At 39.1% G+C, this 72089-nt stretch overlaps 2 protein-coding genes and 1 long non-coding RNA gene across 5 annotated transcripts in view; 1 reads left to right on the top strand and 2 right to left on the bottom strand.

The window, feature by feature from the left end:
- TASL (TLR adaptor interacting with endolysosomal SLC15A4) overlaps positions 1-7960 on the bottom strand; it is an 8382-nt gene extending 422 nt beyond the window's left edge. Inside the window, exons 1-2 of the mRNA XM_068177743.1 lie at positions 7545-7960; positions 1-752 (exon numbers count right to left, since the gene is read on the bottom strand). The exon at positions 1-752 is cut by the window's left edge and continues 422 nt beyond it. Of these exons, the coding sequence (XP_068033844.1) occupies positions 1-751 (751 nt within the window). The 5' untranslated portion in view covers position 752; positions 7545-7960. The remainder of the gene's footprint in view (positions 753-7544) is intronic.
- A 6473-nt stretch (positions 7961-14433) lies between these two features.
- LOC137468270 (uncharacterized) lies at positions 14434-17067 on the bottom strand. Its single transcript, XR_010995835.1, has 2 exons — positions 16810-17067; positions 14434-15752 (listed from the first exon to the last, which is right to left on the bottom strand). It is a non-coding gene; the product is annotated as an uncharacterized lncRNA (long non-coding RNA).
- Positions 17068-28298: 11231 nt separating this feature from the next.
- GK (glycerol kinase) lies at positions 28299-62768 on the top strand. Of its 3 annotated transcripts, XM_068179822.1 has the most exons (21): positions 28299-28455; positions 35808-35881; positions 36468-36574; positions 37113-37190; positions 38162-38241; positions 39213-39350; positions 39765-39874; positions 40561-40627; positions 41234-41251; positions 43091-43126; positions 43708-43775; positions 45125-45167; positions 45841-45921; positions 47797-47875; positions 49689-49785; positions 51617-51701; positions 54627-54747; positions 54936-55079; positions 55672-55752; positions 57172-57258; positions 60370-62768. In XM_068179822.1, exons 1-21 carry the CDS (start codon positions 28390-28392, stop codon positions 60375-60377), a joined length of 1668 nt encoding a protein of 555 aa, XP_068035923.1. In that variant the 5' UTR covers positions 28299-28389; the 3' UTR covers positions 60378-62768. The 3 variants fall into 3 exon arrangements, with proteins under 3 accessions (XP_068035923.1, XP_068035925.1, XP_068035926.1); XM_068179824.1 differs by lacking the exon at positions 41234-41251; XM_068179825.1 differs by lacking the exon at positions 57172-57258.
- Positions 62769-72089: the final 9321 nt, after the last annotated feature.

The raw sequence follows: 72089 nt of genomic DNA, 5'->3' as shown, positions 1-72089 counted from the left end.
TGTTCCTCTCCCGTGATATCTGCATGCTGATTTGATCCACGTTAGTCATGATTAGCTCCGAGGCCAGGATCTGGGTGGGGGATGCCCTGTTTGCCGTGCTGTCCATGATGTACTGCTTGTACAGTTCCACCAGCTTCTGCTCCAGGTAATCGTTCAGGGCGGAGTCGGAGAGGGGCTGCTGGTGGGGCCCTAGGCTGGCCAGCCGCCAGCACGAGGAGTGGCCTTGGCCCAGCCTGCGGATGGTGTCACTCGTGGGGGGAGCCTTCACAGACTCCATGGCCGGAGGAATCTCTGAGGACTCCAAGAAGGGGCCTATGCCGCTGTCACAAGCAAAATCTGTCGTGACTGAGCTAATTGGCACCACGTAGTCCCCAGCTATATGCAAATCGTTGTAGTTCTTGCAAATGCTCTTGCAGGAAGGTGGAACCAGGTAGGTGACTTTTTTTGTCAGCTCCTCACAGACATGCGTAGCTGGAGGTGGCTGTCCTGTGGGTGTTGGGTGCTGGACAGCTTGTGGGAGATTATCCTTCTGCTTTCTGCTGTGCTTGCTACCTCTAGAGCAGACTGAGGAAACACACTTGCCAGCAGATCTGCATCTCTGAAGGAGGCTTTTTCCTTGGCCTTCGCCTATGGAAGAATAATTAATGCGCCTCATTTCGTACACCCCTTCATCAGGCAAACTCTCGTAGAGCGCAGGGTTCAGGTCTTCCCAAAGGTAGGTAATTCTATGAAGGTAACCTTCCGACAGCATCCTTCTCCAAGGGAAGGGAACCACCAGCAGACACAAAAATGATAAGAAGAAATTAATTACAAAAAGTTCATTTTAAACCCCCTGAGCTGTGATTACACTCACCTGTTACTAGCTGCAGAGAGATGTCTCCAATTTGGACATGAACAAGAGTGTCTCTGCCTTACTAGGGGACTGGAGCCAGTGAGTGAAGTGATCAGCCAGTGTCCCTGTTGTGCTGAATCTCACCAAAGCATATCTTGTATAACACAATATATGGCACGTCTAGTACATCCAATGGAAGTGAGTTGTGGAGAGAGGGACAAGAAGTCTCCTGTTGTGGAATAGCTGCTGTAATAGCTTACACTAAAATGCATCTAATTTTGCCCTGGAGTTCATTAAGAAGCCAGGGGTTTCCCCCTTTTTCTCATATGCTTTTAAGAAGGCAGGGGTTTCCCCCTTTCTTTCATATGATTTGAAGTAACTTTTGTTGTGTGTGGTTTGTCAGCTGCCTCTGAATTATGATGATTTGAGATTCATATTGAGAGTATCACCCCTTCTGTTCCAGACTAATCAACAACTGTAGGTGTGGTTCCTTTTTCATTAAAAAATCTCAGACCATTAAATTTGCACTTTGCACTTCTGCATTGCAATCAGGATAGAATTATTTGTCTCTATCTTTTATATGTGAAAATGTCAGTGGAAAAAGCAAAATGTTCTGGAGGCATGATTCATCTGGCCTGGTTTAGACACCTAAATCAAAATTAAATGAATTGTGTCCTAGATTTGCTTATCACTCTCCAGCTGCTATAACAGGATCTTAAACTAGATCCTAGATATAGATATCTGCAGGGTACTTTTGAAGAGACTGATTTCAGTGCAATGCATAGGAAAGTGCACATTTCAGAAGTACTCCAGCTCGCTCTTTCACTGTGGGATTAGCCATACCACAGCTCTGGAATCAGTTTTCATTGCATTTCTGCAAAGGTACACTCAGGTTCCAGCAGTCACTAACTCTCTCCACCCTCTGAGCAGGCAGCTCAGACCCAAAAGCTGCACAGAAATGTTGGTAATTAAAGACAGGATTTGCCAGCAAGGACACACATGGTGCATATCAGTAAATGTTCTGCCCAAGCTTTGGGAGCTCCACTACCAAAAAGATTGTTTTAAATCCACCTCTTTTTTTTTTTCAACAGATGTCAAGGATACAATCAATGGGAAAGATGTTCTAAAGAAATAGTTGGGTCCAGCAAAGAGAAAGTAGATTTAAAGTAAAAATAAATTAAAATTTAAATTATTTAAATAATTTCTTTCTTTATATACTACAAATGGTCTTTTATAAGAGTGAAGGGACTCTCATTTCTTAGTAAAGTTTTCATGTGTCACAGTTGCTAGTGCAAAATGCTGCACTAATAACTGTTGGCTAAATCCTGTCTAAGCATGGAGATAGACTTTGCATAACAGACATAGACTCCCTATAAATGTTATGGAGGAGACAGTGTGAGAAAATACTTTCCTTGGAGGGAGGGAATCACTTCCACACATGAAGAAGGTTGAAGAGAAAGGTGAAGAGAAAATAACTTTCCTTCAGGCAGAAACATTAATGGGAATTAGATGTGTCCAAACACTTGCTTTGGTGACCCTGGGTTCTCTCTGTTGCTGCTAGTTGTGTGAGATTTCCCACAGGCAGTAACATTTAATTAAAAGCGACCTATTTACATAGAAAGGGGGAAAATCATGTTTGGGGCTTGGCAGTTCTTGTAGTATGCTGCTGTTGTCTTGCTTTGGCTTTTAGCTGTAATTAAGGTGCCCCCATAGAAGTCTTAGCCAAATGTTAACGCTGCTCAGGTTATCAACTCTCTCTTCTGCTTCTGTTCCCCCCTTTTGCAAAGGCTGTTCCCTTCCCTCCGCCATCCATGGCCCAGATGTCTTTATTGCAAAATCACCACTAACTGTGGCTAGCTCGAATGTGGAACTGTTGTACATTTATTTGTATGTTATTTTTAAGATGGATTTGGAGAAATGAGTGGAAATGTAACATAGCCTGTCCACTGCTCAACCAACATAGGCAAAGGCATTTGTGTTCAGGCAGCATGTGACACTTTGGTCTTTCCTGCTCCCCAGATGTGAGTTGTTTCTGCCATAAGGTGCTACATGAGGGAACTGAAACCGTTGGTTTCATTTCTTTGCACTGCATTCTGCTTTGCTTATTTCCATTCCTGAGACAGGAGTGGAAACAAAAGAATTGGCAAATTCAGAAATATTCAGGTCTCATTGTGCTCAGAGTTGTGTATGTTGAATGAGTTACAGGATTACCCTCTGAAGCTGGCAAAGGCTGCCAGACTAATCTGGCTCTTCCCAGCTCTGCAAGGAAATCTGACGGAAGTTTTGATAGGCAGTGCTGAGAGCATTAATGTAAAAGGGAGGTGCATGTATCTCTGGTGTTTCTTGTCCTAGTACTTAATATAATATATACCTCTGACAATTTATTATCCCATCACTCCAACTGTCATGCAACTGTGCCACCTATAATTTTTGCATTTTAAATCTGATAAGGATTGCAGTTTTCATTAATTCTGCTTTCTCACGCCTCTTCTCTTAATCCCCTCTCCACGCCACAGACACACATACACCAGGATTCCAAGGGCACAGAGATTATATCTGATGTCTTTCAATATTTGGGTTTCGTGCTCCTTAAATCCAGATTTCACTTACATCTGCCTGAAAATAATTGCATAACATCTGTTGCACAAGGAAAACCAGTCCCTTTTACAATTCTGGTCTGACACATTTTGCATGTAAGGTGAACAAAAAGAATTTTCCTTTTGCTGCCCTAGCAATGGGCACTGACTACATTCTGTCTAAGCCTCCTGGAGATAGAGGGAGAAGACTGCCTGGTTTACACTCTCTTTTCTATCTGACATAGTCTTTATTACAGTCAGATTATCTTAAAAACTCTGATGTCTTGCATGAGGTTTTTGTTCAGTTCTTCAGCAGAAGAAAAGCCTGAAAGCGGGATGAATATTTAAGGTCATATGGAGAATCCAGGGGAATTACCAGTGTGTGGCAGCAAATTTGCTAGGTTGTAATGCTTGTAGACAGTGCCAATGTTTGCATAAAGACCTCAGATTACAGTCTGAGAACAGGAAAACAGAATGGGAGTTCTTGGCTCAGGATAAGCAAAACACTTATGGAAAGCCTGAGAAGTGTGCACAAAGAGATATGATGAATTGTGTCCTGTTCAAAAACCTAAGCAAGATGAAAAGTTGCTAGAGAGAACGGAAAGAACGTGATGCCAGATGGGATCACAGCTCGGTGGGGAAAGGGACATTCTTCTGTGTTGCAAAAGAAGGGGATGGAAACTCATAGAAGAGACAAGCTTGGATATGTCTGGCCTTCAGATCCCTGACCGGGGCTCTGAATAGCATTGAAGTTGTGCTGCTGGGGACTGGAGCTCAGCTGTTATGACAGGGTATACCTTGATTTCTAGCTGATTTACTAGATGGGATCCCAGATCACAGTCTCCCTGTCTTGAAGGAACTCAAATCCTATGGATCTGTCTGTAGTATTTTTCCCTATTTTAAGAGACATTTTTCCAGTTTGTGGAGATACAGAGAGACCCCCTCAGTGAAGTGTGGGATCCACCTCAGATTGCCAGACACACATGCAAGAGTCCTGGCAAGTAGGATAGTCTGTAGAGCAAGCTTACAAATATTGCAGGATCCATATCTCACCTTCCCCTGGGGCTAGTGTGGAACAGCTCCCAGGAAGCCTCAGTACAGCCAGCACAGGGAAACTAGGATAGCGAAGAAGGCAGTATAATGAGCTGTGCATATGGGTAAGTAGAGCCTCTCTTTAATGCCTGAAACCTACAGATCTTTGGTATCTGAACCTCATTTGGCTTGGATAAATGCTAATGACACCAAATTGTGTGGTGAGATAGACACATTTTACAGGGAGACCTACACAGGCTGGAAGGTGGGCCAGCAATAACAGCATCAGGTTTAACAAAGGCAAGTGGCAGCTCCTGCACTGGATGACACAACCAAAGAGCCCAGCACAGGCCCTGTGTGCCTGGGGAGCCTTGCTGAGAAGGGACCTGGGGACCCTGGTGCACAACAAGGGGACCCTAAGCCAGCAGAGCAGGGCTGCAGCAATGAGGAAAATCAGATCCTGGGCTGCACCCACGGGGGCACAGCCGGCTGAGATAGAGATGGGAGCATCCCTCTCAGCATTTGTCAGGCTGCCCTTGAAGCATCCTGTTCTGGTCCCAGAAAATTCAAACAAGATGTGGACAGACTGGAATGGGTCCAATGGAGGGCCAAGATGTTGATCAAAGGGCTGGAAAAGCTGCCTTGTGAGGAAAGTTTGAAGGAGTTAGGACTCTTCTCCCTGGAGTAGAGAAGACAGGGAGAAGGGGGCAGCTCATCATAGTATTCCAGTGTCTGCAGCTGCAAAGAAGACATAGGCTCTCTCTTCACAAGCAGCCACATGGAAACGACAAGTGGCAAAGACCACAAGTTGCATTGGGATAGAATCACAGAATCACGTAGGTTGGAAAAGGCCTCTAAGATCATTAAGTCCAATTATTAACTCAGCACCACCATGTTCACTGCTAAACCATGTCCCCAGTGCTCTCAGGGATAAGAGGGAAGAGAAGGAAATTTTTTACAGTGAGAACAATCAATGAAACAACCTCACTAGAGAAATGGTGGAGTTCCCTTCGTTGGATGTTTTCAAGGTGGAATTGGACAAGGTTCTACATAATCTCATCTAGGCTTCCTCTCCCATGAAACATTGGACTAGATGATATTTCGAGGTCCTTTCCAACTTATGCTTCTCTCCAACTATAATTCTACAATAGCAGTGGCTGCTGTTAGATGTAGGAGTGGCTCACTTTGCCCACCGCAGAGGAGAAGATGAATAGACAGAGGGTGGTTTTGCACAAGCATCTGAATGCTGCCTGCTACATTTGTCACTTCCTCTCCCTGCTGCTGCTCTGGAAGATCTGGGGCCCAGGAGATGCACCTAGAGGCTCTTTAAGCAGTCACTGTGAGCCAAACCATGCGTGTGCACTCCCCACATCTCTCTTGACTCTGATCTTTTGTCCTTCCCACAGGAGAAACATAAGCCCTGTTCATCTTTATTCACATGTCAACAGTTGAAGAGATGCAGAAAAGCTGGAGTACCTCACCCATGGGGGAGTGTGGGCTGGTTCGAGGGGAACAAGTAGGTTTGAGAGAATAATAATCCTGTATTTTGAGAGTATGAGGGAATCTGCTGGAAGGACAGGCTAAAGGAAGCAAGAGAGGAGACATCTTCCCCAAGAAGTCTACTATACTGTTGAATGCTCTCGTTATACAAATGCCTACCAATTTTTGATCATGCGAAATGGATGGCAATGGGCTTCAGGAGCATTCCGCTTCTTTAATTTAGGAACAAATACATTCTCAGTATATTTTTATCTTTAAATTGAGTTGGGGGGGACATATTTCCATAAAAATACAATGAAAACTGTATGTTGGTAAACATAGCTTCTTGAGGTCTCAAAGTTTTCCACACAAGTTTGTTTTCCACCCAGTTCAAGTTTCTTGAAACATCATACAGACGAAGCCTGCTTCATCATGTTACATACTTTTCTTCATCATCTATGCCTATACAAAGTTGGTTTCAGACCCCATCAATCTGGTTGGATAGCATTTTACATCTCATATCCACAGCTGTAAACAACAGCATCTGAGGAAATCTGAGGCAGGAAAGAATCAGGCTGCACATTCATAAGGAAGACCTGACTACTTAATATTTCTACCCTGTGCTTTTATAATTTTCTTCCTGGGGTTGAAATCCTTTCATGTCTCTGGATGTCTGTGTTAATTTTAATGAGTTTTTAGGCATTATGACTAAACTATGTGTACTGCAACATTTTGAATCTAAGCATTTGAAGTAAAGAGGCAATAAATCCACGTGAACTCTTACAGAAGAGAATACACTTTCTAGAAATGAAAAGCAAACATAAATGGTAAAGCAAGAAAGACAGAAAAGGCTGAAGGTGTTTCCCAGAAGGAGTGAAGGAAATGGTCCACAAAAAGGCATTGAAATATTAGTCATGTTTGTTGTAGAGCATAAAAAAGTGTGGAGAGGTGGCATGTTGTGCATGTATACCCTTGTTGAGCTGTGAATTTGCAGCAAACCAGGAAATTCACTAAGAATTGAAAAAAATGCAATAATAAAGTTTCTTTGTTTATAATTTTTAACATCACTGTGTTCTCAGAGAAATCTCATCTTTCTTCTTATGAACTTTTTTTTTAATATGATGCCCATATTAACCTATTTTGCTGCTTATTTTTATTTATAATCTAGAAATAAGAGCACTACAGTTGGAGGACATTACTTAGACAGTACAGTAACATGCACAGAAATTGCAATAAGAATATCTTAATTATGATAAAAGTAACACAGCTCGTAAGGCTCACTTTAAAAATATTCTGAAAAACCTGTTTAGTCTGATTTTATGAAAGTCGTTAGAAGTACCAGAGGAAAAAATGTGTTTTCATTTGAAGTCTTATTGCAACCACAGTTGGTCATGGTTGTGAAGATGGCATATTAGAAATGTTCTCATCACTTCTTAAGGCAGCAGAAAGTGTCCGTGGGCAGAAGCTGAGACTCTGCAAACACATGTGCATTCAAAACACAAAAAGTGCAATCTCATTCTACCAGCTATAAGCTGTGGTGCCACACAAACGAACCAAGCCACTCTGATAAGCAAGGGCAACATTTTCATACATTTATATAATGTGCAGTATATTTTAGTTCTTACCTCCAAAGATACAGCCGATGACCAGGTACAGAAAAATTGATGCCTTCCAACTAGTTTGAAACTTCCTGTGCGTCTGTCCTACCCCAAAATGCAATGTTCTGTTTTTATTTCCTATTTAATTACACTTCTAAGATAACATCTCTTTTACTTCTAATCCTCTATAGCAAAGAAGTATAGAAAGAAAGTCCCATAGGAGATGAGGGGCTTTTATAACTGACTGAACTGCAACACGCTGAACTTGCTTCCTCTTTTATGTTCAAATGAAACTTCATTGTGAAACTGTGTATTGTTAAAATAGCTGATTGCAACACACTCAGTCCAGGCAGCTGGACTGTTGTAAGAAAAAAAGCCCTGGTGAGTCAAACGCTCAGAACAGTCTTAGAGAAACTGTTCATCTGTTGGCATCTTACAGTGTACCTCATTTCAGCCATCACTCTCCTTTTAGCTGACATGGCGAGGTCAAGATTGACCTCATGATTTGACAGGTCAAGATTGTCAGGCCAAACAGGTTGGAAGAGTGAGGTGCCAAAGCAGAAATGCTTTGCACAGCAGGCCTACTTCGTTGTCTGCAGACCCTTGTACATATAATTTTCCACCAAGCAGCACAGCACAGCTGCTTTCTCAGGTTTTGCTTTGGCAAACTTGACAACACTTGTCAGGACAAAAGTTAGACCTGAAGGTTAGGCCTCGTCTGTTTTAGCATTCAGTACCATACTCAGGAAGTTTGTCTTAGGAGGGGCAGAAAATACCTGGGGCAAGCAGGAATTCATCCACCAAGTGTGAGGTGTGAGAACAGTGAATATGGCTTTGAGATTGGTGTTGGAGTATTCCTTAAGGGCAGAAGACAAATAGTGTTTGAAACATGTAACTAGACTGTTTGAATTGATCCCAGTAGGATACACAGAATTTGCTTTAAAAGATATCATTATGCATCCATACATTGCAATAATAAGAGAAATATATTAAAAATATTTTTTAATTCTCAGTGAATTTTAACTTCCTCATTCAGTACCATGTGTTCTTCTCAGAAGCCTCCAACTCTGCCAGCCAGAAATAATAATTCTGTTAATGTCACTTTCCTAAATATTCACTATGATGCAACATATGATTGGGACTAATATCAAAAACTTCTTCCAAAGTCTTCTTAGACACAGACATGAAAAAAGTACAAGTGTCATTCTGTCCCTACCTACACATTTGTGTCTAATTCATACAGCAGTTTAACAAGTGATATTTTACCCAGTCATATGCCATGCTAGGATCAACAGCATCTAAACAGCACAAAAACTGGACAACACTGGCAGTTTAATGCAAGTCTCATCAGATATCTTTGCTGTAAAAGTTCTCCCCATGGAAACAAAGCTACTGTCGTAATAGACCAACTCTTTTATGTTTAACATTAACATTATTGTAATTTTTTTCTCTGATCTCTCATTTGTACTATGGACCAATCTCAGGCCTTGTCACATTTATACTGGCCCAACACTTTTTTCCATGTTTCCTTACCTGGATAAAATGCATTGAGGAAAGCAAGAAATAAATCTCTGCGAGGTTTTACCTCTTCTGTAGGTCTAGAGAGCTCTATATCACCAAAGCTCAGTATTTCTAGTTAGACTGTTGGGAAAAAAACGTTGGTAGTATAAAAAAGCATTTCTGTAAAGGTCCTCACAGAGTTTTCAAAACATTATTTTAATAATCTAAATCCATGCAAAACCAGGAAGATACAAATGGACAGGTATTTTAAAGTGCTTCTACTGCCAGAAGAGCACAGCTATCCAGAAGCACTGTAAAATCAGTCTACTATCATAGATTTATATAAGTATGGATTTAAGACTTATCTTCAGGCACCTAATTTGCATAAAATAAGTGACCTTTTTTGTCATGCAAGTGGAATGTTTTCAGTTCTCTAGAAGAACTCAAACGTTGTCTGCATTTCTGCACAGTAGCTTTGTGTACCTATGGAAGGGAGATATAAAACTGTAATTCCTTGTCACTGAAATTGCACATTAACATCCTGACAGTCTAGGCTCTTATAACACCCACTTATTCTAGTGACCTTTTCCACATTCACTCCTGACCTTGGAAGAGTTATCCTCAGCTAACAAGCACTGTCCTAAATGAATTTTTGCCATGTGGCTTATAAAGTGCTCTGAGTGAAACACTCTGAGGGCCAGATCCCAATCTGAATGAGCTGGGTAAAACATAGCAGCACCTGACCCCTTTTGCAAAGATCCCCACGTGGGCTGGACCTCCCTTGCCCAGTGAAACAGGTATGAGAGAGAAGAAATCTTCAGAACCTGAGAGAATCTTTCAGTCAGTCTCTTAATCTGTAAATGTAGCTTAGATTGTGAGGCCATGCCAAATTATTTTTGTCAGTGTAATTCACTACAGCAAACCAAATATATCAAGACTGTGTATCCCTATCTACTCCCTGCTCACCCCCACAAAAAAAAAAAAAATCAAGTAAATTACCATGTTTCCTTCTCTACCATGTTATTCTAATCACAAGGAATTTCCTTGAGGAAATTGCTTTAATTTTGATCCTAAGTAGTTCTGATCCTTAGTTTTCTATTTCAGTTCAAGAGTTTATCTTCAAGACAAATGTGCCAGTTGTTTGCCCTCACACTACTTTGGATGGCCTTGCTTAGCCTGGGCCTGTTAGGTCAGAGAGTGCAAAGGCAGCTGCCTGTCATTTGCAGGTGAAATGTTTATATTCTAGAAATGATAAATTGGGATCTTTTGATAAGACAATATTCTGTAGCTTTTTGTTAAATTTAATAGTAGGAATAAAAGCATAAAATAAATCAATTTGCCTGTACATATACTCAAGCAGGTATGTACACAGGAAGCTCTCTCTGGTTATCAAATTATTTTAGCTCTATTCTTATTTGGTATGTCTATACCTTTAACCATGAATTTTGAAATTTAAAAGGTTAAAGATACCACCTTAAGATTATGACCTAGTTTATAAGTAGGTCCTATTTGTGCAATAGGACAAAGGGGATATTTTCAAACCTTTTGATCTTTGGAAGGAAAAATTTTATGGGAAGGAGATAAGCCTGTTATCCAGTACTCCATCGTAAAAACAATAATGAATGATTTCTATTCCTTGCAGCAGCAAAATCAGATACATTTCAAGCTTTCCAGTATATGTAGAAGTTTAATTTGATTTGAACTGAAAACCCAGTTTTCAATGCATTCATTACACCAGTACAATCAATTATTTGAGTAAATCAGCAGTCTTTAAACAGGGAAGAACCTTCATCATACAGAGTTATTTTCCCTCTTCCTTCACTGCTGGTAGTAGAAAATAGATCAGTAGAATTCTCAACGTAAAATGTGAGGATTCCCATCTTCCAAATGAGTGCCAGGCAAGTCCGGTTTTGAGATATCTCAGGCTAAAGGAAGTCTCCTGGATCAATTACTCCAGCCCTTTACTTGCTGTGTGAAAAAAAAAAAAGTGGCTGTGACATCACTCTCTTGGCCATGCATTTCCAAGGAGGAGAAAAAGACCATGGGTACACAGAGAGCCTTCCCATTCTAGCAAAGGTGAAGGAGTTTTGATGCCCACTCATATTTGCTGTTTCCAGCTGTCCATGGCCAGTGATTGCCCACGCAGCAATGAGAAGTCTGGCTGTTCTTGGGGCCCAGAGCCTTAACTCCAGGAACTCAAGGAGCACAGCACCTTCCATGTAGTTATATCCATCAAGGTCTGCACCCAGAGTATGATACTTCATCACACAAAAGTGACCACTAAATCTTTCAGTTAACTACAGAGGCATTTATAATTCAAGTACAAATAGGGTAATAATAAGGAACATTTGCTGCTTTTCGTGCTCCTTCTAGTCCATTAAATATACCATTTATTGCTGTGTTAAATTCCTTTTCTCCTTTGTGCATCACATAAATATTTAGTTACATGCAGTCATTGCTACAGGTTCAATCTATGTACAAATCAAGGAAACAAAAGCACGGCCTTTGATATGAGAAAATTATAAGCAAGAACATTGCACCTTTTGATAAAATCTCCAAGGCCAAGGGGAGTTTGTTTTGGGAAGAGATAACAGTATTGGATATAGCATATTGAAGCTGATCTATATTACGTTCCCAGCACTGGTCTTTTGTAGTAACAAGTAGCCAATTAGTGAAGTCTTTTTATTTCATGTACTTTTCTTCTCTCACTAATATATACTAACTAGGAGACTGATCTTGACACAGTTCAGAAATCTTTCCCTGCAGTCTCAACCTCTCTTCATTCATAGTCCCTTATTTACCTTTAGTAGTCAAACTGTTCTGCCCATATCCTTTTGTTTTAATGATCACAGATGGTCACTGATGTATCCTGAACAAAGTACATTATTGTACAAGTGATCCCTCTGATGGCAGACACTATCCTGAGGTTTCCATGCATAACCACACATGGGCACATAAGCCTTTAAGCCCTGCTGAGTGTGAATCATCCTGTAAAGCATCAGAAGGCATCGGGCTGGGTGAACTGCTCTCTTCCCATTGTCTGTGTCTGGCCAGAAGCCAAAAACTTCTCTTTTTTTAAATTCTTTTTTTTTTTTTTCTGTCTCCTAACTAGTACCATGATAACTTAGAAATGGATGGTTTTAAAACAATATCTATATCTAAATGTCACCTACTTTTTAGCACCCTCAAGTAACAACATGCATAAAAGGTGGTCTAGAGTGTGCAGATACATAGAAATATATTTACTGAAATCCTCATGCACAGCACAGATACTGTGCACGGCTTTCTCTGTGCTGCTGAAATACCCCAGGGTCTGATGCACTTCAGTCAGCAGCAGAGAGGAGCCTGACTCTCAGCACACTGCAGAGAGTGCAAACCACAACTACTCCTCAAGCAATGAAGCATATTATTCCCCAGCTCACCACCCAGCTCAGCAAAAGGCATTATCAGCACCTATAACTCTCATGTTTGCACCTTCCAGATCTTGTTGGACATTCTTCTGGGGTCATTTTTAAAGCTTCCCAGGATGCACACATTAGTTCTGATCCTTTCACAGAATTTGTGTTATGGAAGGCCTCATCATTCCTTCAAAAGTAAAATTTTAGACAGGAAGTTTAACAATTACTTTTTTTTTGGGGGGGGGTGATTTTTGCTCAAGATGTATCATTCCTCTGTAAGTATTTAAATTTTCAAAATATGTCCATATACACTGAAGGTTTGGTGGTTTATCTCAGTTTTAGACTTATTTAATGGTTTTCATACATTGAAAACTTCTTTAAATGCTTGAAATTCACATAAATCATTTCAGCAACGTAAAATAAAAGATTTATAAACCTGAGTGTGTATAGCAAATAAAAATGATGAAAATTAGTATTTCAGGTATCACACAAATAAAACAGCCACCCCAAATCCCTGCACCCAAGGCATCTCCCGCAGAGTAAAAAAGGGCTTAAGTTCCTAACTATGTCAGATCACTTCCTACCATAGGAAGTCCTCGGGGATGTTAGACTGCATTCTTGGCTTCACAAGTCTGAAAAGATTACTCACTCATGCTCACTGAATTAAGTCGAAGATAATTGCATCCTGCCTATCAGAGAGAAAGGTGTTAAACCTTTGGAAACCATTGAACTACGTATAAAACTAACCAGTAGTTTGGGACGTGTTATAAATGAATGCTCCAATTTATTAATTAAATAAATTTATTAAATGATCCAAATATAAATTTAGAGAAAAACAATGAAAAGCCACTATCCAATCAGAAAGGGTCAGTGCTGAGCCCGGGTATCGGTGCTGGGTGAGACACAGGTCTGACCACTACAGCAGAGGGTCCCCTACATCTCACACAGAATGCTCTGTCCCAGCGATTTTTATATGGATTTTCTTCCCCGAGGCAGCGTCCCCTTTCTTCCTTTCAGGACTGCACATATTCATGTGGAGTCCTTTCTCTGTGCCGAGTTGAACAAAACCATGTCGGGGAGTGATGAGCACCCATGATCGCATTCCCAGAATTCGGTACTGAGATGTATCTCCGGGCTGGCCACGTTCATTTGTTTCTAAATGATGTTCTCCTTCCTCATGTCCAGGTGTTTTTGACACTGTGATGCAATTCCCAACACTGACTTGTGCGTTTTAAAAGACTTTTTGTAAGGGTATATCTTACCAGTACACAACTATAAAATATATGACAATTTTCTCTGCACAAATTATCATATATACATATAACAGGAAGGAAATATTTTTGCTGCCTCCACCTTTTATTGAAGGAGTGTTTTTACAGATGCAGTGGCTAAAGCAGACATTCCAGCAGCCCACACCATCCTAGGAAGAGGGCAGTGTTTTTACCAATTTTGACAGAGCTTGACTTTCTTTTCACAAGAATCTTTTTCTGTTTTCTTGCCTCTGGGTGAGCTCATGATTCCCTTCTCAGAAGATCTCTAGATCTAATAAGCTCTAAGCCTCAGCAAATCCCAGCCGATAAGAGGAGGAGCTTGTTCTTTCACCTTGAGGACAAGGAAGACTATTCATCTCTGCAGGACAAGTGCACTACAGTACTTGCAAAGTTCTTCCTGGCTTTCTGCCAGATTCCCACTGAGGCTACACACACCTTCTAGGATAGAACAGGATATTCCTAAGGAAGAACTGGTTAATTATATTATAAAAGTTTCAAATGTCATTTCCAAGAACAATAAAGGTTGTCTGAACAACTGCCTACCTGTACAGAATCCTGTCATATGATACATATCCTAATTCCAATGCTCGCATTGGGTCTTTGTTAAAAATAAATCATGCATCCAGCTGCTAATGTACTTCTTGGTTCAGTGACAACTACTCACTTGTGGTCAGGCTTTATGAGCAAAGAGCTGTTATCTGTAAAACAGGACTGAGTAATAGATAAAGGTTTTCTTTTTTAGTTTTGTTTACTACACATCTGTGTGACAATAAAATTGAAGGTAGTCAGGCTACTAAGAAGGGAATTTCTTTTTTGTTAGTGTATCAAAATACCACAAAAAACTGCAGAAATCCAAGAAGTGTTAGAGCGGTTTGGTTTCTTTAAGTGCTTTGGCACTTGTCTGTGATTTCTAGGTAGAGCCATCCCATGATAATTGGGTGATTTTCATGGGGTTTTCTCCTCAAGTACTGGTTCGTAATTTGACTCTGATTTCTACATTCCTCATTTTCTTACTCTTCCATCTTTCCAGCAGTCAACTTTTACAGCTATTATAAATTCTGTGTCAGTAACATTCATTTGAAAATTTTGTCAGAAAGTAGCAAAAGAATAAGCAATTGATCTGCGGAGTATTTTTAGCAAAATAATGATAGAAAACCCTCCTGCACTTTGGTCCATGCAAACCAGAAGCTGTCACTGCCCACAGGGGTTTTTTTTTGAGTTAGGTAATCCTGGCTAATCATGCCATGAGTAAAGAAAAACAGGAAAAGCAGAAAAGGTGAGGGTCTGGATCAAGTGTGGACAAATCACTAGTTCCATCTGCTAAGAAATGATGTTCAGCACAGTTTGATGCTGTTGAGCATTATCCAGGGGCATAAAACCTGCCAAAGGAAGTGAGAGGGAGGAATGTTTCAATGGAAAACTTTCTGAAAAGAAGATTGAAAGCAAAAGGTCACTGAGTTGATTTTTTTTTGAAAGAGATAGTTACTGGAAAGGGACAGAAAAACATGAAATTGAGCAATTAGACAGGCATGGAGAACCAGGGAAGCTTTTTCAGATGGAGACTGCAACTGAGATTTTGCAAGGAAAACTGGTAGGTAAAGGTTATTTTGTTACACGAAGAAGAGGAAAACAGTTTCAGAAAAATGGTTCTAGTGTGGTTTCTGAAGAAAACAAACATATTTACCTTAAGATGCAACTCAGGGAGTTAATGAAAAGTGTGTATTGGTGTGATATTTAGGAGATTTATGGAAGACATATATATCTATTCAGGAAGACTGGGACAGAAACAATATAAAGGTTTAGAAATAAGAACATTTAAAAATCTAAATTATAAGCCAGCAATGTGTCATTGTAGAAAGAAGGCAAAGATTATCTTGTGCTGCATTAGGCAGAGCATTGTCTACAGTTTGAGAAAGCTGATCCTTCCACTCTGCTCCAGCCTTGAAGATACTCAAAACCAAATGGACACCATCCTGAGGAACCTGCTCTCACAGACTCATCTTTGAGCAGAAATTTGGGCCAGAGGATCTTCACAGGTGCCTTCCTGCCTCAGCTGGTCTGTGATCCTAAACAGGAAGGAGGCAGAAAATACAGCATTTGGTACAACAATCAACAAATATTTCTTTGCAAATGTTTGCTGCTGCTGCAGCATAAAATAGCATTGATGTGTGAATACAATGCAATCAAATACACAAATATGCGTGACAGTAAGCACAATGACACAACAGACAAAAGCTGGATATAAAACTAGACAAAGAGGTAGATGGAAACTAAAGGTAAAGAAAGTTTTTTTCCTCAAAGCAACATTTGATATTTGAGAATTGGGGCTGTATTGGCAACACTGCCAAAATCCTCTGTTTCTGAATGAGATCTATAAATATTACATTACTAACTTTCTCAACTGTTAAAATGACTTAATAGCAAGCATGGGTTTACGTAACACTTCCAGGGAAACAAGACAATCTCTTGGATTTGATTACACAAAAGGTGAAAAAATTCAAGTGATTTCGGTAACCACTAAGCAAAACACCAAAGACCGTGGCCACAGGCCAAATAATTACATTTCCATAGTGTGAGGTATGAATGCTGGCATCAAGAATCCCAAAAGAGCAGAGAAATTTCTGAAAACCAGTAAGGGGCAGGAAACTTATAGATCAGGACAATGTGGATTACTCCTAAATCAGTATTAAGAAATGTTTGTATCTTTCTGGGCATTACAGAAATGTTGGGAAAATGTAATGCAGTAATGTCAAGTAAAATTGGTTCTTTCCTTTATTTTTTTCATTATTTTTTCATTAAATTTAAATTGTTTATCTTTTATTTTGTCTTAGGTAGTAGGCATCTTTAATGACTTGGGTAAAGTGACTCGTAAAGGGAAGAACAAGATAAATCATCAGAAATTAGAGCTATTTAGTATTTGTGTGATTCCTTCTTTTCTTTTAACAGCACTTCACATCATGCTGCAAAAACATCATTAGTTACAACACAGAAATTGTAACCTAAGAATTATAGTGACCTATCAGATATCTGTATCATCATCAAACTCAAGAGCCATTCGTGCTAAGTCAGACAGGGAGGGCAAAGTAAAATAATAGAAGAGGTCAATAAAATAATTATACATACCAGATACCATGATAAGGAGCACTTACAGAGCATAATCCACATTTTGCTATGGATTTACTATTACCAGTAAATGGGAAATATTTCACAATATCCTTGACTCACCCATGTGTGAGACATGATGCAATCAATTTCCATGGAAATTTGTATCTAGCCTTTTACTAGAACAGTACTTTGAACCCCATATTATTATGTCTTGGCAAAACTCAGGATTAAGGCTGCTCGCTGTCAAAGCAGGCTGTTTAGCACCCACAGACTGGAGAGGAAAAAAGGACATATTACTGACATTGTTCTCTGGTAACCCTGAGGAACTCTAAAATACAACTGCTAAGGTCAGTCATCCTGGTCTCTGATGACTACCCTGAAGGGTTGGGATTTTTTTAACTGAATTGTTTGAATCATTTAAGTCATTCTAAAGAGAAGAGTGGACTCTGTATACCATATCTCCACATCTCCCCAGTTACATCCCACAGCTTCTCTGCAGACCTAGCTGTACCTTTAGTGCGAAGCACAAGCTCTCCTAAAGAGCAGAGGCTGCTGGGTCACTGCCTTGCTGCCTTTCAGCTGTGGTTAAGGAGACGACAGAGAGGAGACAATTTTAGCCACTCAGTTGTTGGCTTCGCTGCCAAGCAATGTGACCTCTGGGATGAACTGAGCAGGTCTGACCAGCTCTGCACAGCAATGGATGGGCACTTCCTATTAACTCTGCAGGTTCTTAGAGCAGCCCAGGGAAAAGGACACACTACCAGTACCTTGACTCACAGCCCTGGCAGCTATGGAGGGCAGGGGAGGGGAAGAGAAACAACGTTACCCCTTTTGCTGTTTTAAGTGTTTAATTCAATTACTAATGATTAGGACTTACCTCTTACACAGTGGAATGCTTCTCAGTGCAATAAACATCAACATAACACGAGGAACAGTAGGTATCTTTGTAGAGCAGGAGGGAAGGAGCTTTGTCCTGTCCTCTAAAAAATATGCTCTTATGAAACCACTTGAGAACTGAGAACTTGTTTTACCTGAATACTGGAAAGAATCATCCTTTTACTTTTTTTTTTTTTTTTTTTTTTTTTTTTTTTTTTTTTTTATTCTTTAATTCTCCAGCCCTCAGGCCCAGAACCGCAGAATATTATTGGACTGACCAGCTCCAGGTGACATTGTGCACGTTTAAAGGCACAAAGGTCAGAAGGAACATTTGAGGCTGTTAAGATTTGAATTAATGAGATAAAAATTTATAAGATTTAGTAAGAAATGGACATGCCACCTTTAAACTGCTTCTATTGCAGAACACAGCCCAGTTCTTCATTCTTTGCCTTCTGAGGTACATGAACTGAGCATTGCTCATTAAAGTGCCGAATAAACTTTCCACAACTGGTGAAATTCCTTATAATCAAGACAGCCTGGGAACTTGAACCAACAAATGAGGGGCAGAGCAACTGTGGAAAAAGTACAGTATCCACTCACTTGCTGCTCTGTGTGCAGAAGGCCACACACACCACTTTCAAGGAAAGTATCTTCTCACCTTTCTTCCACAACAGCCTCTTCCTTAGTGAGTGATAACCTATCAGATTTCCTTGGGAGGATGATTGTTTGAAGTTTACCTGATGAGGGCTTTTCACATAGCAAAAAGGTAGTGTGCCATTCTTAAATCCTCCCTCTCCTGCCCACAAACTCCCAGGAGAAATGTGCTTTGTTAGCTGGGACCACTTGTTTTACATACACTGTCTCAGTTGTCAAAATTACTAAAAAGTTAAACCTTCTGCTGATGTGTATAAGGAAAACAGCATTTCAGCCACAGAAAAGCTCCATGTTTTATATTAGGCTTCTAAGAATTACAAAATTTTAAAGAGGAAGAGGCAAAGAGAAAACAGGAATCAGTCTTTTTGGAGAAGATATGGAAAAAAATATTTTATTTGGATGTTGTGTCATCTGATAACTTAAGGCATAGCATAACAATGTCTAGGCAAAAAACAGATGGTGTTTTCAACTTTAGAAGAGGGTGATGGGGGTCTTTCTAAGTTTGCTCCCAACCTACATTATTATATGAAAATAATGGCATTGTACAACTAGAAGGCCACTTACTACTTTATGCTATTTTACTTATATTGTGATGTTATTTTAATGTAATATCTGGAATTATTATATTATACAAAACTTTATCTCTGTTTTCATTACATATATATATATATATATAGGAAGACATTTACTCAATCTATGTATTATATTTATACCTATGTATATATCTCTATCCCTGTGTATTAACTACAATTGTTTCGTGTACATACCATTTATTTTCAAAGTTCATATCATGCATTTATTGTGAATAAATAGAACTGTATTTCCCTATGTTTCATATGCCTCCAAGATTTCTAATGCCCTCAGTTCCCTTTTGTTTTAGCAGACTTATGTGATCCATCATCTGAGAAGTCTGTAGAAAATACACCATGGATTTAGGTATTTTCTGTCCACTCACTACAGCAAACAAAACAGTAAGCAAAGATAACAGAAATAAACTCATTTTTATGTTAAAATTTTAATCTTGTTTCTTTCTTAAGTAAGCAGTGCTAAAGCAAAGCAAACACACACATCAAGCCCATTTTAGGGCACTCACAGGAGACGGGCACATCTCCTTGCCTTCTTAAAATTCACTGCAAAAGCTTCCTTTGACTGCAGGGGGAGCAAGAATTTTCCTAAAGTATTTTTGAAGCATTTAGCTGTGGAGTACTCACTGTGCAGCGTCTTGCTTGTTAGCTAGATAATTATTTCTCCATAGAACAGAAAGAATGAACTACGTACATAGCACATGAAACACTGAGCAGTGTGTTGCCTCAGGCTGTCTCTCTGTAGAAACAAATGTATAAAAGAGGCTAAAGTTAGTAATTTAATTTCTTTGTATTATTATACCAAAAATATAATTTCATACAGAATGAACAGCCAGATATAAATTTATCTTGGAATAACAGGAAACTTACATTGTTAGAAAGGTAATTTTTCTACTTCTGCAATAAATAGATGAATTTTACCAGTGCTACAGTGACATTCTTCACCTGAATGTGTAGCCTTATGATTTTATCTATGCCCCTATTATATTTTGTCCTAATATCCTCAATAAGGATTATATGTGGACAAATCATTCTTTTGTATTCATTAGAATCTTACTAAACTACACAGAAGAATCCATGCAGCTTCTAGAAGTTAATCTACTCACAGGGATGAGTCAGAAATAAGGCAGCTGGAACAGTTTCCACCCCAGCTCTAACTCTGCCCCTAAGAAGCTTCTGTTCCTGCAGAAGAGCACTGTAACCTGGAAAGAACCAAATGCTATGAGTAAGCTCTTCTGATAATGGACCAAGAGCATTACTGCAATTAAAAGTTGATAACAAGGAGCTGCAATACGAAGATTGACAAACATTCTGTTATCAAACCACTGATAGGTAGATTGAAATGTCAAAGGCCCTGTGCCACAGTTATCAGGAACTCACCTCAAGAAACCTGGTCAGGAAACTATGTTTTGAGGGACCTTAAAGAAAAACGGGAACCTGCTGTTGGGAAACCATTCAGACAGTATGTAAATTCAACATAATTTGACCATGTATAGAACTCCACAATAAACTATTGAAATAACCATAAATGATAGAACAGGTGGAGCCATCTGCAAATAAAAGCCTGTAAGAAATACCTCCTGCTGCATAAGTGTCTGTGCTTTAGAATCAAGAATGCAAATGTGACCACTCAGCTTGCCTGCAATGCTCCCTCCTAAGTGTTACCTTATGGTCATCCCGGGGAAAGACAGCCCTTATCTTCACCTCTGCTCCAGCATCCTGCCCAGCAAGTTTGGCTGTAAACCAGCTGGGTGTGACAGAGAGAGGTGTTAACCCCAGCATTGCCCTGGGTTTCCAGGACTGATGCGGCAGCTACCTGCCATGACCTCAAGCAGACGAGAGGCGCCGGTCAGCACTGCCCGTGTGAGGCCAGGTGGCCACCACGTGTGTGAGCACTCCAGGGGAACGGCGTCTGCCAGCCTGGTAGTGCCGAGTGCTGCGGCGTGGGTTACGCAGCTTTGGTAGCTTCACACGCTGAGAGGAGATGGACACTTTGTGAGCCCAAAGAGTCTTTATTCCCCCAGGTGGGGCAAGAACAAATGTATGCTAGGGTGGGTGCAATGACAAACACCAAAGAAACAAAGGATGGCAGCAGATTAAATAGGGAGTGGGTGGATAGGGGTGTAAACCTGCTTCGCCCAATGGGGACAAACGAGAGACAGGAGTGACAAACGACGGGGAGTGAACAAACCGTGACTGATGGGACCAAATAAGGAGAAAACAGGGAGAGGTGGGAAGACTGACAGGTACCTGGGGATCCAAGTGATGGGAATTCTCGGGGTAAACAACTTGGAACAAACCACTGTGAGGGGAAGAATGGGGGAGTACAAGGAACAAACCTAACTAACATTAATAAAACTGACTAAATAAACCCAAACCACAACAGACTGACACAGGCCTGGTGTCTGTGCTGGATCAGAGCAGTATGGTCAGCAGTTCATCCTCACCTTGCAGGATTGGAGCAAGAAGAGCTGAACTGCTCACTGTTTCAGAAAAGCGTCTTATTTTTGAGTGTCGTGCTCCTCCACCAGTGCACCAGGAAAGTGCATTCTTTAGATCTGCTTTCCTAACTATTGCTTAAAATATGTGATCTCAGCAGATGCTCAGAAAGCAAACAATAAATCATCACAATGTCAAATTCAGTCTTTGAAGATCAGTCCACATATCCACTTTCTCTTTGGGTGACAGGGCTTTTTGCCTTAATGATATCTACTAGATATGGCATGGCTTTCTCATATTTTCCCCAGGATACTTTTGAGTTTACCTCACAAACTCAGTTATCCTCCTCCATTACTATAGAGCCTTTTTCTCTTGTGCAGTTTCATTGATAGCTTAGTTCTCTTCCTCTCTATGTTTTACTGGGAGTTTATTTTAGTGGATTACATCTGAGAGTTTCTTCTTTCTAGAGCAGGGTTGTTTCTTTTTCTCCATGAGCACAGCTTTGACATTCTGCTTTGGCAACCGCGGAAAGAAATATATGCAATATCTCCCAGATTCATTTCAAATGCAATTCAGTTCTCAATAAAACACAGCAAGGCATATTTTATGAAGCTCAGCAAGACTGGTGTTCATTTCAGTGTCCTTGGTGAGGTGTATTTTCCAGCTGTCATGGGTTAGGAATACTATTCCTCAATTTAGTATTCCCACTGTAAAGAAAACCACAAGACACTTCCCTCCCCCACTCCAGCAAGAGAGACAAAAGGCAGAGATGACAGATTTAAATTTACTGGGAACAGCAATGAGATAAGAAAATGAAGGGTAAAGCATTAATAACAAAAGCATACAAAAGTGGGTGGTTTACATACAACAAGATGCTCACCGATATTCCAAGAGATCCATCTCCTCTATACTTTCCACAAGGTAAAGTTACAGGCAGCAGTGAGATGTCCCCTAGGTTTTCTCTTCCCAGGGCCAAGCAAACATGCCTCTCTCAGCAGCTGTCTGTACATTACCTATGAGTCCCCCAGAACTCCACCTGCAGGTAACTAACACCATTTTGCCTTCTGGTATAAATGGAGTATAAAGAATCTCCAGAAGACCTCAATGTAGCTGAGCTCTCCCATCAGTTTTATGAGATGCACTTGTTTTGTGATGTAAAATTGAAAACATCAAACTATTAAAGTTGTTCTCAAAAGCAGACAGTACAGTCTAGTCTTCTTGATAATAATGCAGCCATTAACATCTCCAGAATTTCCTAATAGATGGCTAGCATTTGATTTGATGATATGGAGGCTGAAGGTCTGTCAGCAGCTGAGGCAATCTAAGAGGTTGCAGCTGCTGAATATTTCATGCTGTCCCCAGTCTCTTCCACATCATCTCCTACTTCTTAACCTTTCCCATGCTCCTTGCTGTGGTAAGCTCTGCTTTTCCACCAGCTCTGGCACTCATTACAGCAAGTGAGTCAATTCAGCTTCTTGGCAGAGAACAATCTGCTTTTATTTTGTCTGCGTATGTTTTCTGCCATATTAATGAGCTCAGAGGACTCAAGAAAGGATCCAATAAAAACCAGACCCCTTGCACAGCAAGCAGAAACTGCATGGCCAGGATCAGGATGGCAGAGGTAAAAACATCATCCTTTAGAATCTGTGTGAGGCTAGATCTACTTACCCTGTGGAATCCTGCCTCTGCCAGTTAATACCAGTTTATTCAGTCCTGTCCTCTCTGAGGGTAACAGGAATGCAGTTACTGATTCCTGAGAAAGGCAGTGGCCAAGGAAAGCAATGCCTTTGGACCTCAGAGAAAGCTGTGCTTTACCTCTGCTCTGCTAAGCACTTCCTATGTGACCATTGGCCTGTAATTTTAACTGCTCTAGGCCCACTTCCATATCCGTAAAAAAATGCCATAGGCATTACATTTTCACAAGAGCTTTCATAGAGATAATACATAAAAACACTTTGATGTTCATAGACAAATGTACAGTTCCTGAGGGCATCTAATTAGCTAGAGTAAATGACCAGATCACTTTATAATTGGTGCTGAATTCTCAATTCCTATCTGAGGGTGTTGCACAGTAATTCAGCATGCCATCACCAAACTGAAACAGAAAACCAAAAAGATAGGATATATTTTCTTTACTAAGTATATATTTTCCTTAGTAGAACATATTTTTGACAGTATGCTTTAATAAAAACTGTCCTTCTGTACTCCCTATAGACATATGACATCTCCCACTTGAAACTTTATATTCTAACTTCATATTCTATTCCTTTGTTTTAATTCTTCTGCATGATGTAAGAACTCAGGTTTGTGCAGGATTAACAGAATTTGAGCCCACTGTAGCAACAGTCTCAGGGTCTTCATGTAGCTCCACTGCTGCTACTTGGTTTTAATATCTTCACCACATATGAAAACCAGAACCTGGAGTGTACATCACTAAATTTTCAACTTCCAACTAGGATGGAGACGCAAAACTATCAAATATCAGTATTTAGAGCAATTTACCTTTTTCCTAATCCTATTATCATATGCAGCAATTTCACAAAAGCCTATTTTTGGAAATACCCACCGTGCAATGGAAAAAAAAAAAGTGAAAAGATGTCCTTTATGACCAGCAATTACCTTGCCTCTGCTAACTTAAGGCTAAAGTACAGAATGAGCCTATCAGAATTGGCCCTATCATCATCTTATGGAGCACTAATTAGATTAGCTCATTTGATTAAAAAAAAAAAGCTAGCAAAATACAATTGTTATTAAAACAATAGAAAGCTAACTCATTTTTAATGTGCCCCTTCAATGCAGTGTATATTTTCAGGAGTAAATTTTGCAGCAAGTTGCCATAATTTTTTATAGAACCTAGAAGACCAAGTATCTCAGTTAAGGATTTTGAAGCATGGAGTAGCTACTATACCACTAATGAATATTTATATTCTCTGAATTATTCATTTTAATTCCCAAAAACATTTACTTTTCTCTATACAAATTACTTATCTATACTAATACTTCTTGTAGGGTGTTTCTTCTGATTTCCTCATTTTGTTTTGAATAATAGGGCTTTGAGCAACCTGGTCTAGTGAAAGGTGTCCCTGGTCATTGGCAGGGGAATTATCACTAGATGATCTTCGACATCCCTTCCAACCTAAGCCATTGTGCAATTCTATGACTCTTGTAAAGACTTCTGGCTTAATAACTGCTTTTAAAAGGACTTAGTATTACCTGTCTTCAAAATGTGAATTTTTTTTATTATTTATTTATTTTATTGTCCATCAGAAAGACAGCAACTGTAACAATGATTACTCGGGGTTTGAACACTGTGAGAGTGATTCTAAATATAAAATATCATTCGGGGAAAACTATTGTCTAATACCAGGTCAGAAGTAAAACATATCCTGCGAAACATTCATTGCATCACTGCAGCCACAGCTTCACAATAAAATGGTTCTTGCCAAATGGTGACAGGGTACTGGCATGGGACAGGGTACTGTTTGGCACGTGCCAAAACAAATGCAGGAGACAGAACACAGAATGGGTCACTGCAATCCTGCCCTCCTCGGGATCTATGGAAAGGTTTCCTGCATACAAAGGGTGCTGCAGATGATCTACAGAAATGTGAGGGCACTGGCAGCCAAGGTCACAATCTGTTTGTGCTGGCTCCCTGCGCCAGAGCAACGGAGTTTATCCACTTGTGCAGGCACAGGCACCCTCGCACATACCACTCATCTTCCCAGTAGGCAAAAGGGTGCAAGTGGCAGCGTGACTCGTTACCCTGGTGCCCTGGGCACTTTACAGCCACACCTGTTCCAGCCCAGCTCCAAATACGTGCCTTCTGTCCCTCCTGGGGGAGCCCAAGGATCCGACATCTGTAAGGAAGTGCAGCATTTGACGGCCAAGCCCTCTCTGTCACTAAGAGGGAAGGGAAAGACATGGACCTCTGGCATCCACTCTTTAATTCACACTGTATCACATGCTTGGAGTAGCCTGACACAGTCACATTTTGTCCTTAGCTTGAGGTCAGTAAAGAAGAATCAGCCAAGAAGAGCAGAATGTAATTGCCAACTTCCCTTCACTCTGCTGAGATTAAAGACAAAAATCAAACGGAAACTAAAAAAACCCAAACCAAAAGCAAACAATTGGGTTTATGTACTATTGAAACTAGTTCTTTAGGAACTAAATTATGTTGGCTCTGAAAAATACACTGCAAATATTCATGTCCTTAATTAATGTATTCCAGTGTGTCCACTAACTTAAAAATATATTTAAAAAAGACAGTGGGGCTGTATTCAAAGATGGAAAAACCTTCCATTTGAGTTCTGTTTACAGAACAAAAGGTCAAAAAAGCTGCATGTGGAACAAGAGCAGTATTTACAGGAATCTGCATTGTGTGGGCAGTTGACAATAATCAGCAACTTTATAAATGTTACATTCTGAGGAACTGAATTCAACTTTCTTATAATTAAGTCCTCCAAAATCAGTGAGATCCTCCATTATTTCTACCAGGCTGGAAATTCTTATAGCAAGTATATCTAAACTCCAAAATCTTTCCTTCTGTCAAGAATAATATATACAAGGGTCTCAACTAGCACTAAAGCTTTTTTTTTTCCATTTGTACATTTTTCAGCAGGAGAACAGAACATCATACAACTTGATCTGCATTGTGTAGACTTCCCTCAGTGAGATCTGAGCCAGAAGCAGAAGAAATGAGTCCACATGGATATCCATGCTCCTTCCTTTAAAGGAAGCTAATTCCTATAAAAGTGTCTCAGGCGAGCGTGGCCTCACACCATCTTACTGTACAAGTAAGGCCAGGGCTCCACCCTTCCTTCCCCTGCAGGCTTCCCTGGAATAGCACCCTCTATACCTACTCTGCAAATAGTATTGCATAATAAATACTACAAGAGAAAAATGTTCTGTTCAAACAGTGAATAGGAATGTGAAGGAAGTGAGAGCACACTGTTGAATGAGCTAGGAAGAATAAACTATTCTCCCTGAGTCAATATTTTCTAGTTTTGGACTAAATTATTTCCCCCTTCTGCCTGTCTTACATGTCTGTTGAGGGTTAAGGAAATATCACAGGTTATTGCTGTCATCCCTCCTGTTCCTGGTCTACAAACATTCACAGGCATTGCTAAAGAACACCTAAGGAAATGGCACCTCCTAGAGAATTTCAGTAACTCATTAATCCTTAACAGTACAGTGCTATTTCATGTTTTACATAAATGTCTGTCACAATATTGCTTCCTCCCTTCTTGGATCTATAGAGACCTCAACCTTTGCTGAAAATTGTCACATCCTATCTTGAGTTAAAATACACTCAGAACACAATACAGCAGCTTTTAAAAGAGAAAAAATAAATAACACAAACCCCACACTTTTCCTAGGAATTCTACAAATTAATTCAGATTTAACTAAAAACCCGTGGGATTAATTCCTTGGATTCCTAATCTACATGGAGAAGCTGTAGCCTTGGATAAGTTTTCCTAATGAACTGCAGTTTGTGGCCGTGGCTTTAGAGTAGAAGCTCCCTGTGACAAGTGAGGGAAATAGAGGGGGGATCTCTGGCAAAGCCAGGAGGGATCATTATGACCTTTGAGGACAAACTCTGTGGATCTTTCTCCAAGGGTTGCAGCATGCTCTTGAGCAAGATGATTCTAAACTATAGCTAGGTTCCAAGAAAAAAAAATACCAGCCTTGGCAATAAGATTTGAGAATAATAAAAAATCTTTGATAATATTTGGCGAGCGGTCCACGTGTTACTTTACTGTCAGTCTTGAAAATGTGGATGTGGATCTTACCACAAGATTGTATTTGTCTTATTTCAGATGTTGTAGTTAAGGGCTGCAATGAAATCCCCTGCCATTACACATGAGCAGTAAATGCTGTTCACGCCCCATCCAAGGCTCCTCGATGCCAGCTGAAGCACTATCAAACAAAAAAATGAAAGAGCTGGGTAAGGTATCTCGCAAAGGTTTCCCAAGTCGCAGCAATCAGATTTTGCTTATCACGGAGCAATTGCAGCAAAACACCCCAAGTTTGGACAGCTACTAGTAACGTGGAGTAATGGCAAAGGCAAATCTTTTAATGGTGTCTGTGAGGGCTGGTTTACTGGCGCCGTGTGTCACTGGTAACTTTTCAGGCCCTTCAGTCAGCATTGTTGCCTTTTGCAATTCCATCCCGGCTCTTACAACACCAGCGGTTTTTCTGGAACCACAAGTTACCAACAAGAAGTAAAGAATGAAGACAGAGATTCCATTTTTTTAAAGCCAATTAATATCTGCGCATGACGCAGGGTAAAGCTTTAAAAGATAAAAGAAGCCGCTTTGGGGATGTATCATAAATACGTAGAACATATCTCGGTCATCCCTCATCGCTCAGCCTTGCGCTGTTCCTCGGCAGCATTCGCTCTGATTCCAGGGATACCCAGGCTGGGCACCTCCCCAGCGGGGTCCCGCCTCAGAGAGCGTGGGGTTTCTTTCCCCTCTCTCCGATAACGAGCGAGACACGTCTCGTTCCGTGGAACGCCGCCTCCAGGCGCAAGTGACCCGCAAAGGGTTCCCGCTGCTGTCCCGGAGCGACCGGGGCCGCCCTCAGGACGGCCCGGGCTCTCCCGCCTCCCTCCCCTGCCCCGTTCTCTCCCGCCTCCCTCCCCTGCCCCGGGCTCTCCCGCCTCTGGCCCCGTTCTCTCCCGCCTCTGGCCCCGTTCTCTCCCGCCTCTGGCCCCGTTCTCTCCCGCCTCCCCCGCCGCCGCTGGCCCCGCGCGCCCCCGCCTCAGGGGCTCTGGGGCGGGGCGAGGACGGGGGCGTGCCGCGCGCCGCTCGTCACGTGACACGCCCCTCTCGCGCCCCTCCGCGATCCGGGCCCCGCCCCCAGCGCTCCGCCCCCGCCGCGCCCCGGGCTCTGATTGGCTGCGGCCTGACAATGCGCGAGACAGCGCCCCCCGCCCCGCCCCCCCGCCGGCTTCACCCCGGCAGCCACGCGCCGCCGGCCGCGAGCTGCCCGCGCGGCGCCGGCGCGGCCGTTACGCGAGCGGAGCGGGCGCTGAGGGGGCCCCATGGCCGCGTCGCTGGGGCCGCTGGTGGGAGCCATCGATCAGGGCACCAGCTCCACCCGCTTCCTGGTGAGCACAGCGCGGCGGTCGGGGCGGCACCGGGGGCAGGCCTGAGGGGAGCCGCGGCTTCCGCGCCTTCGCTCCCCTCCGTCCCGGCGGGGGCCTCTGCCGTGCCCTTGGGGAAGGGCGGGGGAACGAGCCCGCAGGGCCGGGCTGCGCCGTCCCGGCTGCAGCCTCCTGTCTCCCGGAGAAGCGGCCCCGCTCGGCCTGGGGGTGCCGGATCCGCCGCTGTCCCTCCGCGTTCCCGCCGCGGCGCGGGGGGCAGAGCCCGTCCCGCGGGGAGCGGTCCCGGGGCGAGCCCAGCGTCCCTTGCTGCTGCTCCGGGGGACCGCGAGATCCCGCTGCTCCGAGCAGGCTGCGTTTGCCGTCTGTCGGGTATCGCCCCGAACGGGATCAAATGGACAAGGTCCTCAGGCACTGGGGAAATAGATCGTGCGCGTTCGGTGACTGTGATTAGCTGGTGTTCGAGCAATGTGATAAGTCTGCTGTGTTCCCCGCTAAAACCTGCCCAGGGCCTGCTGGAGGGACTGCTGCAGTTCCAGCCCTAAAGTCAGTGCATCTTGTACACTGTAGGTATTCAGGTGGCTGAACGTGCACGCCTTGTGAAACACTGATTTGTTTAAACACTAGAGAAAGATAAGTTTAAGGATAGGAGAATTAATATATTAATCATATATTTGACCCTTTAATTGAAGGATCTATTGAAGTTGAAGGATTATTTCTGTATTATGCAATAGGCTGTAAGTAATGTTATGTATGAAACTTACTATAGATACTTCTGGCTTGCAAATCTCTGCAAATATACTGTCCCCTAGTCAGTTAAGTCATCGTAGTTTGACTTACTTAAGGCCCTATGACAATTTCCTCCATGGAAGTGGAATAGTGATATTTACTAGATATAAAACATTGTCAAATGTGTAAAGTATGAATTAGGAACGTGAATGTTTTGGTTTGCCCTTGCCTTTTTTTTTTTTTTTCTTAATGCTTCCCCCATGTGAAATGTTCCTTCACGGAGCAGGAGACTAGAATATCTTCTTGACCTATGTTACCATTATTTCTCAATATCACGACCTTCATGCAATTGTCAAATGAGAAAACACAGCTCTGGGGGTGGAGAGAAACTCCAAACTGACAAATGACACCAGTGGGCTGTCTTGGATGCCAGTCAGGAGTCCTTTTTGGGAACGAACTTGAAGAAGGTCCCTGTAATCCATTAAGTTAAATTCTATCTGCTTTTATGTATATGCCAAGTAAACTTTTTTCTTATCCTAAAAGGATAACACTAGTAGAAGTAAAATTTAAGCTCTTTTTACAAGTGTTTTTGCAAATTCCTCTTAGGAGGCATTTCTTACGCTACACACATTCATCAATGGCTTTTATGCAGTTGGGGAGATTTCACCTGCCTACAAGAGGATTCAGATGCTTCCTAATTTTTTCAAGAAGTATATCGTGTCTGCTGCTTTTAAATTCTTGTATCCATCTCAGTGTCTCTCAATTCATGTCAGCATACAGCATTGTCTTAAACTTGTCAGTGTGATCATGTCATTATGATAATAAAGTTACATGAGCTTGAGCAAATAAGATACATGATCACTGAGTTAAATCAGAACACAGGGGAGAGGGAAAGAAGTGGGCAAAATGTGCAGAGATCTGCTGCAACTCACCTCAGTCATTCAGATAACAACACTTGTATCTGGAGAATTCTGTGCTGGAAAGAGATTGTGGCAGTTGGAAGAGATATTTTGCCTTGAAATATTTTCAGCCAGAATGTACTGTATTGTTGTCTGTTGTCTGCCTAAATTATTTCCTTGGTTCTGTTGGTCTTTTGCTTTTAGTTGTTTTTGTTACATTTCTCAGTGATGTCTCTACATTTTTTAATGTAATGTTTCCAACAATTTTTGTCTTCACCAAGTCACAAGTCAAAATCAACTTGCTGCTTACATTGCACTTGTGTATTCAGTAGTTCAGTGCAACTGTTATCTAATTTTTTAAGCAGAAGACATAAGATTTTGAGTAGGTTAAAGAGTTCTCCTGGGTGAAAAACTGTCTGGTTCAATGGGGCCAAAGAGTAGTGTCAGCAGTTCAGAGTGTAAATTTACAATTACAGGTGGCAGATTTACCAGTGGTGTCCATAACAGTCAGTAGCGAGGGCTGATATCCCACAGCATTTTCATTGACAGCCACGGGGATGGGTTGGGATGTTCTCTCAGATGGAGGTGACCAGTTGACTGAAATTCCAGTCGGAGAAGGGGCATGCCAGAATATTCATAAAGTCAAACAAAGCTTTGCACTTGAGACAGAATGCTAAGAAGCTGCTTAGTGAAAAAATTCACACTCCTGCTGGACATCAAGTTGGATATAAGTGAGCAATGCATCCTTGTGCTGGTGCACATTGAGAAAAGTTCAGAAAGTAATTGTTGCCATCTGTGTAGCACTTAGGAAGCAGCATCTGGAGCACTGTGTCTGATGTTGGACCCCTCAGAGAATGAGAGCTGGAAGAACTGGATTTCATCCAGCCAAAGGAATCCCTGTGCTGCAACACAAGGCCATGGAAGGAGGGTTGGGAGACCAAGGATTCTTTCTTCACAAGAGAGACCTAAGGGGTGTCCTCAGTCCACAGTTTGTAGAGAACACAGAACCAGCCTTTTCTCAGACATGCACAAGAAAAGAGAGTGGGCAGTGGAACACAAGCTGCAGCGAGTGAAATATCCAGTAGATGTAAAGAAACAATGTTTCACTATGAGGGCTCTGGATCAGGGATGAGAAGGTGTGTGGAATTTCTATCTTTGCAGATACTCAGTGCCTGATTAAAAGAGGCCCTGAACAGCCTGGTTTTAAATTCAGGCTTACCTGGGGAGCGAGTTAGGCTAGGTGACCTCCTGAGATTCAGAGTACATTATCCTGTGTGCAGACAGGTTTTGTTTCTCCTGCTTGTGAATGAGGAGGCTGTATGAGCACAGAGGCTAAAGAAGCACCAGAACTCAGGTGCATTTCTGTTACTGTCACTCCTTCTTTAGCCTTGCCTCTCACACAATACATGTGCAGTGATAGCTTCATGCTGCAGCTTTATCCTCCACAAACCATATTTTGGATCTTTACCTTTATTAGCTACTTTTGCAAAATGAACTGCAATTATTTTTAAGATTGTAACTTTTCTGTTAAGTTAGGTTGAACCTGGGTAACAGATTCAGACTTATTTTTATCAAATACTTTTCATCTCTCATGTTCCATTTCATATTATTCAAGAATCATAAAAAATACACTATAACTTCTTTTGTGAAAAGTCTTAGGATCTATGGAGCTAATGGCCATCTGAGCCATTGTTTGATCTCTTGGATAGTGTTCTGTCATTTTATCCATGAACCGCAAGAATTGAAAGACACAGTGAAGTACCCACGCAGTACTTTAAGTTATAAGTTTGTCAGTCAGACACAGAAGTTTTTTTTTTCTACCTCTGTGAAATATTTATTTTTTCCCTTACTTTGTCTCCAGAAGAAACAATCAAATAAAGCTATATCACACTGCATGCATTCTTTTCAATAAACAAAACCTGATTTTAGGTAAGGAAGACATTCATAGCCATTGAGCTTTCTCTTCAGAGGGTAATTCATTTTACCCCTCTATTGAAGTAACTTGACCATTTGGGAAAAACTTGATTGTATAACTAGCAAGAAGGGTTAAAAAATATTGTCAGTACAGTTTTTCCCCTAGCTCTTATCACTTAAAATACAGTGTAGTTATACTTTCAAATCCCATAATTGTAGGCACCTCCTAGGTGGTGAGGGAGATCTGTTCATCACGAGCCTTCCAAGAAAAGTTAATTTCTAGGAGACTTGTTAAACTTGTACTTATTCATAAATTCTGGCTGTGCTACTCCTAGTTAAATACTGAAGAGGGAAATTATTCTTTGTCTCTTATCCTTGCCCCAGCTGAGTGGATGTCAGTGCAATTTCAGAACTCCAGCTCTGAGCTTGTTTGCCTGCAAAGCCATGGCTGTTCCAGCTTGACAGAAAGTCATGCAGATATAGCATAGAATAACAGAAATAGCTTTTCTGCAGGCAGAGTTACATGACAAAGCTTGAGAGATATGAAAAGCTACTTTTAAAATCTGTTTTCATTATTGTCTTTTCAGCTGTGCAGCTTCTTTCATCACTTTCATGAACCTTATATTTCTGTTAATTCCTTGAAGATTGTTACAACTCATTGATATTAATTCTTCTCCACTAAGATAACAAAACATAAATATAATACATCATAATACGTAATAATATGTAACTGTACCCCTTGATGTGATGTGATGTATTATATTAAAGACCCTATAAAAAGCTTGAATTAAGTGATCAGTCCCTGTGCCTCTCTGGTTGTTCACATACAGGACACCTCTGTAGGCCTTTCTTCTCTGCAGTCCTGAGACTCAAGGCTCAAGCTCTAATTCTCTGTCGGGAAGTACAGGGAGGATGTTATTTATTCCTTTTCTTTAATCTCTCACTAGAGAATTCAGTACATATCTGGTGGCTTTCACTTTCATCTCTGTTCAAGACAGCTGTACAAGTCCAAATAGCCTAGACAATTCTTCATTACTACTGCTGATAAAATTAGGGCAAAACTGACTTTGGCTTTCCCCCCCACACACAACTGAGAGATCAGTGTCATAAACTGGAATCAGTTCTTAATGAATATGAAAGTATTGAAAGCCTCTAGTCCCAACAAATTACAGAAATACACTTCAAACCTGTTTCAACAGGGATGGATTGACCTTATCTGAATTATTCGTATTTATTCTCACTTATTTTTCTATCTCTCGACTGTCAAACAGGGACTGTATAGGGATTTTTTTTTTTTTATAACAGTAGTATTTTTTTGGAGGGAGTGGGAAAGGAAGGCTTTGAGGTCCCATATGTTCTATTTATTCCCTATGTTATATATAATTTTGTTGGTTTAAATTTAGTGACTCATTCCTCTTTCCACATATCAGAATTCTGTTTATCAGTGTAGAAGTCATAGAATCACAGAATGATTTGGGTCAGAAGGGATCTTAAATATTACCTGGTTCCACCCCCCGACCATGGGCAGGAACAGCTTCCACTCAACCTGGGTGCACAGGGCCCTGTCCAACCTGGCCTCAAACAGGGATTGCTTCCAGTGAAATTTTTTAATGCCTTGCCCTGAATAACAGGGAGTGTCTGTTGCTTTTGTTGAGAATATCAGAAGCTTGCAGGTTTGTTTGTGATGGATTAGCAAAGTGTTTGCCTAGTTCTTCTCTATGGATATGAAAAAATCTATGCATTTATAATGTTAATGCTTCCATTGAAAATGTATTCTTGTCACAGTTTATTGCTGTGTCTGCAAGTCACACACTCCAAATTCACCTGACGACTTTGTCTAATTGAATCTGTGCTTCCTGCTACCAGTAGGAATCCTTTGCATTACCTTCTCTTTCAATAAATACTGAGTGATTAGTGGTGAATGATTACCACATAATATTTAACATTGCTAGGATGTCAGATACATAACATATTAACATACGGGTTAAAGAAAAAGTCTTCTATCTTTCTGTCTTTATTCTAAAAACCTAGTAAATTTGAATATGCTTTTGGCAGAAAGGCAATTTCAAGTAAAGAAGTCTTACTGCATGCATGCAAAACAGCCTCTCCATTAAGTGTGTGGTGTAGCATTTTGAGATCCATATCCCATTCTGCAAGTTGCTTCCAAATGTGTAGTACTGACAGAGCTTTCTCTTTTAATAGGATAGATTCCTGTCAAGCTTGAGTTGGTAGATGAAACACGGATAAGTAAATAAAGCAAAAACAATTCAGTGGTGCTCTTTCTATATAATATTTTGAGCTGATAGCAGAAAAGAATGATCATGTACCTTTTTAAGACTTCTTTTCTGGGCAGTGGAGCTTTCAGTGTTTTCCAGAGTTTGTGCTGTTTTCATCCTTGGAGGTTTTCAAGACTTGCTTAGAAAAGTTCTTGAGCAACCTGATCTAATCTCATTGCTGATCCTGCTTTGAGCAGGAGGTTGTACTAGAGATCTCTCAAGGTCCCTTTCAGCTTCAATTATTCCACAATTCTAGTAGATAAGTAGAATGTTTCTAAACTTCAAAGTTTCACTCTAAAGAGACTCTTTAAGGTTCCAAAGAAATTGGAGAATCAGAACTTCATCTCCTTTTTGTCAGAGTTCTTCTAATAGTTTCAGAGTAAAGCGTACTGTGTAGGTGTTTGTGGATTAAAAACTTTAAGAGAAATTTCTAAAATTTGTGGAATGAGAAGAAAGCATTAACAAGTATAGAATAGATTCAGTTGTATCCTAGAGGGTAGATGGATATAACTGAATTTTGTTTCTTTAGCATGAGAGTGCTTTCTAAATCTGGCTCAGCTCTGCTTGCAATGAAAAGGTAGGATGGTGCCCTGCTGACATGTTCTGCAGTTCACCTGAACCTGCTGCTAGATTTTGCTTTCTAGGTCCCAGAACATTTTCCACCCCAAAGATTCTGCATGGTGCTGGTGAGAAAGAGCCGTTCCCCCAGGATTTCCACCACTGCCCAGCTAAGCACTCCGGCTCACACACTGTACACTTCAGCTGAAAGTTTCACCGGGTGTCCCTCAGCTTGGCCTCAGAAGAGATTCCTTTTGGGAACAGGCCACTGCTGGTTAATGAGGGTTGTTGTGCATTCTCCATGAGCTTCTACTGCAAGGCAGAACCTCTAACTTGGTATTCCTTAAGAACACCCATTGAGAGAGTCCTTGTGATTCTCTACTCTGCTGGTTTTTATTGTAGAGTTACTCTTCTGCATGTTCTTTTTTGATGGGTTGTGTTGCTGCCGTGGCATTCTTGTCAGATTGTTAATGAGCTCTGTACTTGTAGTTTGTTTTGAAACAAAATGGATTTTGTTTAGGTACTTTCTTGTTGTTTAGTTTGATCCTGTCTATGCAGATTTTCACTCTTCCTAAAAGTGAGCTAACCCAAGAAAACTCTGGCAATAGAGTGACACAGCAAGAGCTAAAGAAATGCTATTATCAACCACAGTGGGTATTTTACTGAGTGATGTTCTAATATGCATCAGGAGTTTAACTTCTATAACCACCCCAGAAAAAAACTGGTTCTTTTCCAACCCATCAAGAAAAATAAAAAAGCCATTAAAATTGACAGTGACAGCAAGGTTTGCCAAAATAATCTTTGCCTACCTTAATTTTAAAAGTGTCTGTATCTGAATCCTTGTTATATAGATATTGGGGTTGATGATAGAAAATTACTATCTCTTGTCACAACACTGCACTTGTTCAAAAGAATAAATGTAAATTACTGTTGTTTAAACTTCTGTGTTCGTAGAAAATTCAATTGTGTAATTTATTTGCAGGTTTTTAATGCAGAAACAGCAGAGCTCTTGAGTCACCATCAAGTGGAAATAAAGCAAGAATTCCCTAGAGAAGGGTATGATTTTTTGGTTTTTAATTTGTGTAGAGTTTGGTAGAGCTTATGAATTTTTATCTAGGAGTCATCAAAACTGAAGCTGATTAATAATTCTTAGTAGCACAGTAACTGCTATAAAAGACTGGGCAGAAAAAATGGATAAATACAATATCTCCCACTGGGTGTCTGGAATGTGCCTGAGTTAGGGAAACTAAAAGTACTTGGTGTCTGCCTCTGATCACTCATTTACATAGATAACATCTGAACGTTGAAGTTTAAAACTGAAGTTTAAATAAGACTTAACATCTCATTTAAGGTAATAAAGGTGGTAATTTTTATATTTGAATCACAGTCTTCAGCTTGGTCCATAGAAATATCTTCCTTTGTTCTCTGAGGTTTTGTTTGTTTGTTTGTTCCTAACTGACCTATCATTTGCTGCCAACGCCCTCTGTATAGAACAAAACAAAACAAAATTCTTTGTTTGTAGATATGTAAAACATGGTTTCTAGCTATATTTGTATTAAAATGTTCAGCATGTTTTTCAGACTAGTATTAATTTTTCTTTTTATGTACATTTTTATTAACTGGTGTTTACTGTTTGTTAAAGATGGGTGGAACAAGATCCAAAGGAAATATTAAACTCTGTCTATGAATGTGTGGAAAAGACCTGTGAGAAAATGAAAGAACTGAACATAAACATCGCTAACATAAGAGGTACTTATGGCTAGAGGGCTTTAACATGCCATGATTGAGCAACTCAGATAGTTTTTAACTTAATAAATAGAAAGATGGCAGCATGTGCCAGCCTCATTAAATTGTATTTGAAAGCAGTTTTTTGGGGAGGAATAATGAGAAAATAAGTCCCTTGTGTGTATTAGCAATGCAGAATCTACAAAGTAGACTTAACCTAATCTTGTAAAATCACGGAGACAAGTGATGAAGAAATTCTGAAATTAAGTTTAGGACTTTAATTTAGAAAAGCTGTTTTCCCCTGTCAGTGTTGTTGCTGTCTCAGTTTGTGGCTGAAAAAGAGAGAGGTTTAGAGCATATAGGTTAACCAGCAAAGATGAGTTCTTAGAAGTAGTATTTCTAGATAATACCTTGAAAACGTTGGAAGCTTTTTATTTCCCATTTACTTTCCTCTTCTCCTTACCTGTTCCTCCCTCCTCTCCACCACTCCATTCCCTTCCTCACCCCCCCAAAAGGGGAAAACAAACCTTCTGAAAAGGATACTTTCTGTTTTGTCCTGAAGCCATTGGAGTCACCAATCAGAGAGAAACAACAGTGGTTTGGGACAAGACAACTGGAGAACCTCTTTATAATGCTATTGGTAACTATGCTTTTCTGAATATGTAATATCATAATATGACCATGTTGTGGAAAAAATGCTTCTGTAGTTTCCTGTGCAAATCTGGTTGTGGCCTAGCCTAGTAATTTCTTGGATTTTTTGATATCTGTGTTGTAAGATGTATGTTTGTATATATACCAGTGCAGTTTAAAAAAGCCTAGTCCATAAAAATTGATACATAATAAATCACTTTATTGGTTTTCAAAATAGCCCACAATGTTCCTGAGGGATTTCTGTTACAAAATGCTCTGACTTGCACCCAGTCACTTCCTTTGAAATTTTCAGGATGCTGGTGATTTAACTTTAAAGGAAAAGCATGTGAAGTAGGTTTAATTATTGATGACTTAATGAATAGTTATTAATACTCAGAGTTTTATTTTTAACTTACCTTAGCTTTTCAGATATTGTCAGCTGAAAAATGGTAATTGTCTAGAATTGTTTTTTTAGGTCAAGTGCCAGTTATAGTTTGACACAGTATGACTGTAAAACCAGGACTCTTCAATAGTCAAATATATGTAGTTAACAGCTTTATCTTAAACCCAGCTATACCTTGATAACTACAACATAATCTTTTAGTTGAAAGTTTACATAGAAATAGTAAATAATCAACCTTCTATTTGTTTTGACCTCTTAGTTTAATCACAGTCATCTGCTGCAAAGTAGCATTAGTCACTTGCTTATATTCTGATAAAGTAAATATCCGACTTAGGGAAAATCTTGTTTTTTTCTCAAACAATTTGTTCTTCTAAATCAAATTAATTTATCTAACCATTTTAATTTTTACAACAGTGCCTTTAAAATACAATGGCATTACAATATTCTTTCAACTACATGAAAAGATAAAAATAGACAGGAATTCACTGGCAAGAGCTGTGGTTTCATAGAAGCAGGCTGAACATGTCATTTTTTATGTATTAAATCACATGATCAATTAATTTTATTCATGGTTTTAGTGTGGCTTGACCTGAGAACCCAGTCAACAGTTGAACGTCTTCTTAAAAGAATTCCAGGAAAAAACAAAACTTTTTCTAAGGTAGGAGATATTCCAGAACATTTAAATGGTAACTGCTGCAATATATAGTGTTTTGGATATATGTGTTTAAAATTCCCCTAAACAAAGTCAGTTGTAGTTTCTAGTCCCTTCTTAGCTTGTCAAATAATAAAAAATGAGCATAAGATACCAGTCTGAGACTAGAAAAGTTTTAATTTCCCTAAAATAAATGTTTAACACTTATTTAATGTCTCACTATGGAAGTGAGACCTAATCCTGTGCTATCTAGCTAATATAAAATAAACAATGCACACAAAAATTAAGATCAAGTAAAAAAAATAGGAAATAATTTACTGGTATGAAAAGTATTATCCATTCTCATGCCTTAATATTGAAATTAATTGCATCCAATCTGAGAACAAGGAAGATCATTCATAAAGAGGAAGTTCATTCTTTTTTTTGTGAGCATATATATAACAATTTGGAAACGAAATGCTTGTAAAAAGGTGTCACAATTGTTTGATTAATGTTCTCCTTTACTGATAGAGTAAATATTATGTATTTTTTATATTATATGTTTTTCTACAGGCAGGAAATGGATGTCCAAAGGTGTATAAAATTACTTGATTTTCAGGTTCTAGTAGAATGCTATTTTCATCTTTTCTGTGTTGTCTTGCCCATTTTTGTTGTTGTTACTTATTGCCTAGTCATATGGAGATATCCTAGATAAGACAGGCCTTCTGCAAACAACTTTATCCACGTAGATGATCTTTGAACTGCATTTAGATCAGCTTTGATCTTTATCTATTATCACACTGGTCATTTGATTTTGATGTTTTTGGACTTGTGTGTTGTATGCTTAGTACTTATTTAAATAATTACAGAAGTTTGTGGAATTTCTCTGAGTTTTGTATCTTTTCTTTTTCCCTTACTATCACCATTTTTACATATAACTACAGTATTTATGGAAAAGATACTTGCATGGTGTTTATTTTTTTTTTTTAATTTTACAGTTTAAGACTGGTCTTCCACTTAGCACTTATTTCAGTGCAGTGAAACTTCGATGGCTTTTGGATAATGTGGAAGAGATTAAGAAAGCAGTTGAGGATGGAAGAGCTTTGTTTGGGACTATTGATTCATGGCTTATATGGGTGTGTATTTGTGAGTTTATTATCACTCTTCTTACAATGAATTTCCATATCATGTAAATCTCCATGCACATGATACACAATGCCCACTGATGACACAATGATGTCAATAGAGGCTACTAAAGAAACTCCAATGAAGTTCCTTTCCAGATGAACTTTTACTGTCCCTGTACCACTAAATTTTTCTAGATTCTTATATGTAGTTTACCATTATAGTTTGCTGTAAAAATTTGCTTACACTTTCAGAAAAACCTTGGACTTTAGAAAGGTGTATTAGGTCTGCCTGTTTAGTTGTTGCAGAAATACCAGAGTTCCTAATCCCAAGGTGGAAACTTCTTGATTTTGAATTTTTTTTTTTGTAATTTGTTGAAATAAGCCTATACTTATCCTTAACAAATGCTGTGATTTTTTGTTCAGAGTTTGACAGGTGGAAAGAATGGAGGCATTCACTGTACAGATGTCACCAATGCCAGTAGAACGATGTTGTTCAACATTCATTCCTTGGAATGGGATCCTGACCTCTGCAAGTAAGCTCAGTTTTTCAGTAATGCTGTCATTTAAATAGTCTCTAACCCATTTAAAGGTAAGAATCTCTTATCTAAACTAAGATCAGCAGGTGCTATTCTATTTGCTGTTGACATTAATAACTAAGATTCATTGTTCTCCAGATGTCCAATTTACAACGGTCTGGATTAACTAAAAGTAGTAGAATCTTTCTATAGGTGGAAGCCTGGCTCATGGAAACAATTTAGCTCAGTTGATTAGAGCATGATGCTAATAATGCCTAGGTTGTGGGTTCAATCCCTGTTTGGGCCAATCACTTCAGATCCTTGGGTCCCTTCCAACTCAGAATATTGTGATTTAATAGTTTCTTTATTACTTAATCAGATTTGTACGGCAGCTGGAATGATAGTGTCTCTATTTGAGATTTGAATTTACTAACAAGTGTATTATTAAGATATTGTTGGAAGAGGCGTGAATTTCTATGTAAAAGAGCTGGATATGTCCTCAAAGATTGAAATACATGCTGTTTTCCTCCAAAATTCAGTGTCCACTGTAACAAGTGGAAAAACATGGACTAAAACTTAGAAACAAAAATTCCTTTTATAGTTTTTTTTTCTTTATAGCTTAAACTTATTTAAGAAAATAAATGCAAAATGCTTTTTGATTTAGCACTGACTATATAATATACATTATTCTTTGTTATGTTCAGGTTCTTTGATATTCCTATGGAAATACTTCCAACCGTACGAAGCTCCTCTGAGATTTATGGCGTGATGGTATGTGTTCCAATATTTGTGTGAAATTCATCCTGTAAAAACATAACTGTATCCATTTGGATTTGACAGATTCCACAGATTAGGATTTATGGCTTTTTCTAGACCAGTATTATTTGATTTATGATTAGTAAACTGTTACCTACTGTTATATAATATTATAGGAAGTTGAGTATTTGATTACTTTAATGCAGCACCAATTCTTCTTCAGGAATTTACAGTGGCATCTAATTAATGAACTTCAAGATTGGATAAACTGGATGTTGGGATTTTGCATTCTTTTTCCTGGTAATGTGAGCTATTGTAAATAAGAATGCGTGTATTTTATAGTGAAGACAAGTTACAAGATGGATTTTTTCTAATAGTACTCTAACTTCCCTGAAAGATTTTTGCTAACGTTTTAATGGAAATGCCACTAGAAGTCATGGCTGATGTTAATTTACATGAAGATTGGATAAGAGTGAGTTGTATTAAGCTGAATGAACAAGGTAAATGGAAAAAGATACTGCCTGACCACCAGAACAGAATTGCTCATCACTTTAAATGTGAACTTCTGTTTCTCTTCCCCTTTCCATATTTTTTTCTTTTTCTTCCTTTTGCTGGCTGTAGAAAATCTGTCCTAGCCGGGTGAGTAGAGGCTTCCATTAGGCTGAACACCTATATCTTACTCATTCTGCTCAGATGCTGTGCATTTTCATTGGTTTAAGGATTAGAAGAAGTGCACTTCCTAGGCCAATAAATTTGCTGTGTGTTTCCAAATCTGAGATAATACAATTAGAGTTCATGCTAAAATTATTTCTAAAATGTGATCTCAATGTATCTGTTTGTCCTAAATTCCACACAGTTGAATATTTATTTTTATAGTGAGCTAAAAAATACAGTAACTGGCTAATAAATGTTAGCTATAGCATTTTATAAATGAGAAGAACTGTCCATTCTGTCAAAAAATATTAATTCTATGGTAGCTAAATATCAGATTCATGTAGAGCTTTTTAGTGCATTTATAAACACAATTATCTTAAATACAGTTATTTAAAATGTGAATTAATTCAGATTGGAAATACACTTGCATGGCTTTACTGAGAATTCATTTTCACAATTGCACAAAAAACCAGTTTAAAGAAACAAGTAGCAATTGTCAGGAAATAGTTAAATAATTAAACAAAATTGTCAGGGTACCCTCACTAAGTTTGCACATGACACTGAGTTGGGCAGAAATGCTGATCTGCTGGAGGGCAGGAAAGGTCTGTGGAGGGATCTGGACAGGCTGAAGTGATGGGCTGAGACCAATTTTGTGAAGTTCAACAAGGCCAAGTTCCGGGTCCTGCCCTTGGGTCACAACAACCCCAGGCAGAGCTACAGGCTGGGGGCAGAGTGGCTGGAAAGGTGCCTGGAGGAAAAGGAGCTGGGGGTGTGGGCAACAGCAGCTGAACATGGGCCAGGTGTGCCCAGGGGGCCAGGGAGGCCAATGGCACCTGGCCTGGATCAGCAGTAGTGTGGCAGCAGGACCAGGGCAGGGATTGTCCCCTGTGCTCGGCACTGGTGAGGCCACACCTCAAATCCTGTGTCCAGTTTTGGGCCTTTCACTACAAAAAAGGCATTGAGGGGCTGGAGTGAGTCCAGAGAAGGGCAGCAGAGCTGGGGAAGGGTCTGGAGCACAGGTCTGATGAGAAGCTGGGGGTGTTTGGCCTGGAGAAAAAGAGGCTCAGAAGGGGACCATACCACTCTGTAACTGCCTGAAAGGAAGTTGTAGCCAGGTGGAGGTCAGTCTCTTCTCCCAGGTAACAAGGTATAAAGAGCCTTCATTGCTTGTCGAATATTGGAACAGGCTGCCAAGGGAAGTGGTGGAATCCCCATCCCTGGAGGCACCTAAAAGGCGTATAGATGTGGTACTTACAGACATGGATTAGTGATGGACTTGGCAGTGCTGGGTTAACAGTTGGATGTGATAATCTAAGAGGTCTTTTCCAGTTTAAATGATTTTATGATTCTGTAATAGGAATGAAACTAAAAAACTCTGGTAGAGTTTGGAAGAAAGCCTCCTTGAGACTTAAAATGCTGTATCTTAAAATCAGTCATCTGCCTTTGCTTAGGATGTCACCACAGCCATGTTTTTTTCCTGATCACTTTACCATTTTGCACTTTTGCATTTTACACTTGGCATTTACTGCATAGAATACACTGAATTGGATTTTCTGTATAGTATTATTTTAAGAAAATTTATGCTAGGAACTTTTGAGGCCACATAAACTATATTTGTAATATGTCCTACTCTCCATTTCTTAGTGGTTTAGACATGAGCTGCATTAAGCTGAAACAAAGTGTACGCCTGAACTGAGCCATGTTGCTTTCACGACCCTTCTTTGTTTTCCTTTGAGCATTAGAAGTTTAGCTTATTTCTCATTGCCTCAATTCTAGTCATGGAAAGCTAACTTGGAGGTTTTCTTTCTCTTTTTTACAAAACAGGACTCTGGAGCTTTGACAGGTGTACCAATTTCTGGTGTAAGTCCTACTTCAACTTAGATTTTGGCATGACAATCTGGAACTGCATGAACATAGCTTCACAGGAAAAAGCTTTAAGGACGAGTGAATCCTGCTATGAATTAAGTTTTTGGTTTTTTACTTCAAGTTAAACAGGAAGTAGACTTTTGAAGATTAATCACTATTTGGCTTGATCCATTATTTAAATTCTGGCTGTGGAAATACAAATGGGAGCTTTAGTTGGAAACTTGGTATCTCTAAGTAAATGACTAACATTGCAAAATGGAAGCAAGCTCTGCTTCATATATATAAAAGAAGTATATACATAATCCAGAAATGCTGGGCAAATTTTCAGCTTTTTCCAATAACATGTGTAAAGATAGTAAATTTTAGTTTCTATTTATTTAAATTGCTCAGTATAAGTAGCACAACACATTTTGTTTGCAATTCTTACAGAGGGAAGAGTAATAAAAAGCATAGCTTTTCTCTGTAGGTTTTTTCTCGCTTCCAATTATCCGTGTGCTACTAATAGAATAGAGTTATAGACAAATATGTAATTAATGTGAGGACATTTGCTAAAGGAAAAAATCTCTCACTTTCAGTGCTTGGGTGACCAGCATGCTGCTCTTGTTGGGCAAATGTGTTTTCAAGATGGACAAGCAAAAAACACGTAAGTTATTAGGAAAATAATAAGATAAACACCCTGCTCTGTTTTGAATTTAGTATTATGTTCTCTTTCAAGCAACTGCCAAATTCTTTTGTAGTTATCGTGTAAATACAGATCTACCTTTTGAGTGTGTTGACCCACAAAGTAAACCATGTCTTGACTCTTATATAAAGTAATGGAGATATTAAAATTACATAGCTTGTGAGGTATATTTTGGAACACAGTCACTGTGAGGAAAATCTCTATGTGACAGTGGGGTTTTCATTTTAACATTCTTCAAAACACAGATTTAAAAAGTTGCAGTGTCATTTAAATGGTGACCTAAGGATAAGTAAATGCAGTACAGTGAGTTAGATTGCATTGACTTGAATGACACAGCTTTGCTAGATTGGAAAGGTCCGTTTCAATTGCAGTGCTTAGTTTTGCTTTTATGTCTAGCTCAGAGTGGAGAATTTTACATTTGCATTTTCCTGTTTCTCAGCCTCTTAGTGTCCTTTGTTTAAAAATAGCTGATCAGTTAAATCAGGCAACTGGTATAATCAAAAAATCATTGGAGTAGAAGCTGTGTGCTGAAATGACTTACTGTTCCATTCACAACCAGGTGCTTAACTAAGCATGTAGGGACATACACACTCAGGTATGGGAGTTTCACAGGTAGGATTACATATTAGCCTATCTTGTTTTAATTAATTTCTGTTATTGCTTTACTATTTCTTTTTCCAAATATAACTGAAGGCTATCTCAGGACTGGTTTAAGGTATTAGTTTTGAGGAGTTTAAAAAGGTAAGGAATATTTTTCTTGAGAATAACTTCTTAGAGTTTGTTGGAGTGGTTTGTAGTATTTTGTACTCCTTATATTAAATTGTGTTCTTGTATGAGTGTGTATGCACATATATATATGATTTGGTCTTCAAATGGGAAACATGACATTTTTAGAAATTTTAAAATGGTTTATGGACTAACGAAAACCCTCTTTGTGACAGGAACAAAGTTTCTTAAAATTTCCCATTTAATATTGTGAAATATTTATTTTATAAAGTTGCTCTCATAATCAGCTTAAATTGAAGTAGGTAAACACTTCCACCAAAGAGGAATTTACACTTAGTTTTCAGCCATATCTCTCCTTGATCAAGTGTTAGACAAAAATAGAGAAAGATGTGGCTAGATTTTTCAGCTTCAGGCTGCATTCAAATCAACTTTTTGAGGATAGTTTTAATCATCAGTAAATGGCAGCAAAACCTTCAAGGGTCAAAAAGAGTGGTGTCCTGACTCTTTACAGGGGACTCATGGACTGCAGTAGCAGGTTATTCTTTAAACATTCTGGTTTTAACTTTGCTTTGCTTTCATGCTAGGTACGGAACAGGTTGTTTCTTGCTGTGCAACACAGGTCAGAAGGTCAGTTGCCTTTTTGAGGTGTTTGCTTTTTTATTTTTCACAATCCATTTAAGTTCTGAAACACAACTGTAAGTTAGCCATTCTTAGACTTATTAACAACAATTATATTGCCAGACAAAGGGAAAAGCACGTACTGAAATCTGAAAGAATAAAAGTAGTAATTTTTTCAAGGTGTTTCTGTAAGATTCCATTTCCTGTCTCCTTAAGTTTCCAAACAGAACTTTTCCTAACAAGCTTCTTGCTCTTCCCTTGTATATGTTTCTTGTTGTCATCCAGACAGGATTATTTAACCATGTGCCTTTTTCCTTGTCTTGGCTGTTTTATTTCTTCTCTTCATTATCTGTCATCATTTCCTTGTAGTTGGAGTTGAATAAATAGCACAACAGTGTGGCTTCCTTCTCATTTACATCTTCCCCTAAAGAACCCCAATTATTTTCTTTAAGGAAGATGGAAAGATCACAAGCAGCAGCTTGTGGAAACAAGAATTAGCACCAGCAATCTGAGTGTTCTATCTTAGGTGTTTATTTAGAGCTACTGATAATTTACTTTGTTTAAACTTTGTGTATTTACTTTGAAAGTTTGGTCCCTTGTTTATTATAATTTGAATGTCTTTATGTAAGTATTTTCTGGCTCTGTTCATGCTTTACCTTTTCTTTCCCCTTTCCCCATTTAGTCTGTGTTTTCTGAGCATGGTCTTATAACCACAATAGCTTACAAAATGGGCAGAGACAAACCAGCTTTTTATGCACTAGAGGTAAGTTCAGTACTTTCTTCCTTTTTGTAATGATACATGTTCTTATTTACTTCTGTTATCTGGTATTTTTATGGTGTCTTCAGATGTGCAGAAATGAAATGCAGCTGTGTTATGCTTGTGTACTTGAAGGCTTCTGTGTGTTTTTGGTTATTCTTGTCTCCAATCTATATCATGAAATCTAATAAAAAATATTTCTTCATTGCATCATTTATACTTTCAGATCTAGATGGCTGAAACTTTTTTTCTGTTACTCTGTCTCTCAAATCTTTAATAAATACTATAAATAAAAACCCATAAATTTTGTAATACTAAATTGGGTTTAAAAAAGGGGGAGAAAGTACTAATGTTTCAGTTATTACCTCATAATAAAGTCATAGTTAAAATTTTTTAGTTTGTTCTAATGGATTTTACTTCTAACTTCTAAAAGTGTAAATCAAATTTCTGGGAAAAAAATCCTCTAATAATTTAGCTTTTTTTACCTCTTTCATTTAGGTGCCTACTTACAGAATTTAGTTTCTCAGTTCTCCAAACAAGACTAAGGGCATCCAAATTATATAGAAAATTGTACTTATGCTTAAACTTTAGGGTTCATTGTTCTAAAGCTCGGCTTCTGAAACACAGATAAACTGAGCGTCTACTTGGCACCAAAGTTTTGTTTAGAACAACAAAATTATTATTCTTCCATCTGTGCTGCTTAATGTGCTAAGTATTGTAATATAATAATTATTCTCAAAAGCCATACACTGACTGCTGATATTGAGCTTTTGTAGACAGGCTGTGTTTTCCACGTGAAAGACAACACAGGATTTTCTTCACTGCGAGAATAGTTTGTGGCTTATGGTACTTTATTAGGCTGTGGAAGACTGCATTTATTTCCTTTTCCTTCCCTGAAGAAAGTGAATCTTGCATTTGCCAAGACCTGGCAAACTCTGGGATTTTTATTTTGTGTGGGTGTGTGAGAGGTTTGTTTTATTTTTAACCCATGTTCTTAAAGCAAGAACTGAAACTGTCTTGAGAGTGATTTGAATTCTTGCATGCTGAAACACCTGCACTTTGCTTCTTCTTCACCTCAAAGTCTTTAATGATATTGTCTGAAAACATGGCTTCATCAGAATCTATTAAGTGTGCTTTGTCCTGTATCCATTCTAGAATCATCTGCAGTCTGCTGGTTGAGACACTGCAGAGAGACAGAAAATGTGGATTCAGCCTTTTCCTTTAATCAAACTGGTATCTTGTAATAGCCAGCTTCTTAGAAAACACCCCTGCCCCTTCTAGCAGTGGCTTTGAATGAAAATATAATGCTACTACTGTTTTACTTGAAACTTAGTTTACTGGACTTGGCTTTGGGGTTAGATGGAAGCCATGCCATCCATCTATGTTGTGATGAAGCTGGTCAGGGCCATTTGCTGAAACAACAGAGCAATTTTGCTGGCAAGTGCACAAGTGCCTAAATTTTCTGTCTTCATGGATGTTTGTATTTAAACTAGACATAATTAGTATTGGGTTTTTTTTTTTATCAAAACATAAAAATATTCATGTGTCACAAAAAGAAGACTGAGGCTACTGAGCCTCATAACTATATATTCGGAAGACATAAATTAGAAAGACAAGAAGACTACTTGGGAAATGTCACTGTAATTTCCCCTTATGGAAAAAAAGCATACAATATGCACCTTTTCTACGTGGAGTCTGTGTAAAAGGCTGCCCTTTTTAGATGGCAGTCTTCAGATGCTAAGAAACTTTGTGGCTTGATTGTGAGCTGTGACTGTAAGCCTGCAGGTGGAGGCCACAGCAACCTCTCCTCCCCAGGCTTACTAAAAGCAGCACAAAGCTACCAGTTGTTGTCTCCTAAAGGAGTGACTTTGTTTCCTTCAGGGATCTGTTGCAATAGCTGGGGCTGTTGTTCGCTGGCTGAGGGACAATCTGGGCATTGCTAAGACTTCAGAGGAAGTTGGTGAGTATGGAGCCGTTCAGTTTAAGTTTTCCAATGTCTCTATTGGTGAATAAAAGCTCAAAATATGTAAGTAAAGAAAAACTTGAAAGTGCATATATTTTGTTGTGTTTAAACACAACAAAAACTTACTTTGCATCCATGAGCTCACTGTTGATACTTGTATTTCATAGAGCCTATCAACACAGTTTTGGAAAGGATTTGTCAGCTTTGCTCTGTTGCAATCTGTAATTTTTAGTAGTTTTCCTGGTAAGCAGATATTCAGGAAGATACTATACTTAGAAAATATCTCCTGGGTTTATACAGTGTTTAAGTTTCCAGAGCCAAGGGTTTTTAAGTCTGTATTACAGAAAGCAGTATAAATTTGATCCTAAACCTACATATTCTCGTTATAAACATGAGAACCTGAGGCCCTGCAAGTGTATTTAATATTTATGTAGTAGGCTTCATATCCATTGAGTTAGGGATCTCAGTTTGCAAAGTTGCTTCTTTGCAACTTTGCAAAGGAGATGTGGAGGAGGGTAATCTGTTTTGGCTGAGAATGCAGTAATCCTTTAATATTTGTGTAGCTGTTGTTTTTTAATTCAGATGAACTGAAACAAACTGGATTGTAACATAAAAACTAAGAACATATCAAAATTTGGAAAATAAAAAATGTCAGAAGCATGCAAAGGCAAAAATTTGAAAGTGACTGATTTAATGAGATTTAGAACTGAAAATAAATTTATTACATATTTTTAATAAATTGATATCTTTTTCAAAGGTGAGAAATTTAGAATTAAAATTTAATATAAAACTTCAAAGATTCAGCAAAAACTTGGAGCATCAGTCTGTTTTTCTGAAAGCAAGCTTTGAAGATCATACAGAAGAATATAAACTGCTATCACACAAATTAGCCATTTGTTGAGACTACAGTACCTCTTCACAAGTTTGTCAAGACCTTTGGGAGGTTTGAGTTTCAGGGCCTTTAACTTTGTCAGTGTTGTTAAAGTCACATAGGGATTCATCATCTCTTCCTGTTTCACTGAACTTGTCTTTCCTTCTGCCTTCACTCCTGTTTTTAAGCAGAGTCTGTATGAAAGAATCATTTTAGAAAGACTTCTTGAAGATGTTTTACTACTTCTTTCCTATATTGCTATGTTTCTCTGATCAATGCAAAAGCAGAAAGAAAATGATTCTTTCTTGTTATAGGAAAGAGTTGTTCATTAGCAATTATGTCTTTTGTCGTTCTAAATGTCTTAATATATTTTTTTAATTAAAACTATTTTGGTATTGAGGAGTTCATATATCCACAGTTATTATTCTCATATCAAGAAACTTCAGATTTCCTTCTATCTGGCCTTATGATTAAATACATAAGCTGACAATTTGGAGTTATAAATCCATTTGAAATTAATGGGAATTTAGTTCTTAACTCCCTTTGGTCTTGATCCAGTTTCACTTGCTTGCCTTGACTTAAGTGCAAGTAAAGTGTGACCTTTTGGACTGCTTTGAAGGTTGCATTCTTTATCCACATGATAGATAACATTTGAAAACCTCACAAAATCTAGGTCAGAATATTGAGTACACTGTTTTGGGTTTCAGTTTTGATTTTTCATTTTGCATTTCCCACAACTCGTTATGCTCCATCTTCTGTTCATGTTGTTGCAAAAGGAAAACTGGTTAACAAGGAGCAGAGTGCCAGCATTAGTTATATTTTCTAGTTGTGTACATGGCTGGATATCTAGCTACCCAAGATATCCTGAATATTTTTCTTAATTAAATAATAACACTTTAAAGTGCTGTATTTTAAGTAAGTGTTTTGTGTGTGCATTAGAAAAACTGGCTGAAGATGTGGGAACTTCCTACGGCTGCTACTTTGTGCCAGCATTTTCAGGACTGTATGCACCATACTGGGAACCCAGTGCAAGGGGGTAAGGATCTGACTGAACACTGCACTTGCAGGGGGATTTAATTTTACAAATTTTACAAATATTCCTTCCAGGTATGTGAAATTTTCCTTTTTGTTGCCTTGATATGTCCAGATACAACATTCTCTGTGGTATTTTCATGAGCTACTGTGTTTCTGTTTTATATTTAACCTGCTCAAAACAGCAACTGCTACTAGGAGGAAAGGAAGGATTAGCTAGCCCAGCTATTGATCCTCCTCTCTCCTCTCCTCTCCTCTCCTCTCCTCTCCTCTCCTCTCCTCTCCTCTCCTCTCCTCTCCTCTCCTCTCCTCTCCTCTCCTCTCCTCTCCTCTCCTCTCCTCTCCTCTCCTCTCCTCTCCTCTCCTCTCCTCTCCTCTCCTCTCCTCTCCTCTCCTCTCCTCTCCTCTCCTCTCCTCTCCTCTCCTCTCCTCTCCTCTCCTCTCCTCTCCTCTCCTCTCCTCTCCTCTCCTCTCCTCTCCTCTCCTCTCCTCTCCTCTCCTCTCCTCTCCTCTCCTCTCCTCTCCTCTCCTCTCCTCTCCTTGTCCCCCTCCTCAAAAAAAAACCAAAAAAACCCCCAAAAAACCCAAAAAAACAACAGTGTGGGGCAGCAGGGCAAGGAAAACAATTTCTGGTTTTGAAAGGGTTTTTATCTCACTAAAGTAAAAGAAGAGGTCTGCATTCATGTGAAATATCAGGCAACAAAAGTAGTAAAGGAAGAATTCTGTGCTTATTTGTGATTTTGAGTTCAGTTTCAGGCCGTGTAATTCCTTCCCGCTTTGCTTCCTTCCCCTTGCATACCACTTTCTTTCCAGTCTATTGAAAATTCTTTTCTACTCCTTTTTTTACAGCCTCTTTCCCAGTAGTTCAGACTCAACCACCTGGTAATAGTTCAAACAATAGGTTTTCATTTGTCTTTTCTGCTGTTGTGAGCTTGCCTAGTGTTGTTGGAATCACAAGATGCATGGAAGCATAACAAATATAATTATAAAATAACTTTACTAGAGTGGTAAAAGAAGTCTTAAAGGCTAGCTTGTTCCCAAGGTTTCAAGTAGTTGCATCTTTAGGATTCAGATGCTGCTTGTATGTATCTTTTTCTTTAAGGAAAAAGAAAAATCTCTGAATTAGATGTCTTTACAGTTTTTCATATCAGAATATTTAACTTTTAATGGTTAAAAACTGATCTTTCGAATGGTAACAATGAAAAATGTCCTTTAATATCTTTGAACTTGCATGTATCCAGCAGTGTTTCTCTGTAGTACTGTGCTGTTCCTCAGCTGTTGAAATAGAATAAAAGATGGTTATTTGCTCTGCCATTCAGAGCACATTGGCACAATTCAGCTTACTCATGGCTAGATGTAGCATAATTCCCATACCCAAAAATCTCTTTGAAGGTTCAGAAGCAACTAATTATCAGACTAGATCTGAAAACAATTTCAAACATTTAGAGAACAGCAATGACCCATATGGACTTTTCCTTAAGAACTGAAAACATTAGAGAATTCATTAAGATCTTAGTGATAATTTCTATTATTTTTTAATCAGAAATCAACCTCAATCAAGCCTTTTTGTTTTTTTCTTTAAGACAGACTAGAATTTGTGGGGCTGTTTGTGTGTGTGTACGGGTGATTTATGGCAACTGTATTGATTGGACCCTTGAAAGCACCTTGTCAGGAAAATGAGAGTTTAGATTAAAGAAAAAATAGCTTTTTAATATTAAAAAAGTAATCTTTATGCAATAGAACTGAATGAGATTTGAAGAGGACCTAGGTGTGAAGTATAGGTTTATGTCTGATAAAGAAGAGTGTCTTAATTGGGTTTTTTCTCTCTTCAACAGTATCATCTGTGGCCTTACTCAGTTTACAAATAAAAACCACATCGCCTTCGCTGCACTAGAAGCAGTTTGCTTTCAAACACGAGAGGTAAAAGCAAATTGGGTCCTAAATTCATTGTAAATTAGTGTGATAACAGGAAATGTAGCTCTTCAGGAAAAGAGATGTAAAAGATTTAATGAAGATTAGTCATATGCTTTATTTTGTACTTGGATACTATTCTTGTCTTTACTTGTTGCTAATGTTGAAAAATTGCTCCTGTGGACTTAGCTAAAATTGAGTGGTACATTTTTTTAGAGTGGTAATGCTGCTTTTTACCAGCATGTAAAATAAGGTAAACATATTTTGTGAATATTTTGAGGGGCAGAACATAGAATGTTTAGAATGGCAAGGCCAGTGACATAACTACAAAGTTTCATTAGTGTAGAAAACTACACTTTATGGTCTGCTGTGACAGGGATGGCTTATGTCACTTCTGGTACACAAGAACAAACAGGACTTAAGGCAAGACAGCAGCAAACATACCAAGGGAAAGCTGGCTTCATTTCCTGCTTGTTCCATCCTTCACTACCTCAGCTGGCATTCAGTAGCAGCCAACCAAAATTCTCACAGAGGAAATTAATCCCCATGCCAACTCAAAGAGGTTGATATCAGTATTGAGCATTGAATCTTTATATCATAATCTACTCCTCCCTGTGTTTCCAGTCCCTGGGTTCTGTGCAAATACAGGAGGAAATGAAATCCCTAGACCTTGCAGGATAATGGTCAAGCCTTAATTTGATTATATGAATTAAACTGCTGTTATTTAAACATACTGATTTTTAAAACAGCATCCTGCTCAAACCATGTAAGAGGAGGGAAGCAGTGTGCTGTTTCCGTAGTGACATAGAATAAAGTACTCATTGAAAAAGACTGACAGAAATTTCACTCAAGCTTCTGCTTTTGAAGCTGTGCTGACAACCTCCGAGTCCTCAGAAGGTTGTGAAGGAAATTGGAAGTAGCATTCTAATTTTCTAATTCTTGTACTAGAAGTCAGGGTAAAGTTAGGCAACTGAACTGATTTGTTGTCTGCTCCTCTTTCCTTGTCCGCCCTCCCATCCATTCCCTCTTGTGTGACAATTCAGTGAACTTTCCAGCAGAAAATTATCCCTTTTTTTTGCTGGGCTATTTTTCTGCTGGATTAATGACCTCAGCTGCCTCACAGAGGCATTCAGCAAATGTCAGAATGCAAGGCAGGGCATGTGGCTGGGAGTAGGAGAGGGGAATAAAGCTGTCAGACTGAGTGAGGGTGAAGTTCGCTGTTTGAACAGACCTAGCACTTCCCCATACTTTAGTCACTCTGATTTTATCACAATGACAGGAGTGCCTGATCAGGCACTGGGCACTCTTAAATGAACGGATCAAATCCTAGCAATACAGGTGAAATATGTTTATGTTTTTCTAAAGATACATAATTATCTCTGCCTTGTCAGAAACAAAGTTCTTTCAATTCCGATAAAAATGGAAGTCTTCAGGAAAACCCTAAATTGGAGGTCAGCTTCACTGGAATTCTTGCCTGTTTGTGAAATTCACATCTTCTGAGTACTTTGTTATCCAAAAAGTTTCTTCCTTATGCAGAGAGATGACACGTGTTACATTTTTTCTTCCAGAAGGAATTTTGGAAAAATAAGCACTTTTTCAGTTTTTTTCTAAGAGCTGTACAATGCTGTCATGAGGCAAAATCTGTATACTTGGATCCTTGCTCTTCATCTCACCTGTGTACAATAGAGATAGCAAATACCTTGTAATTTTTAACCTTTATTTATCCTAGGCAGTTCCTTTAGCTCCTTTAAATATTTTTCTGGTAAGGGACCTTGCTGTCTTACTTTCTGGAAACTGGGAGAATCTCCTGGATAGTTAATGTCCATGTAGTTTTCACTATCTTGCAAGCCTACAATTTTTTTGTTCTTTTTTAAGTAGCATGTTGACTGTTCCTGGTAAATATTGTATTACTGGGTACTTTGTGAGCTACAGAACAGAGCAGAATGCACTGTAGTTTTGGTCTTTTTTGTGGTGTGTGTTGTTTTGTCATTTAAAGCTGAGAGAAACACACCTCTTTTTTATTTAAATACACTGAAAAATTACAAAGAAAATATCATACTGTACTTGTTAATGCCTAACTTGTGCACTAGCCTTATAAAATGTAAATGAGACATTTAACTGACTGCTTTTACAAAACCCTACAAAAAACACCATTCTGTATTTATTGGTGCTTATGGGGTAATGCCATGGTGTTACCAGTAACTAAGGTTTGAGGCAAGTCTTATGTTTTTAGGAAAGCCTCTAAAAAGCATATTGAGAGATGTCAGTAAATTAAATACTCCATCTAAGTTAATTATCCCTTGCAAACACTTCAACACTTTTCAGCTAGAGACTGTGCCCAAATGAAGGAAACATAATTTTACAAAAAAATTTCACTAACAGTTTATTTTTGCTCTCTGTCTTGTTTGATATAAAATTCTCCGTTTTCAACAACTAACTGAAAATATTTGAAGAGGCTACTCTTTCAAAACATTTCAGTATTCCTCAGTTCTTATTGAAGAGTCTTCCAGATTGCCAAATATTTAAATTCTTCAATTCTTTAATCATTGAATTAGAGAAAGTATCTAGAAAAAGTATGATCAATGGAAGGACTCCATTTATTATTGCTGCTTCCTTTGTTAGCTTTGATAAATGTTCTCATCAACTTTTCTTAAAATTCCTCTCAGGCCACTTAAGCAGCATATAGGATACATCTAGAGCACCTGAGGAGAAAGGTGTCCTACACTAGGATTTCTGTAATGAAGAGAATGCACATGCTGTGTATTAAACAAAACTGTGTTGTCATTATGTCTGTTTTGCCTTTTAGTATATAGGAGAGAGGAACGATCTACTTAACATTCTTCAGCTAATGCTGTAGTATCAGTGTTTTACACTTAGAGGGTATCAGAGCATTTCTGTGCAATTAAATTGTAACATGTATTACTCTTATTTAAGATTCTAGATGCCATGAACAAGGACTGCGGGATTCCACTAAGTCAGTTACAAGTAGATGGAGGAATGACCAATAACAAAATCCTCATGCAACTCCAATCAGACATTCTCTGTATTCCAGTAGGTAAGATGAATTTACAGCTCCTGCTTTCTTTTTAATGCTGAAAACATTAGTTTGTAATAGCTGTTGAGAACAAACTGGGTAGATTGCTTTGTTGTTGTATCTTGCTAGATATATCAGTCTTTAGTTCTGATGCCATTAAGGTGACTTCCATTAAAAATCATTATGGTCTTCTCTGTGTTTTGCTTCAGTAAAGCCATCAATGACTGAAACAACAGCATTAGGAGCTGCTATGGCAGCAGGAGCTGCAGAAGGTATTGAAGTTTGGAGTCTGAATCCTGGAGATTTGACTGCAGTGACATGTGAACGATTTGAACCACAGATAAACCCAGAGGGTAAAACCTTTTTGTGTTATCTGAGTTGCAAACTTATTTTTTTCACAGATGTTGACACGACTGGTTTTGGGTACTCTTCTTTTGGCTTTAAAAAGCCTACATTAATTATTGCTTTTTAGCTAGCTATCTATCTCATCAGTTCTTAAGCCCTTGTAGAGATGGAAAGTATGCACTTGACATAATTAATCCCTGTGCAAGATAAATGCTTTTTTGTCTTTTCAATTATTTCTTAATTTTTGGTACATAATTTTGTCTTACCATTATGATTATAATTACTTCTAAAATCCCTACTTCAAGACAGCATTTTAAGGGTTTCTACATAAATATCAATTGCGTGATTTTCCACTGCTTGTAAATCTTTTATTGGTGAACATGAAGAAATTTTATTTTATTTCTTCTTACTGTACATAACTGTGGGGTTTGGGGTGGAGTTTTTTTGTATTCAAAAAAGGATTTTATATTACTTTCTCTGTGCAGACAAATGATACTGTGCAAAAGAGTGAAAAACTTGTATTGCTGTATCTGGTTCTTAAATATTTGTGGTTGCACACCTATTGAGAGGCTTTTCTGTTTTCTGATTTCTTAATTTCAGAAAGTGAATATCGCTATGCCAGGTGGAAGAAAGCTGTGATGAAGTCTATGGGATGGGAGACATCTGGCGTTCCTTCAAATGGTAAACCAAAAATTAATGCAGGTCAAGTATTATTAATTAGCCAGTTTACCTAGGGAACTCATCTTGCTTTTGCTGACCTTTTCTATTCATACCATCTCTGGACTGCTATAGTGATTTAAAGGTCATTACTTAAATCCACTGTGGAAGCAAAGCAGAAAAATAGATAGCTGGGTCTTCCTCTTGAATAGCTGTAGGTTTTGCAGAATGGCACTGGATTGCAAAAGAAAAAATATCATCTGCAAGACAAGATACAGCACAATCCTTAGAGCACAGGGACTTTGTAAACTTTCTTATACCATAACCTCATGCTGCAAAGGAGAAAAGTTCCATCCTGTGGTTTTGCTTGCTGTATCTGCCTTTGTTTTTTGTTGTGTAGGAAGGAGGGATTGATATCCATATTAAAATCTATTTGACCCATAGGGCGTAAGAGCAAGGAGTTATCATAAAATAAAGAATTACACAGACTTATTGTTTACATACAGAAAATATGAAAAAAACTTTTGAGGGACTGAACAAGATCTTTCTTCTGAAGTAGAGGGCTTTCTCATCTGTCATGTTTGAATTAAATTAAACCTGTAGCCTTCCTGTGATCTATAATTTGAGTTTTTATTTTAGTACTATTTTGGGATAAGTTTTTAGTCCTGAGTAATAATATAACACATCATTTATGGGCTTTTATTTCATTTAATTTCCCTTTTATTGGAAAAACTATTAAATTAGAAAGTATTAAGTAAAGAATCCTCAAAATTTAAACTCCCCCCACAATCCAAAATCCACAGTGGGAGCCCTCAAGCTGCATGTGGCCACTTTCTTCTTCAAAGCTAAAATTTTCCTTTTGCCATCCTGATGTTGGTTTAAATATTTTATTTAACACTGTGGAATTCACAAACAATTCTGCCAAGGCTATTGGGAAGGGAAACAGGTGAATTAACATGAGCAATATGATTCCCTTCAGTATTGACCTTTATGATTTAGTACCCTTACATCTAACCTAATGCATATCTTACTGGGATAAAAAATTCTGCCTTGCAGTAAATAAATATAGATGTTTTTTCTTCAGTTTATGTGAAGAGATATGTTTATCAAACCTTTAGTGATTTTCTGGTCTAACACCTGGGGGAAAATGTTATTTTCTTTAGTGCTTTGATACTTTAGGGGTAGTTTGGGATTGGAGAATACTAGAAATGGGCTCAACCTAGATAGTGCTGACAGTGGAATTTGGACTTGAATTCTTCCAGAAAGAACCTGTTTTGAATTATTATGGGATTTATGCTTAATATTTTTTTAGTTCTTCTGCAAATATCACTACATTTGTTACTTTTTGCTTTTCATATATATTTAACACATATATTGCAATTTATATATATATTTCTCTTTTGATTTGCTTGACTGGAAACACCATCCCCTGGATGCCATCAGGTGACAGTAATATCTTCTCTAGTCTGCCTTTCAGTATTTTTATTATGGGTAGCATGCTAATGTTAATCGGAGCAAAGTATCTCTCAGGTTAGTTATTATTTGAACTAGATCATTTTAAAAACTATCTGCACTATTTTAAGTTTTAGGTTTTTTGTATTCCATCTGTCTGTTTCTAGCAAAAATGACTGATGCTTTTTGTTGTTCATGCACACAAACGTTGGAGGGTGTGAATCAGGCATAATGTGCCTAAGAGAACCAAGGGAATGCCATCTCAAATCCATCCTCATGTGCAGTGGCACATTTGTAGTTGTTGGATGCACATGAAACCTTGGACTCCCCTTTGTCTGTTGGTGCAGATTGCACACAGTTTATAACAGGGATACAGGTTGGAGCAGCCTAGCAGATTTATGCAATGCCTGCTTTAAAGTGTGCATGGCAGATAGAATAAGGTTCCATCCTTTATCCTGTATTTCTTCTTGCACTGTTTTTAATTATTTTGAGGATCCTGTTTAAATTAAGTGAAAACTATTTCTTCTGTCCCCAAAAGGCTTCATGCACCCATTTGATTTTTCTGGACCACCTTGAAACTATTGTATTATTAGAAATCTTCATCTACTAAATCTATAAAACAATTTTCTTGTACTTTGCTCTTGATGGATAGGTGAATTAATTTAGTCTAAGAGACCCTAAGAGGCTTAACTGCAAAACTAGGGACTGTGTGCATATGCAATGAAGATGCATCTTCAACCTGTTGATATACAATTTATTTTAAAAGAAAACTCTTAATGTATATGACAGTTACTTATGCCAGAAGTAAGACATTTCATTAAGATATTCTTACAGTAAGAAAAGGAAGTTTATTTGATGATGTCATTTATTCCTTGTCACAGAATTTAATTCCAGAGAAAGTATTTTACAGTATAGGCATTGTTGCTGCTTAGTAAGCTGTTTGGAGATTGTTTAGTTTTCTTTTTTTTTGTTTTGGTTTTGGAGGGATAGGCAAGGAGGTATTAATTAAACAGACAGTTGAGGACTCTAGCATGCTTCTGTGGTGATGTGTTTGTATTTTGTTTCTACTCATTCAGCCTGAATTAACTATTCAATTGTAATTTTCCTTGCATGGAAGAGGTGGTTGCAGCTTGTAGGAGAACTAAAATCAAACTAAACAAGTGCTAGGCAAAAATCAAAATGAACAAATGGATTTTCAGTGATTTACTAACTCTGGAATGTATATGTGAGTGAGAAAGATCTTCTTTATGAAGAATAAAATAAAACCAGCTGTGAATAAGTGGGTAAATTTTTAACAGGCTGAACAAAGTAACATGAATATAAAGGTACCTAAAATAATAGGGAAAATCAATGATAAATGAGCTAATAAGCAACTTAAATTCTGGGATAGCTTTTTAAAAACAACTAATCAGTAATCTGCATATTAAACTTGCACTGCTGGAACTCATAAGAAAAGATTTCTTTTTCTCCCTTCTTTAAGCTTGTCAGTGCCTTTCTGACCCACAATTGGGAAACATACTCATCTCAACTCACTGCAGCCTTTAGAGCTCATTTTTGACCTTGTTTTCAGATAACAGTAACTATTGATATGGTTACTGTTACTATGTGTATATAGTTGTTATACATACCAGTATAATTACTTTATATATTAATGTATTGCTTTACTATTTACATGGTAAGCTTGGGAATAGGAGAAATTGTGAGAAATTTCCTGTTCTTTGTTTTAAAAATTATGAGGTCTCAAAAAGAACAGCAACAGTGATGTTACATACAGGTTGTAGTTTTGCCCAGCTGTGCATTAGTGTAGAACATGAGATACAGAATTTGCTTTGTCAATTGGAGCACAGCTACTTCCCCTTTAGACACTTGCTCTGGTAAATATCCATTTGTTTTTAAAAGCTAGAACTTGCTGACCAGGCTTTCCTTCTAATTCAGTACAGAAACTCCATTTAATTAATTTGTTACATTTTATATTTTAGTGAAACCCTGTAACTCCAACACAGTCATCAGAGTAGTAGGTTTGAGGATTGAATTTATGGAGGATTGAATTCATCCTTCATGTGCTGAAACAGCAGTAAGTTGCAGAGCAACAGTGCTGATGTTGAACATGTCTCTCTAGGGCAGGGCCATGATTTTACAGCTACTGAAATGTGAAGGAAAAATCTGCTGTGCCAGAGCAGAGAACACTAGCATTGCAAAACCCCATTTACAGAACTGCTAAGCTGCCTTTTTCTGTGGCACCGGATGACTGAACAATACTCTATTAATTATATAATTTCATAATTTCATCAAAATCAGGCCAATTGTACCTTATTTTATGATCTTCATTCTTCTCTCCTGGAGAGAAATGGATGGTATTTTTCACTACTGAAGCAAGTGCATATAACACCTGGAGTCCTTATGCTAAGATTTTTTGTAGTTTTTCACACTCATTTTGGAAGTGGACATCAGAGAGATTTCAGTATATTCCATAGCTGTATTTTGGGTTTTTTGTTTTGTTTTGTTTTGTTTTTTGCAGGGGGTGGGTAGGAGTTAACTGAAAATGATCCTATATTTTATTAGATTCAAATTTAAATAAATGCCTTTGTGGGCTTAAATTGGCATCTCTCAAGTGAGGTATAGTGGGGATTGGCTATATATGGGGTCTTATGTGGCATCTGGGGTATAAAGTTATTTGACTTTATTCTCAGAGAATGAGACATCAGTGCTGATCAGCAAAAATATATTGTCCCTGCTTAAATACCCTGTGGGTTTGTTTACTTTTTTAAGATTCTGGTGTTCCTTTTTAGTTTCTTTTGTTGTGATTGTTACTGCCAAATTGCATAGTAATTTATATATAAGGATCACTGTGCAGTTCTGCAAGATAGTTGCAATAATATTTTCCAAATTTCTGAAAGTTGAGCTCATATTTAGAAGAAAATAAGCTTAAATTACCTTCTTTCATTCCTTCTACTTGTTAAAAATTTACCCATCCTAGTGGTGTGGTCTCTGCTCCCCCTACTGTGCACATCCCACACACTTAAGAGCTGGCTTATCTAGTGTCACAAGACATATCTAATTTATAATTGCAGTATTTGAAAACAAAAGTTGGTTTTACTGAATTCCTCTGATAGCTCAGCTTTGTTATAGAGTGTTACCAATGTTTTAGAAAAAGTTCTGTATTCCTAATGCACACATTTTTTATTTAAGGTAAATGAGGCTACTTAGTGGACTCACTGGATGCAGCTGCTTTTTTGTTTCGGTTTGTTTTGTTGTCTGAAGAGATTCCACCACCAACGTGATTATGCTACTTTTGTGGTTCAATCTATTCACGAATCCATCTGTCACCAGTCCCTGTGTAACTTCCCAGTGGTGCACTGAAAATTCAGTCTTCAGCCCTTCATTACTCTGTTCCTTACCCAAATCAACTCCAAATGCACTGGAAGCCTTTGTGTGGACGATCTCACATCATCCTCTAAAATTTCACAAGCCCTAGCTTTGTCTGAGAAAGTGGTATGGATAAAACCTGCAGTCTCTGAGGTAATGATGGCAGATGTTTAGCTGTCCTTTTCGGGAGTTTGGTACTTCACGCAACACACTTCAGAAAGTTAATGATGCACTGTGGAACTTTATAAACATCTTACAATTCTTCCAGCTGCTGTGAATTACTTTTCATATGCCAATGGTTGCCAAAGATGTTTTACTGTAGTTGCCACTGGTGTGAAACACCTTCCATGGTACAAACCTTTTAAACACTAGCCCAAGATGGATTACCATAGCACACATTGCCTCTGATTTGGCATTGAGGAGTTAGCTGCTATGGTCCACAGAGTATTGCTGAAACATTCAGTTGCAAGGTTAAAAAGTTGGGTTTGACTCTGGCACATATAGTCACTTGGCCCATCATAAGTATTTATGACACCAAGTACTGTAGTTGTACCTTTAAAGAGATGAGAGAAAATAGTGTTTTGCTTAAGGCCATGTTTCATCCTGTGGTTTTCTGCTAGCTTGGAAAGACAAGTTTGATGCAGCATGCTATTGACAGGACAGCTGCTTGGTCCTCAGCAACTGGTAATTTTTCAAACTACTCTGTACAGTGCACTTTTCTTGACCAGTACTGCATATATCTTGTCATCCTGCTTAAGTGACTATTTGTTAAACTTTAGAAAGTTGAAGCTAACTTCGTTTTCATTAAAGAGGGTCCACGCCAAACTAAATATCAGTGCTTTAGTTCTTAATGTCATTTAGTATATCTCAGGGACCAAAATCTCCCTTTCAGTTTCCATGTCCGTAGTTTTAACTGCAAGATGTTGCAAAATATGCTGGAACAATCCAAAACCCTGGCTCAGTAGAATAAGTACTGGCACCTGAAATGGGCCACTGGAATTTACAGACAATGGTGACAGCTGAATCGCATCTACTTTGAAATCTTTTGTTTTCCACATGAAAGGAGTGAGGTAATAATCTTATCTTCAGCTTTCCTGTTTGTACCAATAGCATCCCAAATGCCAGCCTTATTGGTTAGGTCAAGGAAAAGATGTTCTTGTGTAGTGATATTAGACCAGTATGGAATGGCAGCAAGGTTAAATGTGGGAACAACACAGAGAATTTCAAAGATGTGTTAAAATGCACTAGGAGTTAAAGGGAGAGCCTTTTTGTGTGCATTTGTTCTTAAAGATTGTCTTTAACAAAGTTTTTCTTTGATTAGAGGCTTAGTTTTTAAAAGGATGTTATATGTATGAAGCAATGAATTGCACAGAAGTTCAGGTCTGTACAATATATTTAATATCAAATGCATATTAATTGCCTTTTTATTGTCAAGTGCAATGACTTTTGAAAATGTGACTTTTAACTTAGATAAGGAACATTTTTTTGTCCTGCGGTTGCATGTATAACTTCAGCAGAGAGAAGGGATTTTGTACACAAGTAAATATAACAGCATCATTCAAATCCTGTCTCTCCTGTAAATACTCACGTGTGAAGTGTGACAGCCAGAATTTCTGGTGTTTCCAGTTTGTATTGGAGAGGTGAAGAGTGAAAAAAGAATATGATCCCATAGAAAAAATTTCATACTCCTTACTTTTACTCTGAGCTGTTTCTGACCCCAGTGTACCCCAAAGAAGAGGAGTGGAGCACAGGGAGCAGGGGCAGCACACACCTCAAACTCTGGCCTTCTGAATATGATCTCTGAGTCTTGCCAAAACCACTAAAGTGCTGGACCTGGGAACGAATAATGCTGAAGTGTTGCCTTTGCCCATGATCAATGTGGCAGGGGGAAAGCTTGTACCTAACAAGTAGGAGAGGGATTTTTTGCTGCTTTTCTGACTTATATTTTATTGGGAAACACAATTCCTATTAATTTTTCACTGAGTAAGAATCATTATTTTATTTTCAATTGCTGTTGCAAATGTTTTTTAAGAGTTTCACATCACTGTTAACTTTCTACCAACATAGTTGAAATATATTGTAAACTGCTTGTTGGCGGGGAGGGGACAAACTGTTAAAGTTAGCTTTTTGTGAAGCTGTGATTTTTTTTTTTTATGAATTACCAGTTTATAAATTCTTAATTGAGAAATGCATTAACTTGGTATTAAAGTACCATAAATGAATTGATGGAAGGTGTCCATTTATTCTTGTACATCATCTTTCATACATATTGTCACTAATATTTTTACATGAGGCATGAGTATACACTGATATATATAAAGCAGTAAAGCAGCCTCTCTGAGACGTGTTTTAAGTTGCTCAGGTGTACAGGTGAAATACATGCAGTTCTGCTTTCTGCTTCAGTGATGCAAGGACTCAAGGATTGGATTAGAAATCACATTTCCTCAAGTCCCTCCATGTTCAGGAAAAAGCAGGAAAACACAAGTAAAACAACAGGAAGGAACATGGTCGTAGTACAGGTTTGATGCAAAGGTGGGGTGGGGCCAATACACCAAACAGGTTTTGGTCTTATACCATAGTCTGGCAATTGCTACAGATTCAAAAGCCCTTGTGAGCTGTGGGGAGAAATGTTCATGAAATACCAAACATTGCTGGGGGTGGTAGCTGGGAGCAGAAGGTGCTTCTGTTATTTTAAGAAAGGACCACGGGGTGTATCTGACAGGTACATTTAAGGTGTGCACCTGCTGGATTCTTATTCTGTCTCTTTGTGGCTTCCAGCTGCCTTCTACACATCCAGTGCTCCATGATTATCCAAGGATATGACCTTCATCTGTAGCCTTTACAAATCCTTAGTCTCCTATATGGAAATCAGTTGTGTGTGTCAGAAACAAAACTCACTCACCAACAGACACCCTGGAAGCTAAAATACATTTGAATTTCGCATCAGCACACAAACACTTATCGCTCAATATCAGGCTTCTCTCTCTGCCCATGAGACTCCAGTGTCTTCCTTTCACACAGCAGAATTGCCTTTAGCCTGCACAAGAGTTAACTCAAATTTCATGACTCATCAAGCTGGAATATTATGAGATTGGAATTTTATTAATTTACTTAGTTTCAGAAGTTTATAAATATTTTTTTTCAGCAAAAGCTAATACAGTGTCTGTTACTCTGGAACTCTGGAACTCTGTGCAGTATAAGCAAGCTTTTTAATATCCACGTCAGCATCCAGACTCTAATCTTTCCATCTAAAGAGTCCTAGATCTCTATCAGCTATTGGAATGCTGTCCCATTATCAGTTGTAGCTGGGCCCAGTATGATTGCTACATGTACATGTATGTTTTTCTAATTACTATATATATTATATATAAATTACTGGAATTTATGCAAGTAGTACTTCAATCATGGAGATAAAGATGGGCAAATGAGTGGCAGCCCTTTAAAGCTGGGAAGTGGCACAGGAGCACTGCTGGAATGATTTGTCCTGAGGGATCCCTACAGGCTGGAGAAGCAGGCTGACCTGATGGAGCTCTGCGAGGGGAAGTGCCAAGTCCCACCCCAGGAGGGGCAAACCCCTGCACTAGGACAGGCCAGGGACCAACCCGCTGGGAAGCAGCTCTGCAGGACAGGTTCAGGGGGCTCCTGGAGGACACCAAGTTGAACCCTTGTTTCCAGCAAGTGGACAAAGAAGGCAAACAGCGCCTCGGGCCAGGTCAGGCAGAGCATCAGCAGCAGTTTAGGGGAGTGATCCTTCACTCAGCCCTGCTCTGACACACCTGTAGCCCACAGAAGCTGTGGATGCCCCACCCCTGGAAATGTTCAATGCCAGGTTGGATGGGGCTTTGAGCAACCTGATCTAATGGAAAATGGCCCTGCCCATGGCAGAGCAGCTGGAACTACATCATCTTTTAAGATCTCTTCCAGCCCAAAGCATTCCATAATTCTGTGATACCTGGAGTGCTGCATCCTGCTCTGGGATTGCCAGGATGAGAGAGAGACAGACATAACAGAGGGAGACCTGTGACAGGCCACAAAGATGGATGAGGTGTTAGAGCATTTGTCATGGGTGAGAAGTTGAGACATCTGGGCATATTCAGCTTGGAGAGAGCTCAGATATAAATTCCTGACACAAGGACTGAAAGCCAGACACTTCTCATTGGTGCCCAGTGACAGAACAAGAGACAAAGGATGCAAGTGAGCACAGAACATTCAAACAAAATCTCATTCAAACAAAAGAAAACAATGTTTTACTCTGAGGGTTGTCACATAAGGGAGCAGGTTGCTCAGAAGGGTGGGATCTCCATCCAAGATACTCAAAACCTCATGGGACACAGCCCTGATCTCACTGACGCTGCTCTGAGCAGAGAGTTGGCCCAGACAGAGGTGCCTTCCTGCCTTGGTCCATCGGTGGGGCTGGTTAGATCAGCCACAGCTCAACCCCAGCACAGGCTGAAGCCTTGAGCCAGCTCAGAACAAAGGCTAGGGGAAAGTCCATGCTGGTATTTTTGGACAAAACAAGTTCAGTTTGTATGAACCAGCTGTCACCCACTGTTGTATTTCAACATTCTTCAGCTGGCAGTCGTACTGTGTTACCCTGTGTAGGTATTTGCTTTGGAAGAGTCATCCTGACTGTGTGGGCTGATTATCTTGCTTGGTTTAGTCCTGAGAGACATTCTCTTAAGCAGTTGCAGTGAGAGTTTAAGTAAAATTACTCTTTTTCAGATTTCTGATTGCTTCAATCTAACACCCTATTTTTCATAGGGAATTACACCACCAGGTGGTTCAAAGGAGCCTAGAAGGCAAGCATGGGGTAATATGTTTCCAAAGACATCACATTAAATTGCAGTTAGCAAAACCTAAAAGTATGGGTTCCTTAAGTTTTTGTAATGGGAAGACATCAGTATGGGAGTAAATATTTTTTTTTCGGTAGTGTTTTTTTCTTCAGATCTATGGGCTGCTGGTCTAGGAGTTCCTTCTCTGACTACCCTTCAAAGTACATCCACTTCAGCTGGAGGTATCTCCCACACTGTTCTTTTTCAGGTCTTCAGGAGCACACTGAGAACTGAGGCTCCAGCAGGTCTAGTTTCCTGATCTCCTGACACACTCCCTAGGTCTTGTGCAACTAGAAAACAGACAGGATGGCACTGGCCATCAGTTGTCACTGTCTAGAACAAGCATTTTCCCTCCCACCACTACAGCCACTTGCAGTTGTATTCTGTTTGTTCTGGCAACAGGATGAGTTAGCACGTTCAACAGCACCCACAGTTCCTTTGCTACTTCATAAACAGCTTCAGGAATGGGGGGCATGTCACTTCAGCTACTTAATTTTGCTAAGCTTTCAGTCCTATCCCTCCCTCTTGCATAGACTGTCTTGCAGGTAGAGCCATCGCTAAAAAAATTGCCACAGAGCTTATTGTTTGATACAGATTCATGAACTCTTTGCCTTTAGCTTTTATGAGCACAGAAATCCCTTTGTTATTACTACTCACTCTGCAACACCAGGAATCAGCTGAGAGGATACATAACACAAATATTAATGCCCTTCCCTACATGATGCTTCAGTATTAAAATCACTTTCTTCCACAAACACTAAAGTCGGATACTGCTTCAATATGAAGGAAGATTACTTGAAAAACTATGCAAACTGCTTCAATCTCTATCAGCTTATAACTAGAATCTAACTCCAGGTCTTCTGTGGACAGCATTTTTGGGAAATGAATGTACCATTGCAGCTTGCCGACCTTGATTTCTCAAGGGCAATTGATTCTTCAGTTGTACAATTCTGAACTGACTCTTCAGCAGAAGAAAGTGCTTTAACAAAACAAAATGCTTTTAGAGATTTCACAGTAGAGATACTGGAGGCATCAGATATTTTCAATTTTTTGGAGTTTTTTTACGGAAAAAGAAGAAAAGGGGGGAATCCGTAACATGCAAGAATCATGTCACTGTGAAGCAAAATACGTGATAACTATAATATTGTTCTCAGCTAAACTTCAGGACATGCATTTTTAAGTCTCTCCACCAGGAAATAGGTATATATCACCTACACTAGCTATTTTTATGTGGACTCTAGTCCTCTAAAAGGTGCAGACTACTTCAAGTGCAATATGGTGCCTCTATCCTGTGACTCTAATACATAAACCTTAAAGAAAACAAATTGCACCTTGTCTTGTTTTGGATTTCAGCTCACTGATGAATTTCCAGCTCAAGTCAGGGGCTGCCATACCCAGTGACACATTTTGTACCATGCCATCATTACTTTGACTCTTACCATACTTTTTGTTTGACTTCTGATATCACACCAACAAAGTGTGAAGTGCACACAAGGAAGGGTTTGTCAAACTTCAAAATGTTAAGTAATGTTCGGCAATCTTAAGCACAATTCATGTTAATATAATTAATGATTAAATTAAATGAAATATAATCATGCTGAAAGATTTTATTTGCTAATCTTGAAATAGGTTATTTGCTTATTCATGAGGATGTGAAATACTGAGTCACAGCTGATGTGCAGATGAGCTACGCTGTATATTGGAATATGCAGGTAGGGTTTTATTATTCAGTGTGTGAGTAAGCACTTAGGAAAGGTAGAAGAAAACATACCTGAATTTTAGCAGTTCAGAACACAGTGTAACACAATAGTAGATCAATATAACAAGCAACAGGATGGTTAAAGGTCATTACAGTAGGATGACACTGGTTTACAGAATGTTCTTGATATATCTGAAATTGTTGGAAGAGTTCATTATAGCTTTGTTGAAGAAAGCCAACCAGTTATTCCCACTTTCTTTTCAAAATCTGTTGAAACTATCACAGCAGCATTTGGCACAGTATTGTCAAAATGAAAATGTTGAAATCATCATTTAAATATTTATGCAGAAACATGAGTCACAGCTGTACTACCTTACAATAGAAACAAAGATAACATCAGCATGTGGGCAGCTCACTTACACACTGTAGATCAGCACTGCCAAACTCGTTTGCACTAAACACGCGGTACTAAACACTTATGGGGAAACACAGTGAGGTGTTTCATAATAAAATCTAAAAAAAAAAAAAAAAAGTGGTGTGGTAATTCTTGTTTACAGATATTCCCTTAAGATTGTTCACATTATGAATTTCCACCTAAAAGTCAGGAAGTTCCAGCACCAAGGTTACACACAGACTTATTAGTCCACATCCACTGAAGTATAATTAGTAATTTCTTTCTCTCAATGGATATTTCATTTTGGACACTGCCTAGACTTTGAAATGACTGATGTTCCATAATGAAGAAAATGGATGTAAGTAATATCCATGGATCTCTTGCTTCTCTTTCATTTTGAAGTTAGAGGTTTTGTAGAGCATAAGGCATGGGACTGAAATGACACTGAGCCACGACCTTTGCAGACACGTCTCCAAGGTACCTCTGTCTTGTTCTCTTCTGGCACTGTAAACAACACAGACGTTCAGAAGGCTGCTAGCAGTTGTTGGTTTGTTATTTTGGGTCTGCTTATCTACTCCATCACTCTGTCTGGACTTGGTGTCAGTAAAAGCATTCCTGTTTCAGAGCAGGAACCAGGAGCTGGGGTTTCTCCATCTGTCTCCTCACCCTGCTGCTATATTAACATAATATGTGGCAGTCTTAGGGCATAGGGAATCACACACAGATGCCAGGTTACATCCTACTTCCAAAGCACATTTTCAGACCATGTACTCCTTTTTCCACCTTTATCATGTATCCCTTCTCTTGCCTGTATCAATGTAGCTCCAGCCCAATAGAAAGGGATGAGCTAAATGAGAGTTCTGCCAAAGTCCACACATTGAGTGTTTGCTGGGGTTCAGGGTAGTATCTTACGTATTTTTTGACAGGTCTGGCTTACATCATGTCAAGAACAGAGTACTGCTTCTGGAAAACAGCATTGGGGAGCAAAAGAAAAAAGTGTTTGATGCACTGCCTTTGTAAAAATTCAAACACTCCCTCTTTTTCTCAGGCTCAGTGCTGAAGCCAGGCCCATACAGTAGCCCCTGGCTAGCAGAGCTGTGCTGCCCATTGCCAGAAGGATGCTCTGCTGGGTTGCTGACCCCACACAGGATGGCACTGCTGTGCTCTCACTGGCTTTGTGGGTGGGGACTGATCTAAAACCTCTGTATCATCACCACAAAATTGCTCTACTGCTGTCTGTTTCTCTGCATTTAGAAAGGCTTTTGCAGAGCTGCCCTTGAGATCTTGGGCCTTAACTAAACCAGGCTGTTATCAGAGCAAATTCAACAGCTGATTTTTCAGAGCAAAACACACAATGCTTCTAATTTAAGCAAATAAGGACAAATAGAGTCTATTCAAAACTAATCTTTCTTCAGTGAAGACAAACTTACAAATCGTGCAAGAAAATAATGAATGGTGAGAGTTTACAAAAGCCCCCAGTGACAGAGTCCCTTCATTTTGGGTGTGTGCACAGGTAAGATCAATCAATTCTTCAGTCTCCTTTGTCCTTACATTCAGCTTAAGTAGAATCCCACATGGTGGAAATACTCCAAAGAACAAAAAATAGATTTGTCACCACTGTCATTTTTTTACCAGAGCAGATGTTAAGGAAATGTGGTCCTGACTTAAATATGAAAATACTGTTTGATCAGTCTACATTCCTGGCCCCATGTGTGGGACTTATCATTTAGCAATGCATATTTCCTACACAGAAGTCATCAGCATAGATATTTATTATGTTATTATGTTCATTTTCAACAAGCCTATATTTGTTTTGCTTCTTTGACATTTTCATCATTTGCTAGTGCCACCTGGGTTAACATTCAGTTAATGACACAAGTGACTTGAAATAGTAAATAGTTGTGCAATTTATAAACTGCAATATAAACAAAACAAAATATGTCCACATGGTTATGGAAAATTCTGCTTTGAATCTGAAACTTTTGATTGATTAAAAGTTTAAAGTACAAATTGCATTTTCTGAACAGAGGAGCTTTCTTAATCACATTTTGCCTTTGCTGAACAGTACCATCTGTTTATAATTTAAGAAAAGACACTTGTTGACTGTGTTAATTTCTCAAGAAAGCTCAATTCACTTAAAATTAAGGGTGCTCACTTGGCAGTTTGGTGAACAGAAGTCCTTTGTTTATTCACAAAGCCAGCCATGTGCAGGCAGCTCGCTAAGTCTTGCTCTCTTACCCTCGTGCATCACATACCCAAGCAGATTCTTGCTGCCAATTAAATCTGGGCCATCTTTTTGGGCAGAGGATGTGTGGTGAGATTACAGTTTGTCCCTGTGTAGGTCCTTTTGGATGGATACAGAGAAGTGTTTAACACCATTGTCCGTGGGTGGGCAAACACCTCTGGCTTTGTGTCAGTACCCTGTGGCTGGACCTGTCAGGCAACAGCCTGGCATCATCCTGGATCCCATCCACTCACCTTCCTTCATTCATTCCTCTTCTCTTCATTCACTGACTGTTCTGGTATAGGCACACCCTGTTTAAATGACTCAAGACTAGCAGCAGTGGGACCACCAGCTGGCCCTAAACTCGTGCCCAATGTGCACCACAAGCTGGTCCTTTGGGAGGACTTCAGCATCTTTGAGAAATGATTTTGGACCTTCAAAGGCAGCAAGGCTCTAGGCTTGCAATAGGACTGAATAATTCACCTGGGGTCACACCAGGATTCTTTTGCTCATGCCTGTCACTCTCAAACAAAAGGACCTAAACAGACAGGTGTAGTCTGATTAAAGACCAAGTCCTTGGCCAGGATGGCAGCCACTCAGCCATTCTCATCACATCAGTTTTGTCCAGATGACATTTAGAAACCTGCCAGGGTCTTTGACAAAAATAGAGCCCATTTAAAAATCCAGAGTACTGTAATTGCTCAGGTTTATCAAATTTATCAAATAAATTGCATAAAGGAAGTAGACTTAAAGCACTACAAAAGTTTTAATTAAAATTTATTTCAGTGCGTAAAAAGAAACCACCAACTTTTATAATTAAATCTTGGCAAAAGGATTTTAATGCAAATGCCAGTGCATTAATTGTGTAAAGCTACTCAATATGGCTTTCTCTGTTGCTCTGCTGATAGAGTAGGAAGAAGGATGAAAACACCAAGCCAAAACCTCTCTGCACAGGAGTGGATATTAGTCACTTCAAATTCTTTCCTGTTTAACTGAAGGCATTAGCTTAACTTTCAGAGGGAGAAAAGTAATATTCTCAGTGGTGAAAAACAGCTGGGTCTCATTAATGGCTTGAAAGTGGAGGTGGTGCTTTCAGCACTTCCATTTCACTTCCTCCTCCCTTCTGCCTCCTTTTCAGAGCCATAGCTTTATTTTCCCTGTTCTCACTTAACTGACTCCCAGTTACAGCTTTCTGGCAAAATTAAGCTGGATTTTTGGAGGTTTCCTTCTATATCTTGTCAAGCAAGGCACTGGTGCATAATGTTCAACAGTTTTGCTTTTCCTCTGGGTTGTTTGTTTTGTTGTCTGAACCACCTCACAAAAATTGTGAGAGAAGCTTTCCTATGTCACGTGTGCTCAAACCCCCTCACTCCTGACTCCTCCACAAGTGGAGCTGTAACTTTGATATCCAAAGGACAGATTTTCATTATGTTCCCTCTTTTTCCATCAATGACTCTTGCCTCCATACTGGTGGCTGGAGCCCCTTGTGCATTCTGCTCTGGAGAGCCCTTGTTCTCCCCTTGCCCTGCCCCAAAGCCACAGCTGGAGCACAAGGCAGGCTGTGTGCTGCACATCCAAAGGGACATTTTCAACCTCTTATGCCAAATCCATTCATCTTCCTTTCTGTAATCCATTGGCAGAAGGAAGGACAAATAGAAATGGTTTTTTATGTGGCCTAGTCTTTCTCTCTTCTACTTTTTTTGCTTGTCTTTGCAGATAAATTTTTATGGTTTCTGAGAAATAAGAAAGGGAAATGCTCTGCCTTTTGCAGCAGCTGCTGCTGCTTGTTGCTATCCCCAGGAAGGAGTTGTTTTCAAACAAAGAGGAATTTATTTGGGGTAGTCCAATAGCTGAAGACCAGATTTTGCAGGGTTAGCTCCAGTCAGAGACAGAATGCCATCATTAAGGATATGTCTGAAAAAGGTCACAAAACAGAAGAATTGTCAGCCTGTGTCTATTTGTTCCCTCCTATGGCCAGGATCCAGTGTTATCTGGATATTGCTGTACAGTCTTATATTAAAGATGAACTTCCCTGTTCTCCTATACTCCTCCACCTGATACATGTTTTTCTCCTGATTACTACTCATTCCTTTGGTAATAGGAGACCCTGCTGCCCTTTGTTTTATGCATGAGGAAAAGCCCTGGTGGCACTCCTGGATGATCAATAAATGAATCACAGCCTGGGGCATTTCATTTTTTGCAGCTGTGCCCCAAACAGGTTTCAGTGATACAGCTGTGTGGGGGTGGATGTTCTTCACTGCCACCAGCTCCTCTGTTACCGCCAGCCTTTAACTGGTGAAGAAAGTAATGAGGTCTCACCACTGCCCCAGGGATGCAGCATTTACCAGATGAGGTAGGTGCATATCCCAAAAGGAGCACAGGCAGGATAAAGGG

This window comes from Anomalospiza imberbis, chromosome 2 (assembly GCF_031753505.1).
Source record: "Anomalospiza imberbis isolate Cuckoo-Finch-1a 21T00152 chromosome 2, ASM3175350v1, whole genome shotgun sequence".
Lineage (NCBI taxonomy): Eukaryota > Metazoa > Chordata > Aves > Passeriformes > Viduidae > Anomalospiza > Anomalospiza imberbis.
Note: the sequence above shows the minus strand (reverse complement) of the source record. Positions and strands in the feature narration are given on the sequence as shown.

Bases quoted from the DNA above. Each gene is read 5' to 3' on its own strand.
- GK (XM_068179822.1), top strand. From the start codon at position 28,390: ATGGCCGCGTCGCTGGGGCCGCTGGTGGGAGCCATCGATCAGGGCACC. The intron at 43,127-43,707 runs GTAAGTCCTACT...TCTCACTTTCAG, and splicing joins CAGGTGTACCAATTTCTGGT to TGCTTGGGTGACCAGCATGC. The intron at 51,702-54,626 runs GTAAAAGCAAAT...CTCTTATTTAAG, and splicing joins TTTGCTTTCAAACACGAGAG to ATTCTAGATGCCATGAACAA.